The sequence below is a fragment of the Macaca fascicularis genome, chromosome 4 (genome assembly GCF_037993035.2).
Source record: "Macaca fascicularis isolate 582-1 chromosome 4, T2T-MFA8v1.1".
Lineage (NCBI taxonomy): Eukaryota > Metazoa > Chordata > Mammalia > Primates > Cercopithecidae > Macaca > Macaca fascicularis.
Genome location: NC_088378.1, coordinates 80,945,713 through 81,017,801, shown reverse-complemented (window position 1 = coordinate 81,017,801; position 72,089 = coordinate 80,945,713).

The window sequence follows — 72,089 nt, the reverse complement described above, 5'->3', positions numbered from 1 at the left end:
TGAACAGAGCAAGTGTACCATACTTTGTTTAGTATACTTAGCTTTTTATATCTCTACCTTTAACATTAAACTTTAAGTTTTTTAAGAGTAGACAATCAGAACAGAAAACCACACACCACATGTTCTCACTCATGAGTGGGAGTTGAACAGTGAGAACACATGGAGACAGGGAGGGAAACATCACACACCTGGGCCTTTCCGGGGGTGGGGTCTAGGGAAGAGATAGCATTGGGAGAAATACTTAATGTAGATGACGTGTTAATGGGTGCAGCAAACATGCATGGCAAGTGTATACCTATGTAACAAACCTGCACTTTCTGCACATGTGCCTCAGAACTTAAAGTATAATTAAAAAAAAAAGAAGTTGAGAACTAGTTATGGCAGGGAAGATGTGGGATACATAGTAAGAGGCATGAGCACCCAAGACAGATATGTTTGGGAATATACTTCTACTTGCTACTGCTGTAACTTGAAAACAAAGGCTACTCTCTTGACAGTTTTCTTATCTGTGAAATGAGGATTACAATATTTACATTGCAGAGTGTTCAAGAGTGTCTTGCCCACAGCAGGCTCTGAGTAATTGCTTATTGAATCAATGCTATTTAAAAATTCAATACAGACTACTAATCAATTTTAACTTACATTCATTTCCTACCTCTTTAATATCTTGCAGAATATAACAGTATGTGTTTTTTTTTTTACATTGTGCAAACTAATGATAATGCAATAAGTCTCATCTTCTAATGTACAGCAAAGGTAACATACAAAATACTTTAATGCCTACATGTGAATTAATTGAAAGGAATGAATTAATCCTCAGTGTAAATGTATATATAGGATTACAATCATTTCTCTTGCTATATTAAGGATACTGTTCGTAAGGATCATGTCAGCCTCATTATTCTTAAAAATATTTTGGCTTGTGGACCATAGCTTTATATTTTTTACTGGAAAGTTGTAAAAAAATTTAACCTTTTTTTGCACTACACTTCTGCGACTTTCCACCTATTTGCCCCTCTTTCAGATATAAACCTGCTGCATCATCTTGTGTGGTTAAAGTGTGACCAAATGTAATTTAGTAAGGAGAGAGGTGAAGTGACATGAAGCGTGAAATTTAAAAATGAATGTCACACCACTTTTCTTATTGAATTCTTAGCATTAATTCACATTGCAAGCAACTCAATGCAAATATTTTGTTGCAAAAGGGAAGAAAGTAAGGGACTTTCTAATATTTACTACAGTTCTGGAAAAATTTTTTAAAAATGTCATTAAAAAAATTAGACACAGGTACTTAGCTATTAACTGGAATTCAATGTCTCACAATTCTAATATACATATATACATACACACACACATATATACATATATATGTTATATATATATATACACACACACACATACACATCTCAGCCAATTATATCCATGTTCTTAATTTAGGGAGCTGAGAAATATCTGCCACCACACAGAAGTATGTATGTGATTCAGATCAATTTCTGATGGGATCTCCTAAGGCTACAGTTTGGTCCTTTAATTCTGCCGCTATTTTACAAAGCAGCAAAATGTCTGCTTTTTGCATGCTTTATGTCCACTATTATTTATTACTTTACTTTAGAAGAGTAATCAATCTAAACCAATTGAAGGCAAAAGAAAGAATGGAGAAAATAGGAGAGAAGTGTCAATAGATACTAAAATATGTTTATAACATCTTGGTCAAACTGGGAAGAGATTTCTGGAGATATTTCCAAAATAAATATTCATAAAATCATTTTTCAACAATTCACGCACTTTCGCATGTGAGTTTAGTGGATCAAGTGTACATATGCTCGTTGTTCCAATCTCAATTGTGAATTTATTTTTAAGCTCCCTGGCTTATACAATGAAATCCTATCTTCAATCCCATACTTGCAAAACAAGTTGGCCTCTTGTAGGGAAGACTTAGTGTGTCTATTTCTACATTCTCTTCATCTCAAGTATGAACATTTTAGACATCTCTTACGATTTAAGAGTTACATGAATCATAACTTCAATCCACCCATTATGCCATCTAGGCATAACCATTTAATCAAAGAGTTCAACAAGGGCACCAGGTATCAAAGGTTTGTCTTTGAAGGAGCATATGCAATGGGATGTTTAAATTTTTCTTTGCTTGTTAACACCCAGACTCACTTCCTCAAAGCTATAAATCAAGTTCTCAAATGCCCTTCAAAATGTTGGATAAAAAGAATAAAAGCAACACTTTAGTTCCCATTGCAATTCACAGTTAGACGGTAAAACATAGGATTTGTGGCCAGGCAAACTTTTGATTTTTTGAGTTTCAGATCAAATTCAGTGCTTTCTGCTTTACTTTGGGCACCATTCAAACCAAAGCTTTGTGGCTTTTAGACCTTGTAAAGCACCAGGTAAAGAATCAAAGGATAAAAAAATTCAGTGCAAATCAGATTGGTACATGCATTTTAAAGGAATATACTCCTGTATATCATAAGGATATAATGTAAAGTTGCTTGTTTCTTTTGTTTTTATAAGAAAAAAACACAATTTTTCTTTTACAATTGTAACTACTTACTATTTGTTTGCTAAGATGTATTTCTGATATGAAGAAATTTACAACAAGAAAATTGAATTGGTAAGTTTCTTTAAAGAACAAAGTGACCATAAGTTGACTTTGTAAAAGTCCCTTCCAATTCTATATAGCTTATGAACTTTTCTATGTATTTGATGAATTTTTTCCCTTAGACTTAAATAACTATAAAATTAAGATTTAAAATCATATTTTAATTTGCATAAAAACAGTAGCTGTTTATGTTTTTTAGTAAACTGAATTTATTCATTATCAGGCACAATGCATTACAGAAGTGTGATATTTTTAATAAATTTGTACTAAAATACTATGCACTGGGCTCTTTAAAATGATATTATTTTATTGTATTCCAATAAGTAATCAAATTCAAGTTATTTTACATCCAAATAAAGAAGCTTTTATAGAAAGTATGCACAGAAAAGTACAGTTTTCATTTACCTTTCTCAAAAATAGGAAAGTATTCTAATCTAACGTGCCCAGAAAGAATATTCATAATCATTTCATTGAAGCTAGCTACATCTTATAGCAACTCTAAGACAAACTAAATATTCAGCCAAGAGTAGAATAAAACAACAGTATTCACTGCAGAAGATTTGAATTTTACAGAGTAGTTCCATAGCTTTGGAAAAATATTGACATAAACTGAGATAGAATTATTTTAAAATAATTGAGTGATAAATATCACTATACTATACAACTATAATACATTTGACTCAAAACAATACACTTTTATGTATGCTATTTTGTTTAATGGCAGCATAAGATATATTTTTAGCATGTCCTTTGTTTCAAGATTATCAAGGTGTGTATTATACATTCCATTTGTTTCAGTCAGAGTTGGATATGTACACACAAGGTACAAAGCTAATCTATTACTTTACCATGGATAGTGTAAAAAGATATTAGACTTTTGGGTCAGAGGCAAAGGAATGTAGTATTTATGGCAAAAGCAGTAGGCCAAATGTCAGCATGATGCTCACACTGCTTCCCTATGTTCCTTGAGTTCCGTGAGGAAACACTGATGTTGCAAGATTCACCATGTTTATAGTAAATGAAAGGATGCCTGTGCTTTGTCCAGGGAGAGATGCTCCCTTATCCTTCATGGTTGCTCACTGCAACTATAACCCTAAGAAATGGCCAGGTAAAAAGCGGTCAGAGTCTTGCTTTTTTTTTTTTTTTTTTTTCATACCCACCAATATTCTATGTTCATGACACCCCCTCTCCAGATAAATTCAAGTCATCTTTCTTATCACTACTAAAACAATGATTCTAAAATCCAAATATTACTCTAACAGGAATATGCACTGCATATATTATGTTACTTCAAAATCACTACTGCATAACTATGGGGAAAGAAATCTACAAAAAGCAATTCAAGAATACACTTCTCAGGAAAAAAATGGCCTTATACTGTAACAATGAATTTGGTGCTGAATCTTTGTTTCATGGGTTGTTTCATTAGAGAGGTGCATATCTTTCTTAGACCTTATTTTATCATTTAAAATAGTGGTATAATGTTCTGAGTCTCTCACTAGACAAGAAGCTTTTTTTTTTTAATGCCATGTGTAATGAACATTTATTCAATGATTAGTAACTAACTGCAAGGCAGTATGCTAAAACTATGCATGGATTGCCTCATTTAATCTTCATAAATTCCTATGAAGTAGATAATGTTATGAGAATTTTACAGATGAGGAAACCAAGGGTCACTGAGATTAAACAACTTGATGAAGGTCTCTGAGCTAGATGGTAATGAAGTCAAAATTTAAACTTAAGGTAGCTCCAGAGCCAGTTTTCTTGACAACTACATTATACTCTCTCCTTTAGAGTACAAGAACCACTTCTCTGTTTCTCTATCTTCAACATTTAGCACAATGCCAGAATAGTAATAGACATTTTATAAATATCAAAGGATAACTACATGAATAAATAAATGATGAGTTAATTAATGTATAACATTTGATCAGAATCCAAGCAAGATTCTGAACTTTAAAAAATAATACACTGTATTTGCATCAAAACATTCATTCATAAAAGGGAAAATATAATATTTTTAAATTTGGAAGTATTGCCTTACAGATTATCAAGATTTGAATGATTGCTATTTCAATAAATATAAATCTGTTTTATGTTTAGATAGATATAATTCAAAATATAGCCATACAAAAAATAAGTCTGCAAAATTCCCTTTGCTACTTCCCCCCAATATTTAGCAATTTCAGAGATGATGACCATGAGCAGTCTAACAAAATACATCATCAGATTCCACATCTGTAAAATGAGGATGATGAGCTATACAATCTCAAAGGTCTCTTCTACTCCATTGTTTATAATCCTCTGACTTAATTTATATCATATGTTTTACTAGTGAACAGCATGTTTTCTTTTAGTTCCAGACTAATTTCTTTCTTTCTGTAAGTCTATAGACCAGTGCTAATTGTCATGTCTAATCTACAGGCCAATTTGTAAGGAAGAAAAATCCATTGGGGACTTTGCAAAACATCCATAATCTGAAGAGGGTAAAGTGAGATACCTGCTGTGCCTGCACTGAAACAGCTGTTTCAAGAACCTTAAGCATCTGGGGAAGTCATCCAGAGAAAGGCCATCCACTGTGCTTTTGATCTCTCCACTTCAGGCACTGAAGCACTGCCTGCCCATATGCTTGGTGAGAGTCTCGCCTGTTAGACCCATGCCTAGGGCTAGCTTTTCCCTTATTTCTGCCCAGGAAATGGCACCACAGTGTTTCTAAAGTATAAGTGAAATAAAATTTCATTATGTTGGAGTTCTGTATAAAACCAAGGTTAGATAATATTACATTAATTAGGCTGAGTAACTTGGTGTTGTGCTTTATAAGTGAACAGAATAAAAAATAAAATAGAAGTAAAGGAAAACGTTTAAAAACAACTGTGCAGAACTGGATGAGTTTTAAAATGCTTCCCAAATATCGTTTCTTTAATCCCAGTAAGAGTCCTCTAAGTATACTCATAATTACTTCCATTTTATAGATGAAGAAACTGATTATCAGAAAGTTGCTTAGGAGCCTATACTTAGTAAATCCAAATCTCTTGTTACGAATACCTTACCATTTTCCCCAATTGCACAACATTTTAACATGCCTCAGGAAAATACATATACCCAAGGCATATTTCACTTTCTCAAATAAACTGTATACATATATTGAAGGCAAATATTTTAACGAAATAAATAATTTGCATAGGTTGTCATTTAAAAGACAATTTTATGTAACATTTCTATGTGTCCAAGTTTTTCTCACAGAAAATGCAATTTTATCATTTTATTTCTATCAGTGAAAATAGTTAATTAAGAATATGTGGAGCACTGATGATGCATACTGAACAAGAATTATTTGATTTATACAAAAATTACATTTAAAAATTTTTTTCTACTTGTATTAGTTCATTCTCACACTAGTATAAATAACTACCTGAGACTGGGTAATTTTTGAAGAAAATAAGTTAATTGACTCATAATTCCAAGGCTTAACCGAAGCGTGTCTGGGAGGCCTCAGGAAACTTACAATCATGACAGAAAGTGAAGCGGAAGCACATCAGAGCAGGAGAGAGAGGAAGAGAGAAGTGGGGGGAGGAGGGCAGTGGGTGTGCCACACACTTTTAAACCATCAGATCTCATGAGAACTCACTCACTATTATGAGAACAGCATGGGGGAAATCACCCATGTGATCCAGTCACCTCCCAACAGGTTCCTCCCGCAACATTGGGAATTACAATTCAACATGAGACCTGGGTGGAGACACAAATCCAAACCATATCACTACTTTTCAAAGATTGTCACAATTTTAGTGCAATTAAAACTGGATACATGATTTATGCACATTAAAAATCAAGTAACACTTCAGATAATTAATTTGGGGCCTTGATCTATGTTAAAGGTTTATTGTATCTAGAGAATTATCAATAATAATACTATTTTCAAAATACTATTACCAGGAATACTATTTTCAAAATTCTGTTGTGGAAAAAAAAATTTATATTATATGAAAGCTCAATAATACTTTATTGACTCTTGTATCTTCTAGGAAAATATTTATATATTTATTAATATGAAAATCATATTGTATGTAAAATATGGTAAAAATCTTCACCATGGCAATGGATATTAGCTGAATACTTGATTTTTAACAGAATCTTATACTTGAATCACTTAGGACATACTTGGTATTAACAAACCAGAATCTCAACTGAAACTGTTTAAGAGAGAAGGAAATCTATTTTCTCAGACTTTAAATCCTGAGTAGATGATGCTTTAGCGTTTTTTTTTTTTTTTTTCAACTTGTAAAAAGTGTCACCAAGTGCCTGATGTTTTTCAGTCTCTCTGCTCTTCCATCTGTGATTCTGACTTTAATCAAAGGCTGGCTTCTCTTCCATTTGCAGAACAGGCCATCAGGGAATCCATTCTTGTCTATGTCTGTGGCTAGGGGCTGGGGAGGTGGGCAGTGTTGTGAAGGAACGAAGCAGACATTTCTCCCTAAACCTGTGAAAAAGTCTAGGATATCACTCTATCAGGACTAACTCATTTTTTTTATTCCCACCTTTGTCTGAAACCACTGATTGCCTACCTTAGTCTTCTCTTGTTCACTAATTCTATCCCAGATAAATAAAAAGCAGCATTTTTCAGATTTTACAGGCATATGGCCACTGAGTTGCAAATAGAAGGTGTTGGCTGGCTCCAAAATTTCATCAAAAGTGAAAAACTTCCTGGCATGCATATCTTGCCCTTTGCACTTTCTCTTCTTCCTGGATGGAAGGTGGGGATGGTGATAGATGTCGAGCTGCCAATCTAGGATTCTGAGGACACAAGTTTGAAAAATACTTTTTGCTAACAATGGCTGAGCAAAGGAAGAACAAGCTTACTGTTACAATGAATTATAGAGCTGTTGTACTAGTACCAGAATGCCTAGCTCTACTCTTATTACATGATGAAAAAACTGGTATTTGTTTATATTACTATTATTTGTGTTCTCAGTTATATGCAACTGAATGCACTACCTGACAAGTTTTCTTTTTGTCTTTTTTTGTTTGTTTTGAGACAGAGTCTCGCTCCGTCACCCACGCTGCAGTGCAGCTGTGTGATCTCGGCTTACAGCAACCTCTGCCTCCCGGGTTCAAGTGATTCTCCTGCCTCAGCCTCCTGAGTGACTGGCACTACAGGCGCACGCCACCATGCCTGGCTAATTTTTGTATTTTTAGTAGAGACTGGGGTTTCATCATATTGGCAAGGCTGGTTTCGAACTCCTGACCTCGTGATCCTCCTGCCTCCGCCTCCCAAAGTGCTGGGATTACAGGCATGAGCCACCGCGCCAGGCCAAAGCAGGCGCACGGGCACCAGCAGGCGGCTCAAGCGGGAGCAGTGACCCCTGCTAGCGGGGTCACTGGTAGACCAGAATCCGTACGCATCCGGAGGCCCAACCTCTCTGGTGACCTGACAGTGTTTTCTATGAGTAGGTCATGCGATCCAGGGAGAATGACGGAAACTGGTTGGCTTTTGTTTCTTCTACTGCTTATCGTTGTGGTAATTTGCTTACATAGACACAGTTCAAAATTAGGCCAATCAAGACTCACATAACAAAGACAATACAAATGCCAGAAAATGTGAGAAATCCAGGTTCTGTTAGAAAACAGAAACGACAGATATGATGAGATATGCCAGCACTGGGAGGCAATGTCCTGGGTTACAGGTCTGTGGCTCGGATCGCCAAGCTCGAAAAGGCAACGGCTGAAGAACTTGGCACTAAACTCGGTTAAATGTATACTGTTGAGTTTTCTGCACATAAAAATAATTATAATTATACAAATTTCCTTAAAAAAAAAGAAAAAGAAATAATGGGTAGTCCCACAAAAATGTCCACTATAACACCTATGTAAGGTAATTTATTTAGCTGATTTTTATGTATTTTTATTTTAATTATGATATTAATATTTTATTATTAAAATAAAATATTTAAAATTACTTTTTATGTTTATTATTGTAAAAATGTGTGAAACTTCTTCGTAGATAAATCATTATAAGAGTTTCTGTTGGGAGACTGAATTTGAAAGACTGCTTGAGGCCAGGAGTTGGAGGCTGCTGTGTGCTATGGTTGGGGCTATGAATAGTCACTGAACTCTAGCTAGAGCAATATAATGAGACCTCATCTCAAAAAAAGGAAAATAAGAGTTTCTGGGCTTTTTTTTTTTTTTTAATAAGTTGCTAGAAAGAGAATCACTAGAATAAACTGAACGTTATTAAATATTAATATAGTTTGCCAAATTCATTTTCATAATATGTGTTTCGATTTGAACTCCTAACTGTAAGTGTATAAGAATGCTCACATTGAGGGGGATCACTTGAGCCCAGAAGTTCAAGACCACAGTGAGCTATGATTGTGCCATTGCACTACAGCCTAAGTGACAGAGCAAGACTCTATCTTTAAAAAGGAAAAAGAATACTTACTGAAAGCACACTTATCATTATCACCATTTATTTCTGTCATAATATTTTGCCTAATTGCATATACAAAAAAATAATATATTATTTTAATTTCTTTGATTTAAACAAATATTTTAAATTTTATCTTCTTCTTGTGAACAGTTTATTTCCTTAATTCATTTTTTTAAGGATTTCATTGTCTTTGTCTAAGGATTTCCTTTGTCTTTTTTTATATGTGCCAGGTGTTTTCCCAGTTCCTTAACTTTATTTTAAACTTCGCTTCTAATAATCTAAATGGTAAGATGTCAGTTTTGGTATAGTCCAAGCTTGTGATGCATCTTTTGTTATTTCTTACATATCTTTTATATTTTTAAATTATAAGTCAATAAATATTTGTATTTTCTTCTAAGGTATTTTTTGAAAAATAGTTTCTGGTTTGTTTATTGTCTCTATGAGTATTTGATTTATCTTCAACTAATTTAAAAAATTATTAATATCATCAACCTAAAGGAACTATAGAAAATAAATTATTTTTCCACTATATGTAGGAAGATGTGTATTAAATTTTAATATTCCCTACTTTCTAAGTAATATGAAATATAAATTTCCAAGTCCTCATTTAGCTTAATTGAATTTTACATTATACTGCTGTTGAATCATAATTAGTTGACAGAATTAATAAAGCATTTTATGCATTCCTCATGACACCTATTTTTGTTTCTATAGGTCTGAGAGCATATGTTTATTATTAAATTACTGGTTGTATATTGTGGTCAAGATATATTCCTCTCTTTGGAATATTTTATAATTTCGTAAAAATTTCTTTACAACCCAAAAGAAATATTATTTGTAAATATTGCATGTGTCTTTGAAAAAAAATGTTTAGTCTCAGTATCTTTTGGGGCATTGATAGATATCTTAGATCAGTTCATAAATTGTGTTGGTTAAATTTTCGATAATATTGAATGTTTACCTACTAGATCTATCATTTTCTAGGATTTAAAATTTTCCTTATAATTCTGGTTTTATTTCGGTTTGGTTTGTTTTGATAGAAAAGCATTTGATAGAAAATGTTTTTTGTTAAAAACTATCCTTGTGCTGACAGCTAATGTGAGACATTGACCCTAGTTTTTGTCTTTTTAGTTTAAAAATCACACTTGGAGAAGAAAAAAAAAAAAAAAAGAATTTAGGCAAGAGACACACAGTAAAGGAGATGCAGCACAGAGTAATTTATTGCAAAAGCAAAATAATATTTTGAAAACGAACTGTAGAATTGACAATACACCCTCAGAGAGGGAGATGATTCAGGGCCAGCTGCTCCTAAGGATGAAACAGCAAAGACTGGATCTAGGGAGACTTCCTTTATGGTAGTCTTAGTTGATTATTCATAAGGGAGTGAAAAGGGGTGTTACTAGTAAGCACGTTCTGTGTGGTCCTCTGGGTGGCACATGTGCATTAGCTGTACATGCTTGTTCGTACATCACATGTCTCGTTTAAATCTTAAATCTCCACCCAGGGGTGTTTTTTTTTGTTTTTGTTTTTGTTTTCCTATTATAATAAGCAAAGGGTTAGTGTGAGGACAGGTAAAACCAAAATGTGCAGGCTATCTACAGGGGAAATTCCCTACTGAAGATAGCTTTGCTTGAATGAGTTTAACTACAATATGAATGCTGGGGTCTATTGTGTTAACTGTATGGTCATTATGGTTGCTGGGTCCCGAGAACATGGTTACTTCCTTAGCTCCTATACTGTCTCACTTGTAGGTAATGTCATATTACAAGAGAGCAGGAGAAGATGAAATGCTATTTTTTGGTAAAATTTTTAAATTCAGTTCCCCTTTCAAAATTGTGCTTACATTACATCTTAGCATCTTTCATAGTGTCCATAACACATCAAAACTCTCACCAATATTATTTAAGACTTTAATTCTGAGAAATTTAATTCTGAGACTCTCATGAAAGAATGCTCTTATTGGTAGACTTTGCTTATTAACATCAGGAATAACAAGTTGCATTTTGGTATAGCATGTGGTTCAGGTAAACCTGATTATAAACGCATATCTCATAAACAAATATACATATATTAAATATTGATTTAATATTTTGAAACCCAGTTATTTATTTTAGGTTTACCCCAAATATATGTTAAAAATTTGACTTTGTTTCTTAAATGTTCAAATTAGTTACACATATTTATTTTAATCAGTCTGACTCATAGGCCAATTCCCAATGTCAAACAGATGGAAGGCTTAGATTTAAGTCAATAGGCAATTTATTACTTTTACTATGAGGATTATAGTATTCCGTTTTGAAGGACTGGAACACTCATGTTTAGCATTCTTGGCATCCCAGCCTTGTATAAATGCGCAAGGGGCTGAATTCTAATCAGAAGATTTCATGAGACGCACACACACTCATAAGGCACACACACAGCGATTCACTTATAACTTTTTCTAAGCTAAATGATTGTTTTTTCCCAGTGAGAATGCTCTGGTCACCTTGATTAGATTTGAGGGATATCTACATATTTAGAGATGGTTCCTTTGGATGAAATATGTCCAGCATAGCCACTCTCAACTATTATATCTTGATTTTTCCATGTTTTCCATTCAGTGGCTAATCTTTTATAGAAATTAAAGGGACACATCTTTCTAACTTGGTCTCAAAATTCTCACTTATTGATAAGTTTTAAATCTTGTTCATGTCCTTGAGCTGCTAAGAATAAATCAGAACCATGTGTAATGTTTGTTGACCTACAACTGTCCTTTAATAAAATAAGCAGAAGTTGTATACAATTGTATGCTTTTAATATAGATTTTTAGTTTACAACCCTGTTAAAATATATGAAGGCATTACTGATTAAAGTAGGAAACACATTTAATATATACATTTTAAATTCTAAATTAAAAAATGGTGAATTCCTTGATCATAATTTTATACCCAATATTATATAATTCTATGTTTGTGGATTGTATAGTTTTATAATTCTAAATAATAGCCTTGTGAATCTTCAAGACTTAAATATTTTATGTATAGGAACTCATTTTATTCTTATGATATTTTACAGAAAAAAAAAAAAAAAAAACAAGTCAGAGAGAAATCAAATGACTGGCCTGGCCTAGATGATAAAACTAGCAAAAAATGAATCAAGGATTCAAATCTGAGCAGTCTTGTTACAGAGACCTCTGTGTTATCCTGGAACTTGTGGTAACACATAGTAAGCAACAAGAAACTGAACTACATGTATTACCCACAAAGAAGAAGATAACTTTATCTTATAGGAATCCCAAGGAAAATAAAATATTTTGTCCTGGGAGTAGAATGGTAGCACACTAGGCAAGGGCAGTGTTTTTACAAAATAAACATAACATTAACATTTAACAGTCTATTTCTTTCTACTACTTACTAGTATAGCATAATTTTTCTCTTATTTATTGAAAAATATATGTAAAGCTGTTTGTAAGAATTCCCACAATTACTTCTATCATTGAGTATTTTTTTTTCCTGGAAGCTTTAAACAATGCTCAAGAAAAACCTAATAAGAGAAACAGCTATTTGAAATAAAGAGGGAAACTATCACTATTACTTGCAGAAGTGATTATGTTAAAAAAAAAAAAAAAAAAAAAAAAAACTCTCTTCCAGGAAATTCAATTAAAACACTGTTAGAAGTTTTTAAAAACTCACTTAAAAATAAAATGAGAATACTTCCACTTATAGTAGCAACAGAAAACATAAAATATCTATTAATAAATTTTTAAATGCAGATTTCAAAAAATATTATAATTTTTTCATAGAAAGTAAAATAGACAGATAATTGGATATGTGTACCTAATAATAGATGGTACGTCTTTGTTAGTCACTAAGCATATATTTACTGAGTAATTAGTACATGGCAGGTACTCTATTGATAAAATGTGTGAGCCAAAAACATTGTCTGCATACAACTTACAGTTGAGTTGTAGAGATTAGTAATGTGGAACTCTAAAATTTATTATATAATAGAAGAATGTAACTAAGTGAGGAAGATCATAAAAATTATCCCAAGAGAGAAACAAGATACCTTAGATCTAAAATTGAAGAGGTTCCCAGCTGCAGAGTGGGATTGGTAAAGTGTTCTAGGCAGAGGGACCCTGTTGATAAAGACCCTGACTGTGCTGGAAAATTAGCACTTGTAAGTGAAAAAATCCCGTGGAGTTCAAATACAGTAAGCAATGGAAGTACACTACAATGTGAAACCATGATTGTGGGTACATGCCAGATAATATTAGTACTCATCAGATATATTAAAGATGTATTCTCAATAGCCAAAGGAGGCCATTATAGCATTTTGGTTGGGGATGGGATAAGGATTCAGGGAAGTCAGAAAAAAATCAGACAAGAAAGGAGATCCAAAACATGCAGTCAGAGATGATACTCAGGTTTCTAGCTAGAATAGTGTCATTTAGTGAGATAGAAATACTAGGAAAAAAAAAAACCCAGAAGATTTCAGGATACCAGAAAGTAGAAGAAATAAGTAAAAACAAAACAAAACAAAAAGATACAAACAAAAAAAAAATCTCTCTCTCCATCTATTTATCTGCCTTCTTTAGAGTTTAGTGTATGATATAGTTGCAATTTTCAGTGGTGAGGAAAGACAGAATTATTCAATGAGTGGTGACAGGACAGATGGCTAACTGTGTGGAAATTTTAAATAGATCATAATTTCAAAACTTTTAACAAGATAAATTTAAAATACATTAAATATTTTAATATCCTCAAACATTAACATTTATTAAGAAAATTATGAGAATTTACCAAATAAAAGTTAAACTATTCTTGAATTATGGAATATTCTGGTTATTAAGGTATTGATCTCATCTTCAAACTGACCCTCCTGTGCTTGACTGTGAGGCTGGGATTGGAACTTTGCAAAACTCTTTTCTCCCTTGATAGCTGGTTCCTGTTAGATTCTTCCAGTAGGTGTTCTTCCAATAGAAGGAAGCTGTCTGAGGAAAAAGGACGTGCTACATCTGTATGATTCCTTATTCCTGTCACAATCACAACACCACTTCACGCTGGCAGCAGTAGAGCCGATTTGAGGAGCAGCAGCTGATTCCAGTTTGCAGTCTTTCCACAGACATGGAAGTCCTATTCTGGCATCTCGCAGGTAGCACTAGAAAGCATCGCTCCTGAGAGAGCTGAGTCTCAGATTCACAAGATTCCTCCTCCAAACTTGTAAATTTGAATAATTCCAACCTGGTCTTTTTGTACCCCAGTCTTAGCGGTGGCAGCTGCTTCTTTCTGTGATACCTTAGTGCCTCTTTTTTGTCTTTCTAGTTCTCTAAGACCTAGTTCACAATTTTTAAATCAAAACTCTGTTTAATAATCTGAGGAAGTTTCTGTATTTTGGCTAGAGCGACTGATAAATAACTGTTTTTATCTATGATACCCATTAAAGAAACATTAAAAGAATTACAGATTTGTTGACGCTTGTTAGAAAACTGTCCAATATTCTACAGGAACTTAGTCTTTGTCAAAGACTTCTCTAAGAGATGGGAGTCAAAAAGGCAGATGGAATCATTGACCTTAGTAACTAACTTACATGACAATAGGGGTGGAGTGTGAGAGTTAAGTTCTAAACACATAAGCAAGTCCCTGTTGATAAGTGCTTTGATAAAGATGTAAATGAGTGATATACTAGAGTTGCAACTAGTATGCTATTAAAAGAACAGAAAGAAAGTCTGCCTTCCTGCGGGGACGGTGAGGGGGCGGTGAGGGTGGGGGCGGGGGCGGGAAGAAGGAGGAGTAGGGGAGGAGGAAAATGGAAAGAAATAAGATTAGAGAAAGCTGAAATCAGATCATGTAGGTTATTTTAGTCCTGAAAAGATGTTTTTATTTCACTCTAGTTACACTGAGAGCACTGTGGAGTTTAAGCTGCAAATGATATGATCTTATTTATTTATTTAAAAGATCAGTCTGCCTGCAGCGTAATGTCGGTCATCATGGCCGGTATTAGGGCGGGGGAGGAGCCAACAGGACAGTCGGAGAGAACAGTTAGGTTCCTGGAATAGCTCAAAGATGATGGTGGCATTTATTAAGGGAGCATATATTTATTTATTGAAAATTTTTATGTACAAACTAAACACGAAGGTTTATGTACAAGAATGTTCAGAAACATATTTTAAATAGAAAGAGGGGTCTAATATTTGAAAAGAAAACATGGAAGCATCGGACTCGGTGGTTCACGCCTGTAATCCCAGAACTTTGGGGGTCCAAGGCAGGTGGATTATTTGAGGTCAGGAGTTCGAGTGGAAAACGAACTTATGGTACAACGATAGTGCATAACACTGAACACTTATTAAAATAAATTTAGATGAACTTTACTTATAGAAAATATATTTATGGTCTACATAAAATATAATTACTGCAATATGTCTATATGTGTACATATTCCTAGAAAATTGCTGGTTGCTCTCCCAAGTTAGTATGAATTTGAGATTTATTTTCTCTTTATAATGTCTCATTTCCTTCTTTTTTGAAAATGAGCATCTGTTTTTCTATATGGTCAGAAAAGAATAAGAATTAAAAGAAAGTATTCTTTCTGATCTTAGCAATGTTCTTAGACCTCAAGTAATTATGGACTTTATGATATCAAATTTTTTTTTATTTTATGCTACTTTTTGTTGTTTCTCTGCAATATGTACTCTTATTGCCATTACTTATATTTGTATGTAAATGTGAATTTATTTTGATTCTCTCTGATTAGTCACATGTTTACACCTTTCCTTCTTCATCAGAGTTATTTCCAAATAAGTTTTCAGGAATTATATTTATTTATTCTTTACTTTTAAAAATAACTTTATAAATTGGCATTGAATAAATATTTAAAGGGTGAAAATTTACAAGCTTTTGGTCCATGACCTCTTTTTTATAAATGTGATTATGAGTCTACCCATAACCATAAAAGTATCCTTGTAAACCCTTTGTGACCTCCTCCCCAACCTCTGCTCACTTTGATCCCCGGGCAAATGCCAATCCACTTTGTTATTCTAGATTAATGTTTTCATTTTCTCAAATTTTATATAAATATAATTCTATAAAATACACTATTAATCTGGCTTTTACATTTAGCATAATTATTTTGAGTTTTATCTGTGCTGCCACATATGTCCATAGTCCAATTCCTTTTCATTGATACATAGTATTGCAGAGTACAGATGTACAATAATAGGTTTATCCATTCATGTGTTGATAGTCATTTGGATTGTTTACAGGTTTAGGCCACAAATAAAAGCTGCTATGAACATTTATGTACAATTCTTTGTATAAACATATGCTTAAATTTCTATTGGTTAAATAATTAAGAGTGGAATAACTGGAACATATGGTCACCCTAAAACTGTTGTTTTCAAAGTGGTTGTATCATTTTACATCTCCACCAGCTGAGTATGAAATTTTTGTTTCCACTATATCCTTGTCAACACTAGGTATAATCAGTCTTTTTTAGTTGTTCCATTGAGTATGTAACATATTACCCCGTTGTGATTTTAATGTACATTTTTCTAATGTCAAATAATATTGAGCATATTAAGAAATTATTCAATTTAAAAAATGGCAAAAAATTTAAACAGACACTTTATTACATTTTTGTTTCAGAGTCATTCCTTCACCTTGCATTGTTTCCTCTCTTATAATCATAAATAGTGACTGTGTGGTTATATTTTATCTCAACATTTACAAGTTATTTTTCTTAATTCTAGGTGTCTGTCAGAATTTTATAAGACTTCACTGATTTTTTTATAATTAATTCTATCTTCATCAACACAGCATTGCCTATCACCTTTTAAATACATACCATGCATAAATCCATGAAAAATAGCTTACAAGTACTATTATTTCTACACCTTCCAACAATTTTGCAAGGCTAATATATTGTTTCCAATACTAAGAAGATAACCAGGGACTAATTTTTTGTCCAAGGTCACATAGATATTAAGTGATGATCCTGAGGTTCAAGAGACATTCCAGAACTTTCATGCTTCCTACATCATGTTGTTTTGCTCTCAAGGTTAGCATCAGCTTAATTTCACTTACTGAAGAGAAAGACCTACTACATTTTGAATATGCCACAACTTTTCCTGAAGTCTTTTAAAGTAACATACCTCTATCATATGAAAAAGAAAACAGGTAAACATAGGACTGCAAGAGTAACTCAACTGTAAGAAACAAGGTTATACTATTAAGACCATTCTTTTCTTATGCATTTGAAGGATGTCAATTTCAGCTTGAGACCCACAAATTGACACATGCCTCCTGATGTGGATTTGAGATCTTTTCATCTTTTCTCGAGAACATCTTTCTATAAATCAGTGTTTAATGTACATTAGTAAATCAATATTGCAGAAACATACTAATGATTATGAAGCTTTAAGGAATTGAAAGTTTTCAATATGTTAATGTATGGCTAACAAAAAAGAATAGCTATGAATGAACAAGCGTTTTTACAATGACTTTCTCATTTTTTCCTAAATTAGTAGTAATTATTTTAGAACACCTTTTGTCATTCAACAGATATATATATATATATAAAGTCCTTTTGTATGCCTTGCACTCTTGCATGTACTGACAATTTTCTTGCCTCCATGATAAGGAACTAACCTCACTGATATGCAAAAACCAGCTTACTGGCATATTCATGTTAAAACTCATATAAAGAGAAACTATATGCATATATATATACACACACACACATATACACAAATGCTTACACATACAAATAGTTGCTCCTTATATGCGTTTTATATATATATGTGTGTATATATATATAGTCAATTCATATCCATATATGTAGTTGATCCTTGAATAACATGGGTTTGACCTGCATAGATCCACTTATGTACAGATTTTCTTCCACCTCTGCCACCTCTGAGACATGACTAGCCCTTCCTCTTCCTTTCCTCCTCAGACAACTCAAGTGATGAAATTGAAGATTAAGAGCTTCATGGTGTTCTACATCTGCTTAAAGAAAACTAAATATATTTTCTCAGCTTTAGGATTTTTTAAATAACATTTCCTTTACTCTAGCTTAATTCATTTTAAGAATACAGTACATAATACATGTAACATATAAAATATGTGTTAATTGATTGTTTATGTTGTTGGTAAAGCTTCTGGTCAACAGTAGGCTATTAGTAGTTAAGTTTTTGGGGAGTCAAAAGTTACACATTCAAATTATAACCCTGGTTGAGTATCATAATCAATGCCATGCATGCAACATCTATATATACTCCATATCCTTTTTTTTTTTCCTTTTTCTTATATTATCTATAGTATTAACCTATCAAAAACCCAAATCATCCTGTTGTTCCGCAGTATACCAAGGCAGATGAATGTAGGCGCTAGAGAAAAATGTGCAGTCTCACTGACTGTTTATTCTTTGAGTTGGTGGCAATAAACCCCAAGTGAGCCTTCATCCCTGTCCATAAATCTTGCTGCATTTCTATTCAGACATTTTCTCTTTATCTCTCTGGATCCACTGTCTGTACTTCTCCAGGCTGCTCCCTTTCTTAGGTAACTGAGCTGAAGGGAAGCTTTAGGTTTTGCAAATTTCAGCTTTTGCTGAGAGAGGGAGTAAGAAACGGAGAATCATTTATCTTCTCTGTATTTGGAGTTTATACTACTAACCTTCTTAACAAAAACTTGGACTCAGGGGTACCTGCTCTTCTTAGGGACTTATACCAACATCAAAATTATTTTCACTTTTTCTCTGACTCTTCCCTTTTTAAGTGTAGGGAATAATGATGTCGTCTCCAGGGAGTAGAAGAATCACTTCTCATTCACACTTCCAAACCCATTGCTATGAGCTGGGATTTGTCCATACCACCCCTAAAAGCTAAGCCATTGAGCCTCCTATCAAAACTGGGATATTTACGTACCACCCTTAAAAGCTTAGTCATTGAGCTTCTTGTCAAGACATTTGTTATTTGATTCTACTGTACCATTCAATGCAACAGGTTAAACTATCTGAATGGAAGAAAGCATGGGGATTACATGAAATATTAAGGAATTTTAAGAAATAGAACATTTACACACACGCACGTGTGCGTGCACACACACACACACTGCTGAAGTTTTCCAAATTAGCCAAAGAACACATAAACTGTCTGTAAGTTGATAGGTTTCCTTAATTGGTAATGAGTTCCCATTATTGGAAATATTAAGGTAAATTAGAGCAATAATCTCTCCAGTATATTGTCCAGTAAATTAGTGCATTATAAAAGAGATTGAAGAGGACGGCCTTAAAGGAAAGATGAATTTTATGGTTCACACAAACTGAAATTTTATGTTTGTGGTGATGAGATTCATAATGTAAAAAAGGACTTCTGTCCAAACTCTTTTCTTAAGATACATATTTCCCTGACACACTACAACTAAGAACTCAAGGATGCTCTGGATGATTTAGGTATCTGCAGTGAATAGAAGGTTATAGCGATACTCTGATAAAACATTCCAAATCTCTGCAAATCTTTGTGTTGTTTTCAGGCCTCAGATAACCACTCAAATTTTGGAAGATAATTGTGTAGGAGAGCTTCAGGTATCCTGTGAATCTCAGGAAAAAGATATTCCTCTTGTAGATAGGCCTTAATGACCTACCATTTTGCTCCTATCTCACTATTTGTAAAACTCTTATATTAGATGCTAAAATAGAGTAAAATAGAACATTGATTTTTCTACTTGTGTATGTGTGTGTGTGTGTGTCACAGTCACAGTGTTGTTGATGAGACTCCTACCTCCAAAATTCATAAACTATAAAACATTTCCCCAATATGAGTATAAATAGCAATACTTTTAATGCTATGAAATATTCTTAAATTATTCATGATGAGTTTTATTCATGTAGAGTTGAAAATATAAATTTTAGGATTATTCTCTACAAATTGTGAGAAATTCATTACAGTATTTGAGAGGTACTTAACAGTAATAGTTTTCTATAGAACTGTCACAGAAATGCTATGATCTACCTTTAAAAGCAATAAGTAGAATAATGTTGTAGATCGAGGCACACATATTAAGAAGACTTTATAGAATGGTTTGCAAATGGTGAATTTACAATAAATGAAAACTTATATGCAAACTTTACGTTACATTTCTTATTTGAAATCTTCAAAACAAGAGAATTTAAAGAGTCACTGCATACATATTATAGGAGTTGCTATAAAAGATTTTTTCAAAATACTAAATAATATAGAATATTATTAAGATGTTAATATGTTTTTACTTAAAATTGTTAAAATTATGGGACATTTTCTAATTCAGCATTAAAGATAAAACTTCTCTAGTATGAATGGTGTGAGAATAAATTAAAATATTAGTAAAATTGCACATATTACCCTTTACTCAGGAGCGTTACATAAAATATCAGATATTCACCAGAGAGACTGATGATTTAAAAAATATATTTTGAGGACATAAATATTTTAATTTGTTTATGTTGTTAGATTTGGTGTGTTCAGAGATAGTTAATTTTGTTCTTTACATTAATTTTAATCCCCTGAGGGAAAAATGTTTCATAAGGATTTCTTGGACAGACAAAAATGTTGCTAGTCAGACATAATAGAGTTTGGAGCTATTTTAAGTCAAAATGAGATTTTTAATTCTCTGGTGCAGGTAGAATTAATTCATTACTAACCTCACAACACATTTCAAGGAAACTAGGTCTGCTGTAACTGTTAAATTGTGGTAGAATTAGGAAATGTTGAAATGGTCCTCATCAAGAAACCGTGCATAATACCATTTAGAACATTAAGAGAGTCCCCCAAATCTTGTTCAAAAGTGTCTTTTTCTATCTTCATTTTGCCATTGCATGGCTCATTCGGAACAGCCAGCATGTCTGAAGCAGTTTATAACTGTGGCTGAAGAAACCATTCAGCACACTTCGTTAACTAGCAATTTTACCTCAAGACCATTCTGAGTATTTGATTCCTTATGGTTTATTCTTTAAATATAAAAAATAAATAAATAATGCAAGTTATAAACATACTTTCTGAGTGTGGGTGGTTTCTTGAGGAGTCAACTGATAATATTAATACAGTTTGTTGGTTAACAATGGTTGTTGCGTGCATATCTGTGTATAATTTTCCAGGGTAGCAACAAAATTATCTGAACAATAGTACTTTGGATGCTTAATGTTCTATCTTTGTTGTTAATTCCTTTCCTCTTCCCCTGGAGTTTCATAAGGTGAACATGGTCAAGTAATTTGGGTTCTAGTCCCTGCTGTATAGTTGGTTTGCTCTGCTTGAGTAAACACCAAGACAATGCTGATTCCTACCAACAGAAGTGTTTATTCCTTTTGAGTGAGATAAGGACTGCCTCCCTCCCTCTCTCTTACTCTCTCTCTGTCACACACACACACACATACACACACACATGCACTCTTTTTTCTCTTCCCTATTTCCTCTCTCCCAAGAAGGAATCAAACTGAATTTTATTTTCTAATGTTTCTGGTAGCTGTCTCTGTAATTCTAAATAATGTGCCTATATGCCACAATTTTAATCATTTTTGACAGTGTCTGGTGACTCCCTTGTATGAAGTATAATAGATTGACTCACATGAACCTTCTTTTTTCTCTCCTTAAATTTTTTTAGTTGTATTTTAATTGTCAATTCTTCCATTATTTTACTTTAAAATTACATTATAATAGATATTTCCTGCTATTTTTGATATCAAAATTCAATATTTATGTTTTTAGCCTATTGTGTAAGAAAAAAATTTCATCCGTATTTGTTTTTCTAACTTTTCTTTGCCTTTTAAACTGCCCACTTTTTAAAATTCTGCATTATAATTTTAATATTTTTAATGTTAATAAAATTTTTATTAACTCCTGAGAGTATAAATTTTCTGGAATTTTTTTCTAAGACATGAAAGCCAGTAAAGTGTGTTCAATATATAATGATTGAATTCGTTTAATTCTCTGCCTTGAACTACTAACTGTGGAAAAATTTCCTATTCTTTTCAGTGTTGCCTCTATGGAGCCTGGAGACAGCCAGGCCCATGAATTTTTGGTTTATTGACTAACTGCTTTGACAGTAAGACACTCACAGCCTGAGGCCTCAACTACAGCAACTCAAACTCCTCAGCACAGGGTGAAACCTACTATTTTCAGTAACCTCTTTTCTTAGATAATTACTATGTTAGCAGTTAGCATAGGTTGAAGCCAGAGCCTGATGTAAACGGAAGAGAGCTCATACATCCTCCTGCCACCAGCAATGTGTCCTTTAGACACATCTTTCCAATGAAAAACTGAGAAGTTGCCTAGATTTGGCCTTTTTACACATTTTTGTCTTTTTCACATAAGTCCTTTATTCAACCTCTACTTTCTTATCAGTCAAGTATGCCAATTCACCCAGCCCCGTATTTCCATTCATTCACATATTCTCCACATTATTGAAAGTTTACAATATAAATCAAAAGAATAACATATTTTTCAGTTTCATTGTGTAATTAAATCTCATGAGTTTTTATTATACTTTAAGTTTTAATTTCTTTTCATGTTATTCATTCCCTGGTGTATTTTTATACACTCAATAACATTCTGCCTGAATTTATTTCAACTTTTGATGGCTAATGTATGATTGGGTATTATGTGCTCACCACATTACTGAAATATTCTCAATGACAATAATGGTTATGGATAAATTATTTAAACCTTATTACATCCAAAGTATAATTGTTAGTACTTCACACATAGTGACTCATTTAATCTTCACAACAACTCTGTGAGGTTGGTACAATTATGTTTATTTTACAAGCGATGAAACTGAGGCACAGAGAGGGAAAATGACTTGACAAAGATCACAGAACTAATACATGGTGGAGCAGGCAATGGAACACGAAAATCTAGACTCAGTTACTCCAATATTCCATCTACTATGATACATATTGAAGTCATTATCAACTTTATTATGGGGAACAGGCTTTATCATTTAAAATAGTCTCCCTTTTTATGTTTTCTTATTCCCTCTTAAACAGAAAATAAATGGAATTTAAATTCTTGAATGTTTGATTAATTGAAAGTGGTTTTGTTTATATTTGCTGATCTTTCACTTATAGGTAGAACCTATTTTCCTATGAATATTGAGATTATTTATCCATGTGTCTCTCATATTTAATGTGGCTGATGAAAAGTCTGAGGCTAGACTGATTGTCATACCTTCATAGGATAACCTGATTTTCTTTCATCTCAAAGATTGTAGAGCTTTTAATTTTCTCTAAGTTTCTAAAATTCACAAGACATATGTCAGAATGGAACTGTTTTCCTATATCTTGTTGATACCTTAACTCTGAAAACATGTTTAAATTCAGTTTATAATATTTTCTATTGTCTATTTTTTTCCTCGACTGGTTCTGCTTAACTTTATCTTGCAGGCATTTATTCAGCTTTTTGGGGGAATCATAGTTGTATTTCTCTAGAACTGTTTCTTACTCTCAAATACATTTTTAAAAAATCAATGAATAATTAAAGATACTAATTCTAATTTAATATTTTAAAAGTTTTGCTTTCTTTGTAGTAAGTTCTCTTTCTGCAACTTGACCTTTCATGACATCAGTTCTTCTCAAATGCCTGGTAATTATTATTCATTTGATGAGTTCAGGACTAGAATTATGATAGGTAGCTAAGCGTGTGTGGCTTTGTGTTTCCACACAGGTTTTTCCTCAGTATTGGAGGGTTTACTTACTCAACTATCTCTATGGAGAGGTCTTCTTGTTGGCAAGACTGATGTTCAGGTAGCATGATGAAACACATATATTCTGGGGTTCATACTAATGAAGAAATAAGAGCTTCATTATTGAAACCCAATAGCCATTTCAGATGTTCTCCTCCTTCCCAAGCATACCTGTTTTTTAGACTAGAGAGTAAATATATCCTTAGGTTCAGTCTGCCTGTGGACAGGGGAAGATAGGAAACAACATAATATCATGTTGTAATGTTATGGGGTCTTTGAGGTGTTGCTTTTCTGGCTGGAAACCTGTGGCTGGTGGCACCTTTGCCGAGTTTTGCTTGGGCCCACTGGGCTTGTTCTGCCCACTTGACGTGGCAGACTGCGTTCACTACTACCAGCCTGGATTCCTTGCCTCTAAGGGAAATTGCGACTCAGGTGTGGAGCAGCAAGGGGTGTGAGAGTAAGCATGGGGTCCAGCCACTGGATAGTCAGACATGCCAACTGCTGCCATGAGGTGGGCAGCTCCAGATGCTGTCATGGGAGCCAGCCCTCTGTGAGGTTGCAGCTCGACCGGGCGCACTGTAAGCAGCTTCCCCTACTGGCACCGGGGAATGTGGTGGTGCCCAGAAGATTGGAGATGCCAGGAAGGGCAGGGTCCCAAACAGGGAGTCACAGCCCTGGCTCAGGGAGCTCCCAGGTCTGGGATCCCTGAAGGGCCACAGCTCTTCACTCCTTCTCTTTGACCACCATGTGGAAAGGAAAGGGCATGTTTCAGCCCCGTTTGTGTTACAGCTCTTTTAGCCTTGACATTCAATGGGTCCTGAGTTCTTGTCCTGGAATCAGGAAGAATGAGGTATGCAGAGAAGTGGAGGGTGAGGAAGACGAAGAGGAGTTTTATTGAGCAACAGAACAGCTCAGAGAAGACCCGCAGTGGGTAGCTCCTCTCCGTAGCCAGGGTGTCCTGATGGGTGTTCAGGTCCTAGCAGAGAGGAAGCTCCTCTCTGCAGGCAGGTCATCCCAACAAGTGTTCAGTTCTGAGAGTGTAGATCCTCTCTGCAGCTGGTCATTAGTCTTCAGCTCTCCGCAGAGAGGAGGCTCTGGAGTGGGGCCTATATGTCCATGGGCGGCCATGGGCTGACCAGAAAAGGCACCCCAAGTCCCCACTCTGGTCTGTGGGACTGGCAGTCCAGCCCCCAGCCTTGAGGCTCTCCCTTGCCTGAAGGTGGGGCCTCACTGGGGACCCGCCCCTTTCCACCCAGAAGCCCTCTGACTCCTGCCACTGGCCATGGTGCCCAGGCTGCTCACACCATGGGGCAACTGCAAGCCAGTGCCTAGCAGCCCTCAGGACCCACTTCACCTTCCCCCCAACCCGAGCTTGTTGGTGCCCAAAATCCAGAGGGGGCTGAGGTGGGAGGGGACTGGCATGTCAGCACTGCCTCAAGCATCTGCCCACCAGACCAGGCTGTGAAGGAATCCAGGCTAGGCCCCAACTCTGCTCTGAGACTGGAGGGTGTGTTGGGAACGCGGAATGGGCACGCAGCAGTAGCTGATTCTCCTGAGCCCCTGGGACTAGGGGTCGGGGATCGGGGTTGGGGGGCGGTCCTTCCAGAGTCCCTGAGGGTGCAGACTGCAGAGAAACCCGGGTCCAGACTCATGGCAGGGCATCTGTAGCTGCACCCAGGAAGCTCCTGCCTGACCAGCTCAGAAGGGGTGGGGCTTTCGATCTTCCCAGGCTTCTCTGCCAGCTCCGCAGAGTGTGCAGCACCAGCCACATCTCCTCCCAGTCTGGGGCGGGGTTCCAGGTTCTCTCTGGGACCCGACCTGCATCCCAGGCAGGGGCAACTTTACTGCCAGCTCCCCTGTGGTCCTGGTGCTCAGGCAGGCCCAGAGCTCCTTCTTGCACAGCCAGTGGCCATGCCTGAGGGGGTGCCTCCGGGAGTGGATCGCGACCCCGGGCCTAGCCGTTGGTAGTTACCGGATGTGGGGCGGACCCCGGGAATGCGGCCCTGAGAGGCCCTGTGTAGAGCCTCCTCCAAAGGCACATAAACCTGGTGCCCTTGGCGGGTTGGGCACAGTGACCATGTTGCTGGCCGGGTCCCCAAAGTGGGCACCGCTCCCACTTCCCAGCCTGGGCCCCTGCAGCACGACCCCAGCTCCATGCCCTGAGCCCAGCTCCTCCTTGGGGCCTCTCTCTGCTCAACCACACTGCTCGCAGGCTGGAGGGCGACTCGGCAAGGCTCCTTCATGGCAGCCCGCAGGACAGTGACCTCCAGCGACTGTCTACCTCCTCCCCAAACCTTCTTGTAATAGCAATGGGTGAGAGCAGGGATGTGGGCTAGGGGTCCAGAGCAACGGAGGCTCTGGGCCTGGTCGGGGGCGGGGGGCTGGTTCCCCTGGCCTCCTGAGGGTGGGGGCGGTGCAGTGTGCTGCCTCTGGGGATGCAGGGTACAGGAGTCAAGGGGCACAGGGGTCCCCCCAACGCAGCCACTGCTGCTCCTGCAGTTGCTCCTGCCGCCACCATTTGCACCTCCCCTCTTCAGCCAGTGTGGTGGCAGCGGCTGCTCCCTGGACAGCCCACCATTCCCATCAGTAATATGGAGGGGCAAATAGGTGTAAGGGTAGATTTCCACTACTTTTGTGAAACCATCTTTAATTAACTTACTCTCATTATTGTCTCACAGACTGATACTATTGTAGGTATCCCCTAAGATAGCCGACCTTCCACCATTTGGCACTCTAATGAGCATGTTTTTCTGATCTGTGTCTTCATCCACTTTTGTTCATCCCTTCATAGACTAGCAGATTATAGTGAAAGATGAATTGCCCGTCTTCTCATTCTCAGAACTGTAATAGATTTATATCGTTTGAATAAGATTTTGCAAGATGGCATAGCTAAAAATGTGCGTTAAGTTTGCAATATCAAGTTGGAAGCTTTGAATAAGTGCTTTTAATTCTTGATGCCTGTTAGGTTGGGGAAGTCAGAGGTTCATATGGAGGTGATCAAAGTGGTGCTGTTAGGCATCAATTTCACTTGCAACTACAAACTCCACTTGATTTCACTTAATCCCAATACCTTCTTCCCAATCTTCTCATTTCTCTTCTTCATATTTATAATAAAACTTGTGCAAAGATATGTGTGTACTCATGGCCTCCAATTTCTCCCAACTCATTCTTATTTCAGATGATTCTAAGTAGGACTTTCTCCTCATCACTCTACTGAAACCATTCTTCTTAAAGATATAAAGACCTCCATAATCCTAAACCACTGGTTATGAATAGCAGTTATACCATTTTACTTTTATCAACATTTGACCCAGCTGATAATTCAATCATGTTCAAAACACCTTTTCTCCATATGTCTTTTGACATACCCTTAACTCAAAGATTACTACTTCTAGTTTCCACTAATAAGGAGTCGAAATCTTTTTTAAAAAAAATATTTACTAATATCTTTTCAGCCTCACCCCTTCATCCTCACCTTCTTTTTTTCTTTTTTTTTTTTTTTCTGAGATGGAGTCTCCCTCTGTCACACATGCTGGATTGCAGTGGCACAATCTCGGCTCACTGCAACCTCCACCTCCCAGGCTCAAGCAATTCTGCCTCAGCCTCCAGAGTAGCTAAGACTACAGGAGCGCACCACCACACCTGGCTAATTTTTTGTGTTTTTAGTAGAGACAGGGTTTGCCACGTTGGCCAGGCTGGTCTCAAACTCCTGACCTCAAGTGATCCATCCCCGCCTAGGCCTCCCAAAGTGCTGGTATTATAGGCGTGAGCCACCACGCCCAGCCACTTTCATCTTCTTTAACTTTTTAAAAGTCTCAGGCCACCTGTCAGAATGGAAGTGTTTTTATATATTCAGCCCTATATCTACACAGACTGAAAAGAATGACTAGGTGCTCTTTTCTTTGATTATTTAAACCACACAATCCCCTAGTTGATATGGGAACTCTCACTCTGACTCTGTCCTCAGACTATGTCAATTAGACTATCCAGTGGGTTCCTCATTCACTAAGAGATAAATTTCTTTAAATTGTGCACAGAAATCTGTTTGATCTGGCACCCACAATTATCTGAATTTATCTCCTATTATTTTCCTACTTACTCTACGCCAGTCACAATGGCCACTTTTCTGTTTCTTGAACATGCCAGATTTCCATCTATCACAGGCTTTTGCATTTGCTGTTTCCTTTGCTCAGAAAGAAATCTAGGTTCTTCATTGCTCATTCTCATGCATTTTGGGTCATTATTCACCCCTTACTTGCTCAGTTCAGTGCATTCTCACTCTCTCAACAGCATTCCTTTTCTTCTTTCCTTTTCTCTACTTCACTTATTAAATCAACCTCCAATATGTTGTTTTATATTTTATTAAAATTTTATTCAATAGTTCATCTTCAGTAGTTTATCAAGAATGTAAACTCCATGACAGCATAAAGTTTTGTTTTGTTCATTACTATTACTGTATTTAACACATAATATGTATTAAATAATCATTTGTTGAAATAATAATTAAAAATAATTACCAGGTTTACATAATATTGGTAAGTTTATTTATTACAGAGTTTTAAAAGTCAATTTGATAATCAATTAGTATATTGTACATCTTTAATTGACTTGCTTTCTCCATTTCTGTAATGGGGATAAGATATATATCATGTTACTGGGCTTGATAATAGCAAGTAATCTATATGACTAACCATCCAATGATGGGATATACAGGTTATTATGTCTCAGCCAAGTTCTAGAACAATTGTGTATGTAAAATACTGTGTTTGTGTGTATGTGCATGTGTGTGTGTTTGTGTGCCTGTCTCTTAATTTCACCACCATTTAAAAATGTTTCCTTAATAGCAAAAATTAATAAGTGAACAATAGTTATCAGAATGCCTGTTCTGGATAACTCTGACTTCCTATCTCTTGAGGGCTGAGCAAATGGACTAATAAGGTTATTATCAGGTTCTGAGACCAAGAAAGGAAAACTTAACACTTAGGTTATATAAGGATACAAAGAACATGGGATGGTTAGTAGAATCAACAGCCAAGTATACAATTAGCAAGTATACAAAACAGCAAAGTGGCCAAAAGTAGAGACTAAGCTGAATAGAGATAGCAAAGATCATTAGAACCAGGTAAATAAAAACAAAAAACATTAGTGGGTAAAGGGGAGGTGAAGGACCAAGTATAGTTGTTTGGGAAAAAAATCTTACTGTCTGTGGCTGACTTTTTGTGTATGATATAGTGTGAGACAAGTAGATATTCTGACCTTAAGGAGATTACAATATAATGAAAAAAAAAAGAAAAATAATAATATTAACAATATACAATCTTTTTCAATTAAATTATACAGAATTTTAAGTGCTGACAGTTGCAATAAAAAGTCAAGATACACACAGAATAAAACTTAAAATCTAGATAAATATAAAAAATGGCTAGATTCCTTTGAAACATTTTAAGTATGCAGTATATTTAGACTAGCTTCAGCATTATATCTCTTTGTTTTTTAATGAAATGAAAGAAAAGTCATTGAAAATAATTATTTTTAGTTTTATTCTCCATACTATAAACCTTCCTCCTAGGAGTATGAAAATAGCTAATTATTAATAAGGGTTCTTTTTACATTGTTATTGCAAGGTAATTTCTTAAGCCTGAATGGTCTATCCAGATTTTATGGTATTAATAATTTTGTATTGAAATTATACCATATTCAAAAGAAATGACTTGTTCTAATTTGGAAAAACCAGGTTTGATACTAATGGATTATGTAGTTAAAAAATCTCTCTTAGAAAGAGACATTTAATTTACATTTTAATCAGGCTGTTTCTATCCAAGGTGCCCAACCCTTCTCTTTTGAGCAAAACAGGTTAAGTGTATTAATAGTTGGGCTGTTAAGCACATCGCTTAATATTGTCCACTAACATTTATTGATTCCTGAAAGAGACTTGCTAGTAAAGCCTCATTCCTGTACTGCTAAGATTGGGTTTATCCCGCATTAACACTTTAGTTTGATCACTTAAATGTCTTCCTAAGTTCAAGTTTTACATTTTAATTTATTCTTAGGCCTGTGACAATGCAACTAAATCTTTAAGACTTTGCTCACTAGAATGATTTAGCCTTGATTTTAATAAGCTTGGGCAAATTGGTAGCTTTAAATAACACAAGCAAAGCAGTACTTTTCAAGATTTTTGTACATAACCACACATGATTATAAATGTTATGAACAATGGGATGTGATTGTTCATGGAAAAAGAAAGTTTCCTTTTATAAATTACAATGCATCTATTCTTTCCAAGCAAGAAACTTCACAATAGCTTTGAAATGTATTTTTAAAATAGCCAGCAGGGTAAAAATTACAAAATGAGTCAATCAAATTAAAAGATAAGTAAAATTTTCTTATTTTAGTATTGTCGCTGGGTTTACTCATGAGAAGGAAAGATGCCTGATGGTTGCAAATCAGAGTACCCCCAGCTAAAGTTTTCTATAATTATTTAAACCTAAATATCTTCTTCCACAAACTTCTTTGTATTTTCAAAGCTTCATTTTTATAAGCGTGGTAGTCTCATTTGATGTTGGGTGGCCATTTTAATTTTTCCTAATCTTTTTGGGTACAGAATATAAGGAGTCAAGATAATCAACAATCACTCACTTTTCAAAGCAGTCATTGGATTGTCAACCACAGATACATCACCCTTTGTTACTTTGATATACTTCAGATAGTTCCTGTCTCCTCCATTTCCTAGGGAATTTTCTCAAATGTTTTAGAAACCTATTGCATCTCTTAGAAAACATTTCACTTAAATTAAACAGGAGCCTATATGAATATGCTCCATGCTCAGGCCATTTCTACCTAGTCACTCTTATAGATAAATCAAGATGCAATAACATCTGAATGCTCAGGTTGACTTTCCCAGGGTCACTGTGTAGCCGGGGTTTCTGGCAAGAGGTAGGCAAAATAACTGCAATAACTATGTACTAGGGATGTGAACATTGCACCTATTTATTAAACTTTACAATAATAAAGCACAAATCTCACTGGACAATGAATTAGCAAACTCCAAAGTGATTATTAAACAAGTAATATTTTCAAGGAAGAAAAGATTGTGTTCCTAAGAATCACACATTCTAGAGGAAATATAAAATATTTGAACCATAGTAACTATAAGCATTTTAGCATACTTATTATGCACATATATATCACTATAACTGAAGATTTTACTTTTTATGTAAGTTACTATATAATAGTGACGAAGTAGTAATGCTTGATCTTTGAGGTTCACTCAGAGAAACTCTGAAGAGGTATGCAGAAGGTTTCTTTTTTGGGAAAGAGCATGTCTAAGAATGGTGCTAGCAAACCAAGACCTGAGTGGTACATCTGGCTGGGTCTTGTTTTGTTTATACCTCTGAGCCAGTAATTTAAATACCTTATAACATGATGATAATAGTGTTTGCCACCCAGATAACTTGCAGTATTTTAAAAGGCTTCTGACAAATCATGGCATAATATTTTCCTCGTGTATACAATTTTCTATTGCTGGTAATATGTCATTTCTGAACCTGAAAAAGAGTCCCGTGTTTCATTTTGTGAGAACGTTACTGTGTTCTTGTTTCTGAATGATATTTTAGTCATAAATCCTAAACAAACCTAAACATTTTAAGTATGCAGTATATTTAGACTACCTTCAACATTATATCTCTTTGTTGTTTAATTAAATGAAAGTAACTGAAAATAATTATTTTTAGTTTTTTATATAACTTATGTAAATCCTTACATGACTGTTAATTCTCCTTTATATAACTTATGTAAATCCTTACATGACTGTTAATTCTCCTTTAGGTGGTGAACCTCCGACACATGTTTACCCGGGTCTTATCAGCAGACAGTGATGTCAGTGATCCCAAAATTTTCCTAGTTTTGGCCCTTTTGATCTCTCTTATTGTACTCCTTGAAAAACACTTTATATTTCACCTTTGTATTCATCCCTTTCTACCTACCTCCTCATCACCTATCTTCTATCTTTTTTCTCCTCTCCCTCTCCCAGTATTTTATTGAAAACTAGTAAGTTCCTGGTACCATTTAAGATGCTGCTATGCAGCAGTGAAGAAGATTAAGTTACTATTGTCTCACCACATCTACAACAATCCACTCAAGATGGATTAAAAACTTAAATGTAATGCCTGAAACTATAAAACTACTAGAAGAAAAAATAGAGAAAATGTTTCTTGACTTGGATATTAGAGGGTTTTTTTTTTTTTTTTTTTTTTTGGGGATATGATCCAAAAAGCAGAGGCAATAAAACCAAAAACAAGACAAACAGCATTGTATCAAACTAAAAAAGCTTTTTACAGTAAGGGAAACAACCAACAGAAAACAAAACAAAACAACAACAAAAATCAGAAAGCCTATAGATAGAATGGAAGAAAATATTTGCAAACTATACATGTGATAATGGATTAATATCCAAAATATATAAGGATCTCAAACAACTCAATATTAAGAAAACAGATAACCTGAGTAAAAAAAAAAAATGGACAGAGAACTTGAATAGAAATTTTTTAGGACATACAAAAGGCTAACATATATATGAAAAGGTGGTCAACATCACAAATCATCAGAAAATGCTAATTAAAACGACAGTGAACAGCTACCTCACACTGGTAAGAATTACTTTTATCAAAAAGTCAAAAGATAAAAAGTGTCGGTGAAGATATGAAAAAAAAGGAATTATTGTATACCTTTGGTGGAAATGTGAATTAGTAAATGCATTATAAAAAACAGTAAGGTGTTTTTTCAAAAAATTGAAAATAGAAATACTATATGATTCAGCAATTTTACTTCCGGGTATATATGGAAAGAAAACAAAATCAGTGTATCAAAGAGACATGTGCACTCCCATCCTCATTGCAGTATTATTTACAATAGCCAATACATAGAATCACCTTATGTCCATCAACAGATGAATGAAAAAGAAACTATGATATATAAAATACACACACACACACACACACACACACACACACATAATGGAATAATATTCAACCTTTAAAAAGAAGGAAGTAACACGGATGAACCCTAAAGGGCATTGTACTAAGTGAAATAAAACAGACACAGAAAGACAAATACTGTACGATCTCATTTACACGTGGAATCTAAAAGAAATGAATTTATAGAAGCAGGGAGTAGGATGTTGCTTACCAGCTTCTAGGGGTATGGAGGGTGTGGAAATGGAGTGATGTCAGTTAAAGGGTACAAAGTTTCCATTTAACAGGAGGCGTAGGTTCTGGAGACTTACTGTACAGCAGAGTGACTATAGTTAATAATAATGTATTATACACTTAAAATTGCTGAAAGTAGATTTTCAATGCTGTCACCACAAAAAAAAAAAATGGTATTTGAGGTGATGGATATATAATTTACTTGATATAGTCATTCCACAATGTATACATATAACAACATTTCACATTGTACATCATAAATATCTACAAATTTTCATTTGCCAATTAAAAAATACAAAGTGTGGCCCACAGACTCACATCAGCATCACCTACACATTTGTTGAAAATGCAGAATCTCAGGCCCTGCCACAGACCCACTGGGTCAAAAGTGCATTTAACAAAATCCTCAGGGGGTTTGTGTATTCAGCTGTTTGAGAGGCCCGAAAAATTGGTTTTAGGAATAGAACTGAGTGTGGGGAAAGGTAGAACAAGAAATAGTAGCTTCTTGTCTTAAGGCTTTAAAGTATTGTTTGCCTTTTTTTTTCAATCTGCATATTGTTTATTACTTTGATATTTCATAGTTTTTAAAGTGGTTTAAATATAAATACTTGGGGCTCGCGCCTGAAATCCCACCACTTTGGGAGGCTGAGGGGGGTAGATCACTTGAGGTCAGGAGTTTGAGACCATCCTGGCCAACATGGTGAAACCCTGTCACTACTAAAAACTCAAAAGTTAGTCGGGCATGGTGGCACATGCCTGTAATCCCAGCCACTCAGGATGCTAAAGCAGGAGAATCATTTGAACCCAGGAGGCAGCTTGGGCGACAGCTTGAGAACCTGTCAAAAAAGTAAATAAATAAATAACACCTGGGTAGACGGGTAGACGGTGGAGAAAGGAAGACAAAGCTACTGTCTTTATTATGGTGATACATTTAGATCTTAGAAAAGTACACAAATACATTAATGATGAATTAGCTGATATAAAAAATTGATGTGAATTAAAAAGTACGACAAGTTGACAGAGTGATTCAGGAGGTGAGTGTAAGATGGTAGTGGATACTTTTATGAGCATGCGTAGGAAAATTTCATCTCTCCTAAGGTGAAATGAAAATTGAATAATGACAATGAGTTATATTAACAAATAAAGACATGGGTGTAGCAAGAGCAGACAACTTTCAATGCATCAGGCAAAGATGTATTAGAAAAAGTGCAGTTGACATGTATGTTTATTGCGGCACTATTCACAATAGCAAAGACTTGGAAGCAACTCAATGTCCATCAATGACAGACTGGATTAAGAAAATGTGGCACATATACACCATGGAATACTATGCAGCCATAAGAAAGGATGAGTTCGTGTCCTTTGTAGGGACATGGATGCAGCTGGAAACCATCATTCTCAGCAAACTATCGCAAGAACAGAAAACCAAACACCGCATGTGGGTAGGAATTGAACTATGAGATCACTTGGACACAGGAAGGGGAACATCATACACCGGGGCCTATTGTGGGGAGGGGGGAAGGGGGAGGGATAGCATTAGGAGATATACCTAATGTAAATGACGAGTTAATGAGTGCAGCACACCAACATGGCACATGTGTACATATGTAACAAACCTGCACCTTGTGCACATCTACCCTAGAACTTAAAGTATAATTAAAAAAAAGAAAAGAAAAAGTGCAGTTGAGCAGGTAACAGATGAGGTTGGTGAGGAAGGCAGATGACATATTAGGCAGAAATGTGTGGGCCACTGCTAGATCTGGGCAATTAATTTAAGTGTATGGAAAGGTATGGAGAATTGTTGGAAGTTTCAGAGGATGTTTCATGACCCAGTCTAATGGTTAGTTATTACAAAGATTTTCCCAACAGTTTCCCTTTTCTCCTTGAATTTGTGCACAAGAAACTGCTTAGTACGATTTCTCCATCCATATGTCACTTCTCATTTATGGAACTATTCCTCTGTAGAGTGATTGTTTGTCTCATTTTTGCACTGAGCACACGGGTCCTCTGCCCTTGGTTCCAAAGGCTTCAGGTGTCAAAGCTGCTCCAGGACCCCTGGAAGAATTATCAAAGGTGCAGTCCCTCTCTTCAATTCCATGGTATATTTTGTCCTTCAGTTCTGCAGGCAACACTATTTATACTGACTCTAACAAGCCTCAAAACAACCATTGGATCCTACTTTACCCCTCTGTCTCTGACAAGCTAGCACAGTGTGTTCCATTCTCTATCTTTGGACTTCTTTGTCTACTATGCTGCATTTCCTGATCATTAGCCAAACCAAGCAAGCAAGCAAGCAAGCAAAAAAACACACAAAGCTCATTAGCAAATTCAGTAGGGCAAATGCACGAGTGTCTGGTTCCTGGCTCCACCAGGCCAATAACTGCTTGGGCCCAGCTAAGACAACTGCTTACGGAGCCATTTAGAGAACACTTGCATCCATTAGACTGAGAGTAATTATATAATTTCCATACATTAAAGGGACTAAAAATAAATGAAATCATCATATATATTAAAGTAGTTTGATTTTTATCTGTATTTCCTTGAAAGTGGTTTTTTCATTGAAAATAGTTTTCTCATTACAAAAGAGTATTTTTAAAATCGTGAAATATGCAAAAGCATAAAAAAGAAAATAGTAAACACTAGTGATCCTACCACCCAAAACAAATGTCTGCTAACATTTTTGAGTTGTCTCTTGTGTGAGTATTTGTGTGTATACATGTATTTGGTAATTATGGTTTGTACCATTTTAGAAGTTGATTTTTTTACTTAATTTATTTTGAGCAGTTTTCACAACTTAAGCATATTTCAAGAATTTGATTTCACATGCTGTGTCTTAGTTTAAGTGTTAAATTTTAGGCCTATTTATGTTCTGTACTTGCTACATGCACAACAGCATTGTGCTTTTCTTTTTCCTCTGTTGAGTTTTTGCTTATATAAACAGAGATTATAGCTTGATACTATCATTAAAGGCAATATCATTTTACACACAAAAACTCTACAATAATTTTTTGAGATATTTACATGAAGTTTATTATAATATGAAAGTGATTACACAGATTTTTCTCTGTGTTTCATTTGATACATTGGCTACTACTGTTTCTTTTAGTACATATAGTCCCACTCTAGGATTTTAGGCTCTAATTTCTAAGTTTACATTGGAGAGTGTTATTGAATACTTACATTTCCTAAGAAAGACATGTGGATGCAATATTTTATTAGACAATGCTTATCCGAGAACAATTTTTACATTTATTTATCAATTTTTTGCCACTCTGCATAAGAAAATTGTGTTCGGCCATTTTTGTGTTGCCGTAAAGAAATACCGGAGACCACATAGTTTATAAAGAAATGAGTTTTAACTGCTTCACAGTTTTGCAGGCTGGACAAGCATGGCACTGTCATCTGCTTGGCTTCTAGGGAGGCCTCAGAGAGCGTTTACCCTTGGCAGAATGCGAAGCAGGAGTAGGCATTGTCACATGGCAAAAACAGGAGTAAGAGAGAGAGAAAATCACGGTGCCACGTACTTTTAAACAATCAGATCTCACAAGAACTCACGGTCACAAGGACAGCACCAAGCTGGGAGGGATCTGCTCCCACGATCTAATCATCTCCCACTGGGCCCCATCTCCGATACTGGAGATTGCATTTCAATGAGATTTGGAGACTCACACAAACGATATCAAAAATAAAACACATTTGCTATATCTAGAAATGTTGTTTCCTAATCCTCATTGTCTTTGGCATTCTTAGTGCCAGGGAGTTTAAAGTTGGCTAGATATTCCCCTCTTTTCTAAGAGCATAATTTTTAATTTGGAAATGTATAGGGATTCTTATTTTGGGTTTTTAAAAGTGCTATACTTTCACAAATGTATGTCTAAGTTTGGATATCTTTTAATTAATATTCCTCTGTGAACCCTTCCTATGTGCAAATTCAAGTCTTTAATACAGGAAGATTTTTGAAAATATTATTAATATGCTATTATATAATATCTGTTTTTGTTTCCTCCTTCTGGGTTGGCTCATCTTAATCAGTATTCCATTTTTTCCTTCTGACTTCTGAGATAATTTGTTTAAAGTTTTTATTTCTCTAGTTTCATTTTATTTAAAGTATAATCTGATGGTCTCATCTCCTTTGCGGTTTTTGTTTAAGCAATCATACTGTCTTTTCAATTTCCTAATCAGAAAGCCATTAGTCTTGCATTGAATTGTGTTTGAGAACTGGAATGAGACATTTTCTAAACATTGCTTCTTATGACACTGCTTAAAATTGACCTTCAGAGTGGTTTTTTCTTTTAAAATATAGCATTTTTATATACTTGTGAGTTTCTTTTTCTTGTTCCTTTCTTCACTGTGATTTCCTTGTATTCATCTTTGAGATGAATTATATTTATGTCTTTCAGACCCAGACAAATGAAGAAGCAAAATATTTGATTTTCTGTGGTTTACTTATTTGGTTCATATATCCAGCAGCTTGAGGAGAAAACTGAAGTGGCTAAAGCTCAATGTCATCCAAACAAAAAGTGTGGTCTTCTCTCCCAGATATTCCCTCTACCATGTTTGGCTTGGCATTCCGCCTCAGTACGTGACTACTTCCATTTTTTATGGGGCATGGTAGTTATCCTTAGAAACCAGCTTTAGCAGCAGTGTCTTCCCTCTGTGCCTTTTTTAGCGGTCTCTGAAGATTATAAACCAAGATCCATTGCCAATTTAGATTCTCCAAAAAGTGTAGCCTCTTGTACCTACTTGTCTTGCTAGAATTGCCAGTGATTCTGTTCCTCTTGATTTGCTATGACCCACCAGCGCTTCCTATCCTCATGCCTCTAAGTGAAGGGATATTAGTGGGACTCCACTAGGTTCACCTCCTTTGTTCCTCATGGCGTCTGTTCTTTCTCACAAAGGGGGCATTACTGTTATGTTTAAACATTTCTAATTCTGGCTCTCTCTACTCTATATGTAGAAGAAAGAAGTTCCACTGAGCTACTCAATTGTTGTGTCTATACTTTTTCACTTTTCAGAACTCACAGCACACACACACACACACACACAGATGAGTGTAGTGAAGTGGCACAATCACGGCTCACTGACTTCTTGACCTACCAGACTCAAGCAATAATCCTGCTTCAGCCTCCTAAAGTGTTGGGATTATAGACATGAACTACCATGCCTGACCTAATTTTAAATTTAAAGCAAAAGAACCCCTCCCAAACCCACTTTTCCCCTCTGGTCCCTAAATACATTTGTCATATCTGTTGCTAAACATAAATTTCCTTTTTCCAAAAAAAAATTAGATTATTTTCTTTGAATAAAATGATTAAGTGGTTATTACTTTCACAATTTTCTGGTTAATAATGTACATGTTTCTTTGGGGGATTGGGGTGTTGGTAGGAAACACCACAGTGATGGGTATGCAGAACCTGTTTTCTAAGAGTATGAACCCTAACTGTAGATGTAAAACATACACAAACAACTAAGATGGAAAATAGAAAGTGCCCCAATAAATAGATACCAACAAAGGTTGAAAGAGAGTGGAGCATTTATTGGACTGTATACAGAAAATGCAATGGAATTTTTAACCGCAACTTGCAAGAGGGGTAGGGTTTCAGGAGTTTATTAGGAGAAAGGAAATAAATTCAGAATTTGAGTGGTGTGCTGGAGAGATCTAATGTATTGGCATATAGTTGGCTTATTAGGATTGTTCATCATGATTTCCACTAGAACTTTTTCATATTTGCAACTGAAACTTTAGTTTGTTATTACTTTTTAGGGCAATTTGTATCTTGGAATAAATAACTATTTCTTGAATCATTCTTCTATAGTGTGTTTATGATAAAGTCATAATTTCAGTAGCTTGAATTGACAGTTTTGCAGATATTAGCTTACATTGTTTTTATTAAAAACGTTTCTCTTCTCCAGCTGTTTTAGGGAAGAACTTGATCAAACAAGAAAGAGTAAATTTATCTTCGTGAACTTTTGTTAGCAATGTTTCACCTACATTTTCACTCTATACAAAATTGGATAGCAACATAATCTAAGAATCTGAATCACTTTAATTTAACAAAAAGATTTTTCTTGTTTGTACTGATAGCTTGTTTCCACAGCACTGCATTAATGAAATGAAAAAGAAAAAAACAAAAACATCTTACTGCATGAAAGTTTAGTGATGTGTAAGTGCATTTGGCAGCAGCATTGCCACTGACCCTCCTTTCTTAATATTTAATTTTCTCCACTACTGATGTTAGTTATTTTTTCTCTTAGAAGAACAAAATTTAAAGAAAAGCAGTTGATTCAAAAAGCTTGTATTAGGTATTCTGTTTTTTTTTTTCCTTTTCTAGTCAGAAAATTGTGACAGTTTAAAAAAATCAAGGGGAAAATTTTGAATCACTTAGTATTATTGAGTACCAGAATATTTTCATTACTAAACTGAGAGATATATAGTCTTGTTATGTACATTCAAAAATAATATGTCATCAAAATAGCATATTTACTCTTGACAGAGTAACTGTGAAAAGGCTCATTTTCTCTCTGCTACATATTTTATTTTTATATGTTTAGGATTACTTCAGTGTAAAATAATTAACTCAAAAAAGGCCTGTGACTTTATTCTTGAATGCTTAAGTGTTATTAAACCCTAAGATAGTGTAATATCAAAAGAAATGTATTTAAAAATTAGATAAATCTATGTCCAAATCTGAGCTCAAATAGTGACAAGCTGTATAATCCCGGAAAATTATTTCAATTCACTTCAGCTTTCCTATAAACAAACAAAAATAAAATAACAACTAGTTTGAAGGGTTGTAGAGACTGAGGTACTTTGAATAACATGTCTAGAATATAGTGGAAGGTTAAATACAGTAACAGCTGTTACTATGCATATTTCACCGTTGAGAAATCACATCTTCAACTGATTTTATGGTTGCAGTATTAACTGTATAAGAGTGTGTGTGTGTGTGTGTGTGTGTGTGTGTGTGTGTGTATTTACTTGTTTGTTTAGTGAAGAGGCATTGGATTCCAGTTGGCTGATTAAGCATATGGAACTTTCCTAATGTCAAGGCATTGAAATGACAGAATAAAAGTAACAAGAATAAAAGCATCATATACTATGCAGCAAAAACAAAGGAATCTAGTAGTAGACCGGAATGCTTTAATGTTATCTTTAGGGTAGAAACAAATGCACTTGGATTGACATAATACATGAATAAAGGAAAACTTCATACAATTGCTACTAATTAAAAGCTAATGTTTATTGAGAATGCGTATTTCAGGCAGTATGCAAATATGTTACATTCATTATGCTAAATTTATTTTAACTCTCTGAAGTCAATTCTGTATGTATTTTCATTTTACAGTGAAGAAAATAAAAGTTAGATATTTAGTCAACAAGGTCGCACAACTAAGATAAGTCAGAGTGTCACCTGAAATCAAGGTTAAATACATGTATTTGAGTATAGGTCCTGCATTTAGTGTGAGTATACATATAAAATTACTGTGTACATATATACGAGTGCAGAATTAATCCTATAATGCATTCACATGGCTTTCTGTTGCGACATAGGAAATTTTAGTGCACTTATACCGTTTCCTCTTCTCCTCAATTCTCAATACAGTCTCTATCATTACTTTTAGTTAAATCATTAATTAGTTCACTGCAGAGTGAGTGTACCACGTTCACATTTATTTTATTTTTCAAACATTGTTTTCTGTTTCCTCATTTTTATCACGTATTTTGAAATCCCCATATCCTTAATACCTTTTTTTTTAAAAAAAGAATAATTTGCCTATATAAGACACATTATTGAGTTTCCTGCTTTGTTCCCCAGAGATCTCAATTCGGGGATCCTCAGTCCTTTTACTCCGATTTGGCTTACTCCCCAGTTATACTACTGATCTGTCATGTTTCTATTTTTCCACCAGACCCACTGTTTGATGGTTAGGAGACTCTCTTCTTTCTTGGCATATGCGCTCATGTCATTTAGTGCACTTCAACAACTCCCATAATAGGTTACATGAGAGAAAACTTTTACAAGTCCCTATATTTTCTTAAGTATCTTAATGATTACTTTAAACTTAATTGATTAGTTGGCTTATACAGAATTCTAGGTGGAAAATTATTTTTCCCTTAAAATATTGAAGTCAATGCTCCATTATTTTAGTCTCCCAGGTTGCTATTAAGAAGTCCAATTCAATTCCATTCTGATTGTTAATCCTTTATACAATCTTTTTTCCTGGAAACTTTTAGTGTCTTCATTTTATCCCTGGTGTTAAAAATTGCATAATAACCTGCCTGACAGGGAGTCTTTTTTATTAACTGAGCTACTCAATTAAGACCTATGCCTTTTATTTTTGTGAGTTTTCCCTGTATTCATTTCTTAATAGCTTTCTCTCCTCTTCTCAGCTTTCTTCTCTTTTCTTTTTTCTTTTTTTTTTTTTTTGAGCTCCTATTAATAGAACATTGAACTTCCTGAATTGATACTCCAATATTTTAATCTTTCTCTCTGTCCATATTCATTTTTTGTTCTACCTTTAGAACTCCTTTATCTTTAAACTTTATTAAATGTAGTAATCATATTGTATTTAAGAGCATTTACTTGCTCTTTTATTGTACATGTGTTCAAAGTGCTATGTTATTATTTTATGTATGGAATGTTTTATCTCTTACATCTTGGGGGTTTTGTTTGTTTTGTTTTTCCTTAAGTTATTCCCTTGGTACATTTTTCCCTTTTCCTCTCTGTTGCTATCAAAGCATGGAGATCAAGGCTGTTCCTTCTTAAGTGAACTGACTGCTATAATTTGAATGACTATGTTCCCCCAAAATTCATATATTGAAATCTAATCACCCATGTGAGAGAGTTAGAAGAAAGAGCATTTGGGAAGTAATTAAGTCATGAGTGAGGAGCTTTACTGGGGTGGGAATAGTGCCCTTATAAAATAGGTGCCAGAGAACTGCATCCTCCCTTTCAGCATTTGAACACACAGCCAGAAGGCACTATCAATGAGATAGTGCCTGGTGAGAAAATGAGCCCTCACCAGACACTCAATCTGCCAGCACCTTGATCTTGGATTTCTCAGCCTCCAGAACTAGGATAAATATTTGTTGTCTGCAAGTCACCCAATTTAAGATGTTTTGTTATAGCAGCCTGAGTAGACTGATACTGACATTCACCTTGTGAGCCTGATTCCATCACTGTCTTGAATCTGTACTTATCTCTCATCATAGCAGCCTTCTGAGATTTATGCACCTCAACAGGAGTTGTGAATCAAATTTCCATTTTTTTCTACTAAATCATTTCATCAGCATCCATGTTAGTCTATACCTTTCTAAATCGGCAAAGAAAAAATGAGATATATATATATAAATGAAAATAAAATATATATTTTATTATATATTATATAAAAAGTATATATAGCATTTATGTTTATTTTATACAAATATATGTATATATTAACATATGGTTTTTAATTATATGTAATGTATACCATATTAATTATATATGTATATTACATATTTTATTTTCATTTATATATTAATATATTTTATATGTCTAGATATATAATATAAATGGAAACTTACTCTAGAGCTAAGAGTTCTTCCTACAGAGTTCTGAAAAACTCTACATTTAAACACCTTAAGGTAAGCAATTCTCTAAATTACAAGTGGGCTTTAGGCCAGTACTCAGGGTAAATAATTAGATAACTATTACACAAATATCTCAGTTGGCCTGACACCCCGCCACTATTTCTGAGGCACTGGTAGTGAAGTGTTTGTCCATTGAGCATCCCCCAAAAACCTGTCCTCTAAAGACAGTAATGGCTCTGTCTAAGACAGGGCGTTAACCTTAGAAGGAGAGAACCATGGCAGAGACTGAAGGAAACCAGACTTTTGTGAAAGAAAGGAGAACCCTTAAGAGAAAAGGAATATCCAGAAGAGAATTACACTTACATGCCTGACCCCACGGAAAACAATACAAGCAAGGTTTGGGCTTTTGAAGGAAGCCATCTTTCCTGCTTCCTGTTCACAATTTGCGAACCTCAAAGTGAAGTCAGCCAGTTAAAAATGCTCCCTTTATTCTTCGGGCCTGCAAACAAACATGCTAAAGCAGAGAAATACAATAAGAGACCTATACTTTACATTAGCAGAGGAAACCCAGCTGTGTACACGAATTATGATAAACATCCATTCCTAATGTCTGGGAGGAGATTAGACACAGACCTGGAAAGAGGTTAAGAAAAATGACACCATGAAAAAGGAGCAAAGTGAAAAAGAGAACAATAACCCATTTTAAAAGTGCTTGCTGATAGCTTCGAAGAGGTTCAAAAGTGTATTGTTCCCATAAAAGACTTTTGTTTTGTAAAAGTAAAAAGCGCATCCAATAAATAAGATAATTAATAAAGAAGTCCTGAAATTTTTAAACATAATTTTCTAAAAAGAAAACAAATGCAGAAATAGAAAAACACAATGAACAGAGACAAAGAGCAATATATTAATGCAGTAGAAAAGGTTAATAAAAAATTAACCCCCCTAAATAAAGCAAACCCAGAGAGATAAAGAAATCAGAGGAATTTTAAAAAAGTCCAAATTGCTTAAACCAATTCCTGTTCCTCTCACTTTTACCTCAGGTTTCTGTTTCATGTGGTCTCCTTTGGAACATCCTCTGTTCTTGTTTATCCTTCAGTACAACCCCATGTGCTTTTCCTGTTTGGTAAATTACTATCTCTGATCATCACAGTTTTCTTCCATTCTGTGAGAAGTGTTGCTGTTGACATACTTACTCAGTTTTCATGTGCTTGTTCACACTTTATTATTCTCTGTCTAAGATATTGAGTCAGAAATCCGATCTGCTATTACAAATTGTGAAAATGTTGCAAGTTAGTTCACTAATATCTCAGTATCTATTTCCTCATAGATAAAAAAGAGATTAATGAAACTCAAGATCATAAGTCTGGATTAAAAGAAGCTTCTTGACCTGTTTGGTTCTTCAGTCTCACCTCTACAATACTACTGTTATGCCAAACTTCTCCCATATCTTCGTGTTCAGCATATTCCAGACATCTTCTATGTCTTTCCGAAGCCTAGAAGTTTATTCATCAATTGCCCTGGTAAGCTTCAACTCAACTATCATGGTTCAGCCTCCTCTTGGGAGTCCACCCTAAACCACAAAAGTTTGATGGCTCTTTTTTGTTGTCTTCCAACAGTAACGTACATTTATTTCTATTAAAAAACTCATTACCATGTATCTTCTTACTAGTCTATATTGTACATATCTTTGAAATTGCCCACACTCTGTAAACTCTTTGAGAAAAAGGAGTTTTTTTTTTTTTTAATGTCTTGTTTCCAGACCTTATCATAGTTCATGATTTGTAGACATTTGTTTGTTATACAATGAATGCATACTTCACTGGACTGCTGTCAGACTGCAGTGAGATTACATATGTGAAAATCCCTGGCATGTCCCATGCACTCAATAATTACTAGTGTTATGGTTATTTCTGTACTGATAGCTAGTAGTCTCCAAAAAACAGAATCAATAGGAGATATTTTAAGGAATTTTTTCATGTGACTGGGGGTTTTGCAGTTTTGAAATTTGTAGGATAGTCTGGTAAGCTGGAAACTCCGGCAATAGATGATGCTGAGCCTTGAGGCAGAATTGCTTCTTCTCCAGGAAACCTCGGTTTTTGTTCTTAATGCCTTCTATTGATTGGATGAGGCCCACCCACATTATAGAGAGTGATCTCTTTTTACCTAAATAAAAGTCAACTGATCAGTCACAACTACAAAATACTTTCACAGCAAAACCCAGGTTCGCATTTGAATAATACCTGGATATATAGTATAGCCAAATTGATATGTAAAATGTCTGTACTTTCCCTCCTCTAACTGTCAAAGCTGGAAGGTTTGCTTCCTAATTTATTCCGTATACGCTTGTTTTAAAATGAAAGTAAATTTGGTTATTCAAGATCCATCCCATGAAATCTTAACCTAAACAAAGATGGGACTAAGAAAAGACTTTTGTCTTGGACAAAGGATATGAAACAACATTTCTTTACTCTCCACCAGTTATGATCAGGAGAGCCCAGAGGGATGAAGTTGATCTGAGGTACTGGAGAGTTTTAAAGTCAATCCAGGAGTTGCCAGAACTTTCTATAGAATAGACACTTCCTTTATCATCTCCTGAAGATGATGACCTTTAAAAAATAATCATTAGCTTTTCTTAAATCTGAACTAAGTTCTCAGGAAACTTTAAGGTACCCCCTCTCCAAACTGAAAAGTGCCCAAATTTTCTCACATAATATTGTATTGTTTCTAAAGAATTTCCATGGGAAAACTCTATGGTTATTCCATTATCAATTTATGCACATGTAAATACTTGGAGTCAAAGCTGCTGAATCTTACTAACCCAAAGAATTATAAAAATAAAACTGGAAGGCCTGTAATTCCAGCACTTTGAGAGGCCAAGGCAGCCGGATCACAAAGTCAGGAGATCAAGATCATTCTGGCTAACACAGTGAAACCCCGTCTCTACTAAATATAAAAAAAAAAAAAAAAAAAAAAGAAAGAAAGAAATTAGCCAGGCATGATGGTAGGCACCTGTAGTCCCAGCTACTTGGGAGTCTGACGCAGGAGAAAGGCGTGAGCCCGGGAGGCAGAACTTGCAGTGAGCCGAGATCATGCCACTGCACTCTAACCTGGGCGACAGAGCAAGACTCCATCTCAAAAATAAAATAAAATAAAATAAAATAAAATAAAATAAAATAAAATAAAATAGTAAAATAAAATAAAAAATAAAATAAATAAAACTGGAAGAAAATACAGGTTGCCGCTTTATGCATTGTATTTTGTTTTTAGCCAGATAAAAGTTCTTCAATGGAAATAAGTTTTCTATTGATGCAGAAATTAAGTCGCAAGATTTTCATGCAACTTTCAAAGCAGTAAATCAACTTATTTTAGTTAAATATTCCTTCAAATATTAGTATTTATTATTGCATGAGTTAAGAAACATTATTCAAAGTGTTTCGATTTTATTGTAGTTCCCATAATCCCTACGTGTCTTGGGAGGGACCCGATGGGGGGTAATTGAATCTTGGGGGCGGTTACACTTAATGTGTTCTCGTGATAATGAACGAGTTCTCACAGGATGTGATGGTTTTATAAGTGGCTTTTTCTGCTTTTCCTAGTGAAAAAGGACGTATTTGCTTCTCCTTCTGCCATGATTGTAACTTTCCTGAGGCCTCCCCAGCCGGCTAAACTGTGAGTAAATTAAACCTCTTTCTTTTATAAATTATCCGGTCTCGGATATGTCTTTATTAGCAGTGTGAGAATGGACTAATATAGCATTATGTTTTTACTCTGATAAAAGTCCTTCAACAGAAATAGATATTCTATTGACACAGAAATTAAGTCACAAGATTTTCCTGCAGCTTTTAAAGCAGCAAATCAACTTATTTTAATTAAATATTATTTTAAATATTGCATGAGTTAGGAACAAATTATTCAAAGGGTTGACTTTAAGCCTTTAAAGAAAATACAATATACCAAATAATTCTCATTTTAGCTGTAAGTTAATTCTTACAGTTTTCACATTAATATAATAGGTATATACTTAGTAAATTAGAAAAAATAACCATTAACTCAATAATTTTCATATATAAATTTATATTAATAAATGATTTCATTTTCAAATAAACTTATTAATACTACCAGGACAGTTGATATCTTAGGCTTATTTTCAATAGGTCTGAAATTTTATAAATAATACAAAAGTTGTATTAAATCAAATAATGCATTTTGCTGCTTCTCTGCTGAAATCAATGTTTTTCCTTTTGAACCAAAATGACTTAGTCCCCAAATTAGCTGACTCCCTACTGGTCACTTAATAACTAATCAAAAAACTTGACTGTGTGTTCCAACTTGAGAGAGAGTATGATGATTAATGTTATGTGTTTCCTTGACTGGATTAAGAAATCCCTAGAGAAATGGTAAAGCATTATTTCTGGGTATGTCCGCGAGAGTGTTTCCAAAGAAGATTGGCCTGTGAGTTGACGGACTGGGTTCAGTAGATCCATCCTCAATGTGGGCAAGTACATCAGAACTCCAGGCTCTCGAGTACACCAGCAGCTCTCCACGTTCTCAGGCTTAAAACTGTGAATTACACCCTCCATTTCCCTGGTTCTGGGGTTTTGGGATTTGAACTCAGCCATAATATTTGCATCCCAGAGTCTTCACCTTGCAAATGGCCTATCATAGACTTCTCAGCCTCCATAATCACATGTGCCAATTTCCCTAATAAATTCCCTCATATGTTTAATCTATCTCTATATACTTAATATATTTACATCTATACACATCCTATTGGTACTGTCTCTCTGGAGAACACTGACTCATACAGAGAAAAAAAAAACAATTGTCCTTTCCAACATCATTTTTCCCCTTGAGTTTTGAAGAGGCAGTTCCATTACATACAGTCTCATGTGCTTGTCCTACAAAATAAATAGCATTTTTAACATATGTTTAACACATGTTGTAGGAATTTGGGACGAAATATCTGTGAAGGAAATTTGTTACTGTAATGCACACCCAATGTATACTCCCAAAATATCCTGTTTTAACCTTTATTTATTTTGATTTTTGTTATTTTTGTTAATGTCTACTGTATAGAGATCCATTTTAATGCCTCCTATACAAGAGCATTGTGTCAGGGAATTTACATACAATCTCTCTTAAATTTCAATAACAAACTTATTTGGTAGCTATTATTTTTTCTCAATTTAAAGAGAAGGGAAACAAGGGTTAGTGTGTTTAATTAATATGCTCATGTCCACATATCTAATTGATAGACTCAAGATGTATGTCCAGCTATGTCATCGTACTGAATCCTTTCTGGCTGCTGTGTTTATCTACTATACGGTAATAACTAATACTCAGAATCATATTTGAGAGGTGGTTTCTCAATCATCTAGGACCTGTTGCGTCAGTTTATTGGTTAAGACAAACTTACTTTTGGAAATTAAGAAGAGAGAATGTTTATTTTCTCTTAATTATATTTTTTCTTTTTATGAAAATAAAATTTCTGCCTGGAGAGCAGTGGGACCTTGATTATTATAGTGGGTATATTTGTCCTCTTGCTTTGCAACTTTTGTTATATCATAGCTGGCCTACTTTCAGCCCTCTGCATTTCTCCATCAATAATAATTTATAATTAAAGAAGAACTCTAAATTCATAGTTATATAGTTTACTCAATAATTTCAGCCACTGCTTGAGTCGGCTAATCTCTATTCATGTTCTAATATTCTTTTTGCATCTGCTATTTTGTCTGGTTTTCCAGTTTCAAGACCTCTTCAGTTTCATTTATACTATTTTTTCAAAATATAATACACAAATATATTAGAAAATTTGTATTAGCTTTCATTTTTTAAAAGATAATAACATATAGCATCATTATAAGGTACTATATTTTTTAAAAATAAAGAAAAATATTTTCTATTTCTTGTCTTTCTACTGGTTCTTGCCTATTACAATTTGTATTCTTTTTAGTATTATTTTGGAGCAGAGAGAGAAAAATAATTATTTTCTCTAACCTTTAAAATATTTCCATGTGATCCCCTATATTTTCCATAATATTTTGAAATTAGGTTGATGTTTTGCAACTACTTCTAGCCAATCGATTTAGAGAATAAATCATGTGTTTTTTTCTCTCAATGTGGAGACTTCAAGAAATGGTGTGCTGGCCGGACGCGGTGGCTCACGCCTGTAATCCCAGCACTTTGGGAGGCAAAAGCGGGCGGATCACGAGGTCAGATTGAGACTATCCTGGCTAACACGGTGAAACCCCGTCTCTACCAAAAATATGAAAAATTAGCTGGGCGTCGTGGCAGGCGCCTGTAGTCCCGGCTACTCTGAAGGCTGAGGCAGGAAAATGGTGTGAACCCGAGAGGAGGAGCTTGCGGTGAGCCGAGACTACGTCACTGCACTCTAGCCTGGGCGAAAGACCAAGACTCCGTCTCAAAAAAAAAAAAAAAAAAAAAAGGTGTGCTTTCTCCCCAATCTATTCTCAGGCCGCAGTAATGTCAGAAGCGACATGTTCTATAGGGTAAAATTCTGTGAAACTTCTATCGTATGTGAATGAGCAATCAACCTTTAGAGTATTAAACTAATGATATTTTAGCAGTAATTTGTCACAGTTGCATTTAATTATTAAAATATGAAATTGGCATTTTTAATATCCTAATTTTAGAGATGATGTGCCTAACTTATTCTGCATAATGTACCAATAAATTCTCCAAGTACTCGGCCATGTCTACCTCCTTCCAATAAAATCTTAACTTCAAACTCCTTTGTTCATAAATAATTTTAATTGTAAGAATTTTCTTTAAAGGGCGGTTTTGACTGGGTGCAGTGGCTCAAACCTGTAATCCAAGCACTTTGGGAGGCCAAGATGGGTGGATCACCTGTGGTCGGGAGTTCGAGACCAGCCTGACCAACATGGTGAAACCGTGTCTCTACTGAAAATACAAAAAATTAGCCAGGCTTTTTGGCGGGTTCCTGTACTACTAGCTATTCCGGATGCTGAGGGAGGAGAATTACTTGAACCTAGGAGGCAGAGGTTGAAGTGAGCCGGGATTGAACCACTACATTTCAGCCTGGGTGACAGACCAAGACTGTCTCAAAAAATAAATACATAAAATATGTTTTTTGCCAGCTAAATTTTTCCTCAACATGTCTAAATAGACTCTATGTCAGAACCTAAATTCAAAACAACACTCTAAAACTAGAAATTATTTTAATATACATTTATAATTTTATGACATTATAAAAGATTAAGTTCCCAAAAATAAAAGTATAATATAGCAATGAGAGAAACAGAAAGACCCCCGCAAACCATATACACATAATTGTCCTATCCATATATCTTTATATACATTTTCACACTTATGTCCCTAATGGAAAAGTTGCAGTAGGGTTTATAAATCAGTGTAGTACTATAAAATAGTATAATATAATACAAAATAGATATTGCTTCCAGACTTCATGGAATCTTAGATAGTTATATTGCCTTCATCTTCAATTAAGGGCTATTAACTTTTTATAATTGATCCGCATTACTGTATATGGAATATGCTTTGAGAACATACAGTAGGTATAATTCCTTACATTGATAAATGTATGAGACATTGAAGTTAAACGACAATTACAAGCATTTCAAATTCTCCCTACATCTGGCCCACCACTACTCTGCAAAATCCCTAACCCAACTCCTAAGCATTCCAAAGAATACAGAGGCCATCACATGAATGTATTTTCATGTGCTTTTTTGCCCCCAGTCCTAGAGATGAACTAATATATGTACAGATTTAAGTTGCCTGGGTTTAAGTCCTGCAGCCCACTACTGGGGATCTAGACCTCACGCACATTATCTATAAAATTAGGATCTTAATAATGCCAATTTCATATCATTATTCCAAGGATTAAATGTCTTAAAAATAATCAGCAAATCACTTAGAACATGCCTGGTCTATAAGAAGCAGAACATATTTTTTACTTAAAATAATGTCAAATTTTAATTGATTATGGGTAGTTATATATCTTTTTCATTAACTTGACATATGTTAGCTTTTGACAATTAAAGATATTTATTTTAGGCAAAATATGCGCATTTAGTGCATAAAGGTGTTTAGTTTACTCAAAACTTCTGTTCTCACATAAAATCAAAATGCATGCTAGTCCCAAATGTATTCACATGGAAACCATCGTTCCTCCAGCTAGTGGGGAAATTTCTCATGCTCTTGCCTCAGTGCTCAGTCTCTCACTTCCTGGAATCGTTCTCCGATGATGAAGCTTAGGGTGACTAGATGTTATCAGTCTTGCATTATTAATTAACAAATATATAACTTGTATTATATTTTAGTCATTGGGTTTTTTGTGTCCCCACAGACTCCAGCATGATGTTGGGCACCTCGATTCTTGCATAAACTTTTGTTTGGATTTGTTGATTGGCTGGTTTTAATTAGTCTTGCCACCACTGGCTATGATAAGCCAGCTTTTTAAAAAAGTATAATATCTATCTCTTCTCCACTACAGATTGTCACCACTATAAGCTCTTACTGAGTAAAGAGCTTATCTTTAGTTCCTTATCTCTTTTCGATAAAAAGTAAAAAAAAAAAAAAAAAAAAAAAGTAAAGATACAAAACGAAGAATTCTCTGTGTGCATATATTTGATTTCATCCATCAGTTCATGTCTCAATATGATGTCACTTTGCTGGAACCTTCCATTGCTCAGTGTCACTTTCAGTTTTCTCTCTGAAGGGGACAACCTGGAGAAGCAGCTAATTGTACTATAGTAGCCCTTGTGTAACTCCTTTTTCCTGGTTCACAGACATGTTTGGAAGAGTTGATCCACAACTTTATTTCACAGGTATAGCATGTACAATCTGAATAAAGTGGATGACTGAAACAACTAATAAATCAACTAACACAATTTTTATTTAGATTAATTTGATGTATTCACAGAGATTGCTGTATTACTGCATAATTTAGGAATAGGTAAAAATTTAGCACATGAAACCAAAGTAGAAATATAAATGGAAGCCATATTCTCCAATGATGTGAATGCATTTAAAAGCAATTTGGGGAGGCTGAGGAAGGAGAATCGCTTGAACCAAGGAGGCAGAGGTTGCAGTGAGTTGAGATTGCATCAAGGCACTCTGGCCTAGGCAATAGAGGGAGACTCCATCTCAAAAAAAAAAAAAATCAAGTTGGATATAGGTGTGATTTTAATTTGTACCTGCCCCAAATAAGATAAAAATGTCACTGCCCACATGGGTTGTGATCTACATAATAACAAAATCAACTGATAGGCAAATCTAAACTGAGAATAAATACATTTCCTTGGCGGGGGGCCGGGGGAACACACAAATGTTCACAAATATTCATCATTACACACATGCCAATATACCTGCTTAATATTGTCTTGGATTTCTAAGTTATAGTTCAGACTACTATACAAAAATACTGTAAGCTAATTAGCTTACAAACAGAAATTTATTTCTTGCAGTTCTGGAGGCTGGGAAGTTCAAGATCAAGGATCCAAAAGACTCAGTGTCTGGTGAGGATGCGCTTTTCCATAGATGGAGGCTTCTCACCGTATCTGCTCATAGTGGAAGGGGTCCCTTTTATTAGGACACTAACCCCACTGATGAGAGCTCTGACTTCATGACCTAATCACATCCCAGAGGTCTAATCTAATACCATTCACACTGGCAATTAGGTTTCAACATATGAATTTTGGGGGGATGGAAATATTCAAACCATAACACATACCTATATTCTTACAGATCAAGTAGGTACTACTGGTAAATATGTATTCAAATTGTAATTTTGAGCTTCTTAACACTATCACAAGAGATTTCAAAACGTAAGAGATTGGCAACAGGATCCTATAAGGCCATGGAATCCAAAAGGCTAAAATATTACCTTACATCTCTCAGGACTGTGGATATGTAAAGCACCTAATAGCTCTGAAATTTCAGCTTCTGTAAACGGTTTAACGGCTGTGAGTCACAACTGAGACACACAGAGTCCATAGCCCTCTCTCCTATCCTCTCATTGTTAGCCATAACCTCAGGTGTTCTTCCACACCTCTTGGCTGCACTCTCTAGCTGCAGGACAAATATATGAGGCACTTTACAAACTAAGAAGAATTGTTGCCATTCTGGGAAACAAATGAAATTGAGAATATAGCAGAAAATCTACTTTATTTGGTCTATCACAATTTAATCTTCAGCTCTAACAGTTTATTTGCTAATCCTACTTGACTAAATTCTTGCAGAAGTCTTTAATCTGTAATGATATTTATATCAATGCCCGCAAGCAGTGCTATAGTTAATGGTGTGTTGTCATTTCCATTATAAACTCCCTATTGCACGAGTAACAGGAGAACTAAGAACCTGTGACTTTCCCAGCTGAGGGCACATTTCAATGCTCTTCTAAATTACAGTATTAGCCAGAGCACTTTTGTCAGGCAGTATTTTCAGGCAATTTAAGAAATCGCATTAAAGGGGAAAAAAGAAATCAAAACTCTACTCACTATCTTAACAGTCAAATAAATGTCTGTAGGTAAAATTTCTTCTATTTTTGTAGTTTCACCTATGTTAAGCATGTATTTACAAATAGTAAACATATTTACAAGCAATTTTGTTGATTACTGAAATATTTTCTTTAGCATCTACCTTTAAGTAAGTAAAAAACTTTATAAGCATGAGGAACCTCTTATACTCATTTTTATTAAAAACTTTAAACAATCTACTATCATGTCTAGAGAGGCATGAATGAGAAATATTACTAACATATATTTTAATAAAGTAATTTTGTAATGTAAACATTGGAAGGAGTTGATAATTATAATTTTAATGTTGAAATGGATAAATATGACCATAATATTCTTTTCACTGAATAAATTATACAGCTGAGCATTTCATTGTGATGTTACAGTCTTGCCTTGCTTAATGGAGCACAATGTAGAATCAATGGTTCTGGTCTCTTCTTGACTAAGCTGCTGTGGTTTCTGTGGGATGATAGCCCTTGAGAGAATAGTCTTGCCTTAGTAAAACTGGAATATTCTACAAAGAATGAGCAATAGAAAAAAATGAATCAAAAAAGAGTTAAATTTTTTAATTAAAATTAGTGATAAGAAGTAACATATGAGCCTGTACCATTAATTTAAATATTATTTAAAAAGTGGTACATGAAGGATCTAATGTGTATAATTCTCAAAGATAAATTTCTTCTGTTATACAATTCTATGGTAGGACAGAGGACGGAGTTGCTAGGACGACTGCCCTGTCTATTCCCCTTTAACTTCCCCTAGTCAGTGTGTCTGTGGGGACTCACTAGGAGAATTAGGCACAGAACTTCACAAGCCCGTGGCTGTCTCTGAAACAAAATTTAAACCTTCTGTGACGGTATTATTTTGAACAATTTGTTTTATGATTTGTTTCTAACTCTTAAAAACAGTCGCTTAAAAATAAAAATCTTGGCTATTTTTTTTTAAACTTATTATATACTTTCCTGTATATAAAGAGAACATATTGAACATCATTTAAACTGTCATAGATAGTTTAGTCAGAATTCATATTATTGTCTTATGATCTGATACAGCAATTATGATAAATGACCTTATACTGTGCTGTGTTTGTGGTTCTGATGTCTTGGTTTAGTGGATATTTTTCATACTTTGCCTCGATGCTTAGCTGTAGGCTGTTATATTAGTATTTTACTTCTTTCATTGAAACTATTTGTCTTTCTATTTACTTTAAGTCAATTTAGTTTTATGTTGCTTTTCAAAAACACAATCTTACTTTATTTCTAGTCTACCAACAACTCAGAAAAGGCTGTTAGAAATACATGTAAAACAAGGTTCCATAGCTATGAATGAGAATCTGAGTGGATTAAGTGCTTGGGAATTACTCTGCATACTGAGTGACATGACTTATGACTCCTCAAAAGTTTTCTTTCTTCTTAGTCCACGTACTTTGTATATTTGGAAAATTATTGAAAGCTACGTATGTGAGTTGTCATAACATAAGAGGGCCAATTTTAGACTCTATTCATATATTAAAATACTAATAGAATCTTATAAAGATACCTCCAGTAATTCCAATACATAAAAGTTTCAAATAGCTGTTTTGAGGTTTTATATTCATTTTAGAAGTCAGTATATATCTACCAAAGTCCTTTTACTCTGCAGTTAAAAAAACAATAACTCAAAGTAATTATAAAAATCTAAGGAAAATGAATATCTAAAGTAACACCTAAACTATGTAAGTCATGGACAATGTTCATCATGGAAGCATTGCATTGGTAATTGTGAAAAATTATTACTGGACACGCATACACAGTTTCAGGTGTAATGCTAGCTTACATGGATTGTGGACTTGCTATGGCTCAGACACTGTTCTAAGAAGTTGTCATTTAGTAACTTTTAAAAGTCTCACAACAAACCCTAGAATGTGGGTACTATCTTTTTAAAGATAAGGAAGACAAAGCCTGAGAGGATAGAAAATCCCCCACTTCATGATCCCAAATGTAATAAATTCTAGCCCAGGTAGTTCAAAAACAGAGCCTCTTACCCATTATGTGCCTTAAGAGAAGATACACAAAAAGACATTTCTCCAGCAGAACATTTTGATCCCATGAAAGCCATAGTTATTATGACTACAAGAAACAGAAAGCCAAAATCACCACCCCAAAATTTGCATGTTTTATGATTAGAGCTCTTTTAATCAATGTGATTGTTTAAAAGAATGGATAAAATGCCAGAGATAAAATTAGAGGGACTTTTTTCTTTTTCTATTTTCTATGTGCTTTAGAGCATATATGTAGACATAATACAAATAAATGTACATTATATATATATATACACACACACACTTTAAATAAATTTAAGGAAAAAATGACAAAAAGTTGAATATGCAAAAAATTACAAAAACTATAAGCCAGATGCAGAAAACAAACTTTGTATGTTCTCATTTGTGGGTCCTAATAGTTAACACAATTGAAATCATGGAGATAGAGTAGAAACATGGTTATCAGAGGCTGGGAAGAGTAGTGGGGTGGTCGGGGGGAGGTGGGGATTGTTAATGGGTACAAAATAATAGTAACAATGAATAGACCTAGTAACTGATAGCATAGCAGGGTGACTGTAGCCAATAATGTATTTACTATACATTTTAAAACAACCAAAAGAATTTAACTGAATTTTTTGTAACACAAGGGATAAATGTGTGAGGGGATAGATACCCCATGTACCATGAAGTGCTTATTACACACTGCACACCTGTATCAAAGTATCTCATGTACCCCAAAATATACATACCTATTATGTACCCACAAAATGGTGACATAATGGAAAAACAATTGGGTTTTCCAGTAATATAGATGCATAAGAGACATACCCAAATGGTTGTGATATACCTCAGAGAGATCCATTCCCTGCCAGCCCTTCATCATATTTAAAAGCCCAGTGGGTTAGTGATTGAATTGGACTTAGTACCAAATATCTGAGGTTTTTATGGTAATTAAGATTAGACTCGTTTACTCTACCTTTTCTAGATAAGTTCAACTGAATACAATTCTTTAATTCTTCTAGTGCCATCAATCATCCGTCTGCGGAACACACTAGGTAGATGACTCAGCCTCTCTGTCCTCACTTCCACACTCTTTCCCTGCTCCCTGAATCCAGAATCTTGAGATTTAAAGGGTCTGCTAAAATTTCCCCCCATTCGGTCCACTCTTGGCTAGAAAAATGCATAGGATTTTATTCAGTGGGGGCATAAAGGGAAGTCAGAGCATATTGAAAATATGGGGAAAGTCTGTGTATGTTCCCTCTCCCATACTCAAAAATCAAATATTTTTCACCATAAATCGGAAAAATGATCCCATGGATAGACATCTAATCTATCCTTTGTATAGAAACAGCTTGCCATGGGAATGTTATATAAGAATTGGCTGTGGTGATATTATCAGTATCCAACTAGCTGAATCAGTCCCTCTCACAAAGAAGGTTTTAAGGAGGTGAGCCATTAATACAGTATCTGCTAATTGCTTGCATTATCATAATAGACAAGATACACTTTTACTAAGTATAAACTGAATCGGTAGCCATTTTTAAAATTTAAAGTGACATTTCCATGTCACTATTAAGAGCTAGTAGCCACTCCCCTCATCCGTTGTATTTGCCAAGCACTGGACTGACTGCTTTATACATCAATCCTTATATCAATCCTGAATATTAAGCTAAAGCCTTTCCTGGAGAGGCTTCCCTGTGCTTGTAACTAATGTACTTAACTGCATCAACACCTGTGCTACACAAGCAACCTGTAGCCCTAAGCAACAAACCAATGGTAGCATATATCAATATGTTATTAAGTTATCAACATTTCCCCACATTCCCTGCTAATTCTGACACATTTGCTTTAAGGAAGAAGTAACTGTCTTAGTAGAAATATGAAGTTTAACCATCAAAATCTGCATTCCCTTAATGAAAAGTTCAAGAACATTAACCTAGGTATAGGACAGAAAGTTTCCAAGAATATGCATTTGCTTTAGTCCCCATACTAACAATAGGATAAGAAAAATCCCCCAGATGGAAGGTTGAGGGAAAAAAAGAAAAGAGCTGAAGAAGATATAAGTTATGCACTGAAGGATTCTCTCAAAAGGAACTTTAAGGGCCTCTTTATTCATGGAGCGCTCCAAAAGAGAAAGGAAATAAGATCTCACGTAAGTTTTTAAATATAGCAGTAAAGAGAGCAGTCCCCTTTTTCCATCAGGAACTCTCGGAGGTAACTGTCTCACCTTGGCCGGAGCCACCATGGGTGGGTAAGAAGTCCCAGAAGGCTGTGTGGGCGTCAGGGAAAAAAAAAAAAAAAAAAAAAGCATAAGACGGTTCACAGAGATGTTGTTAAGAAGTAACCAAAATTTCTGGTTCCCAATTTTGGCCTTGCAGTTATTAGTTTTATAACTGCCCTAGCTTGTGGTTCTGCAAAAAGTTAACCAGTTCTTCAGCTGATGGATAATTCGATCTTAGCATTAATGTCTACCAGAATTCTTATGCTTTTTTGCTTACATGGTGAAGTCTCTCTGTAAGTACCAAAAATGAAAGCATAAAAACAACTACCTTATCTTAAAAGGGAAAGGGAATTTATTAGATGAAAAAGTATATTATAGCACAGAACATTATACTGATTCTGAAATACCTTGCATTCCATATTTCCAGTTGCCTAAATTCTGTACTTTATGAGGTGGTTTTAGATATTCTTCTCTACAACCTTGGCCTGTCTTTCTTAGACAATTAGAAAAAGGAAATCAAAACACCGTGTTTCTGAAGAATAAGTGGCAAAGGGCTACATTCATTTTTATGGCTCATTTGTAATAAATTCTTTGATGTAAGCTAAAGAAAGGTCAATATGGCCATGCTCTTATGCTTGTTTACAAGTGAGAAATAAAGAGAAGCAGAAGAAGTCAGGTTAGAATGTAAATGTGCTCCTGATTAAGTCATGGCCTAGCAGAAGTGGAAGAAAATGCCAGAAGCCAAAGTTACCTTCGAGCTATCTAAAAAGGTGGGTCCAGTGGGAAGCACCAACTTCTTTTCTGTTGCTCATCCTTTGGGACAGAGTCAGTTGCCTTGATTACACAGGTCCTTTTTCCCATCTGGGGAAAAGGGCAAATAAATTCTAGCTTGTCTCTGCCATAGTAGAGCCACCTGAAGGAAATAGCGCCTTGTTTGGGAACAAGCTCTCATTCCATCTATCTACCGAATGGAATTCAATTATGCAGATAGGTTTCTTGAGAGGAAAACTAGTAGGACAGAGAAGTAATAGCAGCTTTGAAGCCTACTTGTCAGTTTTTGCCTGAATTCTGAACATGGTTGAATGGCAGCTGGGAGAAGAATTGGGAAGAAATAGGTCATGGTATCTGTTTCACAGTCCTCTCTGTTTTCTATGCTGGAGGATCCTCCTTACTAAGCAAAAGCAACTTCACCTGCAACAACTAGTCAGAGAAAAGCTATCTTTATGAGGGAGAGGAGGAAAGATTTCAATACAGCACACCTAGGCAGTTCACCTGAACTAATGAGAAAAAAGCCTTAGCTCAGTTGTCTTGCCTTGCCGAGTTTTCCCGCAGCCAAATCCTTAATGTTATCTTAAGCAGTTTATTTTGTTTAATTATCTAGTTCCATTACAAAGTAGGATGACTTTGCTCAAAATTGCACTTAAATATTACCTTCAGAAGTGTTATTTACTATGTTCACGGAAGAGTTTGCTTTGTAGGTTTTATAATATTCATAGAAAATGATGTACGCTTGTTTGCATTTAATTTAGACTGAAGAAATAGATAAAAGGGGAGGTTGACAAAACCCACAGGATAGTATTAAGAAAATGAGGCAGAATAATGCCGTTGAAGAAATGCAAATTTTCAAAGTCCATTAGTGCTGTTAATAGAGAAGTAGAAGGAAAAGATTCAACTACCTGATGGGTAAACAGACTGCAACTCACCCGCAAACGCTGAGTGCCAAGCCTTTGACTTAAATAAGTATTCTAAGACTTCACAGACTCAGAAACATGTTTTAGACTGTCTTAGTTAGTTTGGCTGCTATAACAAACTGCCGTATCCTGCTTGTCTTATAAACAACAGGAATTTCTTTCTTACATTTCTGGAGGTGGAAAATTCAAGGTACAGGACAGGCAAGGAGAGGAGGAAGAAGGAGCGGAGGGGAGAGAAGGAGTGCTGTAGGTTCCTTTTATAAGGGGACTAATCCTATCAGGTGCCCTCATGATACTTAAATACCTCTCAGTGGGCTCACTTCCTAATACCATCACATGCAAGAGTTAGGATATTAAATGTGAATTTTGGGAGACACACACATTTAGTTCATATCATAGACATTCATTAATTAAAATTAATGTTTGCCTTTTGCTACACAGAAGGCAAAATTAATTTTTCTTCTGTGACTGAGGTTGACCTATATAACTAGTGGGCTTACTCTGCTGTAGACTATTTGACTGAAGGATTAGGTCACAGCGACATTTACAGTTATTGGATTTTCCTTGTTTCTAGAAAATTCTGTAATCTACATGATGTTTCAAATAAAATTCACATCAAAATATTACAAAACTCTTAATAAAAAGTAGAAAATTTAAAGAACATCATCAGCAGCTCACTATGACTTTGGTAAAATCTCTGGTTTTATGTGCAAACGGACCTTTCACCACTTCTACATATTTGTACTGGAGGGGTTTTTTGTTTGTTTTTAGTTTTATTATTTTTATTTTTTTAGAAAATGGGATACCTTTGAGAACAGCCAATCAGTGATTCTCCTGAAGAAAAAAAAATAAAAGTAATCTTTTATATTCACACTATCATTTAAATAAATCCAGGCATTAAAATAGTTATGTGAAGACACCTGAACTTCAACTTAATAAGGCCCTGTTCATTATATACAGCTGTGAGAGACAGAGCTATGCTATTTTCCTGAGAGGCAAGTCAATCAAATGTGTTAAATGCCTAAATTGTAAAATGCAATGCAGCAATGAAAAGATTCAAAATAATATGCAAGTAGGAATCACCTTAAGTTCACCATTTAATTGGGGACACAGAACATATACACATGGAAATAAACTCCAACATTATTACAACTCTTTACTGACACAGAAACTAAGTACAAATGAAATACTAGTATAATTAAGTGGCCATCTCAAGCTACTTGCTAACTTCCTAATTCCTAACTTCCTAAGAGGCAGTGATCTTGTAAGTGACTTTGACATTAAAAACAAACTGGTTCAATAAGAAATTGCTCAAGTGGATCTGTTTTTGTTTGTTTCCTTTCTTTCAGTAACCTATTAAGCACATTTAGGTAAGATTATTCTATTACTTGATTAAGTGATTGCTGTCTGGTGTACTAAATATATCTATTACTCTGCTCTTGCATTGTGGGTAATGTTGGCAAAAGTATTTATGTAGCTGTCCCTATAATCTTTTAGGGAAAATGAACAATTTCACTTGTACTGTCAGCACACATTAGGCAAAAACAAAGAATCTCGGTTTCCTTCTACTACTTTGCCCATCAGCTACACCTGTGATCGTGGCTGTAAGTAGAATTTTCACCAAAACTAGCAATTACAGTTATATGCCCCATAATGATGTTTTGTTCAACTACAGAATGTATTTACCAAAGTGGTCCTATAAGGTTATATTACTATATTTTTACTCAACCTTTTATATGCTTAGATATATTTAGATATGTAGATGTTTCTCATTATGTACATAGGTATTGCTTGATATGTTACAATTGCCTACAGACTTCAGCACAGTAACATGCTGTACTGTTATAACCTAGGAGCAATAGGCTATGCTATATAGCTTAGGTGTGTAGCAGGCTGTAATATCTAGGTGTGTGTAAGTACACTTTGTTATGTTCTCAGAATGACAAAGTTGCCTAAGAACGCATTTCTCAGGATGTGTTGCTGCCATTAAGTGAGGCATGATTGTGTATTTGGAAATTCATTGACATCAAGTAAAATTTACTCTTACTAAGTCCTTCTGTACTATTCTTCCTTTACCCTAAGGTATAAATTAAGCTGATAACTCATTAAGGCTGTGTTTCTCAATTGGATCTGCCAAATAATATTATCGGGTATTTAGCTATGTCAGACTCTCATAGGCAAATAAACTTGAGAAAAGCTACAGAATATTTTCTCCTTTTGGATAATCTTTTTATTATTATCATTATACTTAAAGTTCTAGGGTACATGTGCACAACGTGTAGGTTTGTTACATATGTATACATGTGCCATGTTGGTGTGCTGCACCCATTAACTCGTCATTTACATTAGGTATATCTCCTAATGCTATCCCTCTCCGGTACCCTGACCCCACGACAGGCCCCGGTGTGTGATGTTCCCCTTCCTGTGTCCAAGTGTTCTCATTGTTCAATTCCCACCTATGAGTGAGAACATGCGGTGTTTGGCTTTTTGTCCTTGTGATAGTTTGCTGAAAATGATGGTTTCCAGCTTCATTCATGTCCCCACAAAGGACATGAACTCATCCTTTTTACTGGCTGTATAGTATTCCATAGTGTATATGTGCCACATTTTCTTAATCCAGTCTATCATTGATGGACATTTGGGTTGGTTCCAAGTCTTTGCATGGTGAATAGTGCCACAATAAACATACATGGGCATGTGTCTTTATAGCAGCATGACTTATAATCCTTTGGGTATATCCCCAGTAATGGAATCGCTGAGTCAAATGGTATTTCTAGTTCTAGATCCTTGAGGAATCACCACACTAACTTCCACAACGGTTGAACTAGTTTATAGTCCCATAAACAGTGTAAACGTGTTCTTATTTCTCCACATGCTCTCCAGCAGCTGTTGTTTCCTGACTTTTTAATAATCACAACTCTAACTGGTGTGAGATGGTATCTCATTGTGGGTTTGATTTGCATTTCACTGATGGCCAGTGATGATGAACATTTTTTCATGTGTCTGTTGGCTGCATAAATGTCTTCTTTTGAGAAGTGTCTGTTCATATCCTTTGCCCACTTTTTGATGGTGTTGTTTGTTTTTTTCTTGTAAATTTGTTTGGGTTCTTTGTAGATTCTGGATATTGGCTCTTTGTCAGATGAGTAGAATGCCAAAATTTTCTCCCATTCTGTAGGTTGCCTGTTCACTCTAATGGTAGTTTCTTTTACTGTGCAGAAGCTCTTTAGTTTAATTAGATCCCATTTGTCAATTTTGACTTTTGTTGCCATTGCTTTTGGTGTTTTAGACATGAAGTCCTTGCCCATGCCTATGTCCTAAATGGTATTGCCTAGGTTTTCCTCTAGGGTCTTTATCGTTTTAGGTCTAACATTTAAGTCATTAATCCACCTTGAATTAATTTTTTATTAAGGTGTAAGGAAGGGATCCAGTTTCAGCTTTCTACAGATGGCTAGCCAGTTTTCCCAGCACCATTTATTAAATAGGGAATCTTTTCCCCATTTCTTGTTTTTGTCAGGTTTGTCAAAGATCAGATGGTTGTAGATGTGTGGAATTATTTCTGAGGCCTCTGTTCTGTTCCATTTGTCTATATCTCTGTTTTGGTACCAGTACCATGCTGTTTTGGTCACTGTAGCCTTGTAGTATAGTTTGAAGTCAGGTAGTGTGATGCCTCCAGCTTTGTTCTTTTGGCTTAGGATTGTCTTGGCAATGCAGGCTCTCTTTTGCTTCCATATGAACTTTAAAGTAGTTTTTTTTCCAATTGTGTGAAGAAACTTATTGGTAGCTTAATGGGGATGGCATTGAATCTATAAATTATTTTGGGCAGTATGGCCATTTTCATGATATTGATTCTTCCTATCTATGAGCATGGAATGTTCTTCAATTTGTTTGTGTCCTCTTTTTTTTTTTAATTCATTTTTTTAATTATTTTTTTATTTTTTGTTATTATACCTTAAGTTCTAGGGTACATGTGCATAACGTGCAGGTTTATTACATATGTATACTTGTGCCATGTTGGTGTGCTGCACCCATCAACTCATCAGCACCCATCAACTCATCCTTTACATCAGGTGTAACTCCCAATGCAATCCCTCCCCCTGACCCCTCCCCATAATAGGCCCCGGTGTGTGATGTTCCCCTTCCCGAGTCCAAGTGATCTCATTGTTCAGTTCCCACCTATGAGTGAGAACATGCAGTGTTTGGTTTTCTGTTCTTGTGATAGTTTGCTGAGAATGATGGTTTCCAGCTGTATCTATGTCCCTACAAAGGACACAAACTCATCCCTTTTTATGACTGCATAGTATTCCATGGTGTATATGTGCTACATTTTCTTAATCCAGTCTGTCACTGATGGACATTTGGGTTGATTCCAAGTCTTTGTTATTGTGAATAGTGCCGCAATGAACATACATGTGCATGTGTCTTTATAGCAGCATGATTTATAATCCTTTGGGTATATACCCAGTAATGGGATGGCTGGGTCATATGGTACTTCTAGTTCTAGATCCTTGAGGAATCACCATACTGTTTTCCATAATGGTTGAACTAGTTTACAATCCCACCAACAGTGTAAAAGTGTTCCTATTTCTCCACATCCTCTCCAGCACCTGTTGTTTCCTGACTTTTTAATGATTGCCATTCTAACTGGTGTGAGATGGTATCTCATTGTGGTTTTGATTTGCATTTCTCTGATGACCAGTGATGATGAGCATTTTTTCATGTGTCTGTTGGCTGTATGCACGTCTTCTTTAGAGAAATGTCTGTTCATATCCCTTGCCCACTTTTTGATGGGGTTGTTTGTTTTTTTCTTGTAAATTTGTTTGAGTTCTTTGTAGGTTCTGGACATTAGCCCTTTGTCAGATGAGTAGAATGCAAAAAATTTCTCCCATTCTGTAGGTTGCCTGTTCACTCTGGTGGTACTTTGTTCTGCTGTGCAGAAGCTCTTTAGTTTAATTGGATCCCATTTGTCAATTTTGGCTTTTGTTGCCATTGCTTTTGGTGTTTTAGACATGAAGTCCTTGCCCATGCCTATGTCCTGAATGGTATTTCCTAGGTTTTCTTCTAGGGTTTTTCTGGTATTAGGTCTAACATTTAAGTCTCTAATCCATCTTGAATTAATTTTCGTATAAGGAGTAAGGAAAGGATCCAGTTTCAGCTTTCTACTTATGGCTAGCCAATTTTCCCAGCACCATTTATTAAATAGGGAATCCTTTCCCCATTTCTTGTTTCTCTCAGGTTTGTCAAAGATCAGATGGCTGTAGATGTGTGGTATTATTTCTGAGGACTCTGTTCTGTTCCTTTGGTCTATATCTCTGTTTTGGTACCAGTACCATGCTGTTTTGGTTACTGTAGCCTTGTAGTAGAGTTTGAAGTCAGGTAGCGTGATGCCTCCAGCTTTGTTCTTTTGACTTAGGATTGTCTTGGCAATGTGGGCTCTTTTTTGGTTCCATATGAACTTCAAAGCATTTTTTTCCAATTGTGTGAAGAAACTCATGTAGGTTGATGGGGATGGCATGGAATCTATAAATTACCTTGGGCAGTATGGCCATTTTCACAATATTGATTCTTCCTATCCATGAGCATGGTATGTTCTTCCATTTGTTTGTGTCCTCTTTGATTTCACTGAGCAGTGGTTTGTAGTTCTCCTTGAAGAGGTCCTTTACATCCCTTGTAAGTTGGATTCCTAGGTATTTTATTCTCTTTGAAGCAATTGTGAATGGGAGTTCAACATGATTTGGTGCTCTGTTTGTCTGTTACTGCTGTATAAGAATGCTTGTGATTTTTGCACATTGATTTTGTATCCTGAGACTTTGCTGAAGTTGCTTATCAGCTTAAGGAGATTTTGGGCTGAGACGATGGCGTTTTCTAAATATACAATCATGTCATCTGAAAATAGGGACAATTTGACTTCTTCTTTTCCTAACTGAATACCCTTGATTTCTTTCTCTTGCCTGATTGCCCTAGCCAGAACTTCCAACACTATGTTGAATAGGAGTGGTGAAAGAGGGCACCCCTGTCTTGTGCCAGTTTTCAAAGGGAATGTTTCCAGTTTTTGTCCATTCAGTATGCACCACATCGCACTTATTCCAAAATTGATCACATAATTGGAAGTAAAGCACTCCTCCGCAAATGTACAAGAATAGAAATTATAACAGACGCTCTCTCAGACCACACTGCAATCAAACTAGAACTCAGGACTAAGAAACTCAATCAAAACCGCTCAACTACATGGCAACTGAACAACCTGCTCCTGAATGACTACTGGGTATATAACGAAATGAAGGCAGAAATAAAGATGTTCTTGGAAACCAATGAGAGAAAAGATACAACATACCAGAATCTCTGGGACACATTTAAAGCAGTGTGGAAAGGGAAATTTATAGCACTAAATGCCCACAAGAGAAAGAAGGAAAGATCTAAAATTGACACTCTAACATCACAATTAAAAGAACTAGAGAAGCAAGAGCAAACACATTCAAAAGCTAGCAGAAGGCAAGAAATAACTAAGATCAGAGCAGAACTGAAAGAGATAGAGACACAAAAAACCCTCCAAAAAATCAACGAATCCAAGAGTTGGTTTTTTGAAAAGATCAACAAAATTGATAGACCGCTAGCAAGACTAATAAAGAAGAAAAGAGAGAAGAATCAAATAGAGGCAATGAAAATTGATAAAGGGGATATCACCACCAACCCCAGAGAAATGCAAACTACCATCAGAGAATACTATAAACACCTCTACACAAATAAACTAGAAAATCTAGAAGAAATGGATAATTTCCTGGACACTTACACTCTCCTAAGACTAAACTAGGAAGAAGTTGAATCCCTGAATAGACCAATAGCAGGCTCTGAAATTGAGGCAATAATTAATAGCCTACCAACCAAAAAAAGTCCAGGACCAGATGGATTCACAGCTGAATTCTACCAGAGGTACAAGGAGGAGCTGGTACCATTCCTTCTGAAACTATTCCAATCAATAGAAAAAGAGGGAATCCTCCCTAATTCATTTTATGAGGCCAACATCATCCTGATACCAAAGCCTGGCAGAGACACAACAAAAAAAGAGAATTTTAGACCAATATCCCTGATGAACATCGATGCAAAAATCCTCAATAAAATACTGGCAAACCGAATCCAGCAGCACATCAAAAAGCTTATCCACCATGATCAAGTGGGCTTCATCCCTGGGATGCAAGGCTGGTTCAACATACACAAATCAATAAACGTAATCCAGCATATAAACAGAACCAAAGACAAAAACCACATGATTATCTCAATAGATGCAGAAAAGGCCTTTGACAAAATTCAACAGCCCTTCATGCTAAAAACTCTCAATAAATTCGGTATTGATGGAACGTATCTCAAAATAATAAGAGCTATTTATGACAAACCCACAGCCAATATCATACTGTTTGTGTCCTCTTTTATTTCATTGAGTAGTGGTTTGTAGTTCTCCTTGAAGATGTCCTTCACATCCCTTGTAAGTTGGATTCCTAGATATTTTTTTCTCTTTGAAGCAATTGTGAATGGGAGTTCACTCATGATTTGGCTCTCTGTTTTTCTGTTATTGGTGTATAAGAATGCTTGTGATTTTTGCACATTGATTTTGTATCCTGAGACTGCTGAAGTTACTTATCTGCTTAAGGAGATTTTGGGCTAAGACGATGGGGTTTTCTAAATATATAATCAGGTCATCTGCAAACAGGGACAATTTGACTTCCTCTTTTCTTAACTGAATACCCTTTATTTCTTTCTCCTGCCTGATTGCCCTGGCCAGAACTTCCAACACTATGTTGAATAGGAATGGTGAGAGAGGTCATCCCTGTCTTGTGCCAGTTTTCAAAGGGAATGCTTCCAGTTTTTGTGAATTCAGTATGATATTGGCTGTGGGTTTGTCATAAATAGCTCTTATTATTTTCAGATACATCCCATCACAACCAAATTTATTGAGAATTTTTAGCATGAAAGGCTGTTGAATTTTTTCAAAGGCCTTCTCTTCATCTGTTGAAATAATCACGTGGTTTTTGTCTTTGGTTCTGTTTGTATGCTGGATTATGTTTATTGATTTGTGAATGTTGAACCAGCCTTGTATCCCAGGGATGTAGCCCACTTGATCATGGTGGATAAGCTTTTTGATGTGCTGCTGGATTCGGTTTCCCAGTATTTTATTGAGGATTTTTGCATCAATGTTCATCAGAGATATTGGTCTAAAATTACCTTTTTTGTGTGTGTCTCTGCCAGGCTTTGGTATCAGGATGATGCTGGCCTCATAAAATGAACATTAGCACATTGTAGACACTGAACAGATAAATTTGTTTGTCTTCATTTGGCCCATTGTTTTTCCATATGTGATTCAAACTGTAGCATTTTTTTTTTTTTTTTTGTAAAATTCCTGTTATGCTTAGGAATGAATCCAAGGAATATAGTTATAGAAATGCTGGAATCAAGTATAAACTTTTCTTGTTGTGGAAGGTGGACTTTAAAGTCTCAGCTTGTAGTGGAGAAGCATGAAGTGAGACCAGAAAAGAGAAGATGGTAATCAAGGGCTTCTCTCTGTCACTCAGTCTTTTTAGGTATGAGCAAACTGCCTTTGTCATCCATCCCATTATGCCCAGAGAGCATCTGAGTAGTCATTACAGAGGACCTTCTCAAGACGTAAAAGTGTATTTTGTAAACTCTGTGGTGTAAAATTGAAAGACAAAAGTGAATTTCAAAAAACTATTATTAATGGGAACTTTAAACACAGTGTTTTTTTAATCATAAAACTTAGATATCTACATTGAAGGTGGATAAAAAAGGGAGTGAATGTGAACAAATGGAAAGGACCTTTGGATCTGAGATGTAAAGAACTGTTTGAATCCTTGCTTAGACATTTTCCATATCCGAATCTCATTTATTTTTCACTTTCTATGTGTGTAGAACTGGTAAACAAATGAAAAAAAATGGTATAGAATATGTGGTAAATACGTGCCATGTATTATTACTACACATTTTAGTCCTAAATATCTAAACACTACTTTCTCTTGGATAAAATATCATGGAACTAGGGATTCAAGAAAATGCTACAAAGTTATACAGAAAAATAATTCCAAATTACTAAAGGACTAGAACAAGAAGTGATTGACACACACATAATTTTTAAATAAAGTGAATTTAAAAAAAATATCTGAAACACTAATGTGGTATAAATATCATTGGCTATGAAATGGTATAACTGCATGGGGCTTCCTAATAGAGTACAAAAGTTATTATGCTGCAAGTACTGCATTGAAATTATATGTTTTTATATGTAATCGTCATGTAATCCTTTATGTGAAAAGAAGCTTAAGACACCTAATCCCTTGTGGAGAGTAGAGAATGCCAAGAGTGGTTGAGAACTTGCATTTCCAAAAAATGTGTTCAGCTTACAGTGAAAGTTTCAGGGTCTTGTGAGCAAAAACATGTATATCTGATGTGTGCATGTGTGTGTCTTCTAAAAGCAAAGCAGGAATCCAGCATTACAGAATATGTTAGGAGAAAGCAAATGGGAGATAAATGCATTTAGGTAAACTTCTTTTTTTAAAGTTGGACATTTATTTTAGCAGTAGTTAAAAACACTTTGCAAATAACACTAAGGCTATAAAAGAGGCAAATAATAGGGTTCATGTGGATAAAGATATTTTGTTCTTATTTGTGAATTAGAATAATTTGGTTTTGACTTAAAATCTTAAGCTGTGAATTTTATCTTGTTATAAATATAATGTACATAAATTGGACCATCCTATCAAGTTCAGTCAAGATTCTGGTACACAGGTAGTAATTATGAAAACCCCTCTACAAAAATCATTCCAGCATTGTCATTTACAGGTTATATTAAAATTAAGTGGAGGTCCCTTTTAAACTTCAGAAAGTTAAAAACAAATACCATTCAACCCAGCAATCCCATTACTGGATATACACTCAGAGGAATATAAATTGCTCTATCATAAACACATATGCATGCATATGTTCATTGCAGCATTGTTCACAATAGCAAAGACATGGAATCAATCTAAATGTTCATCAATGATAGATTGGATAAAGAAAATGTGGTTTATTTACACTGTGGAATAACTATGCAGCCCTAAAAAGAATGGGATTATGTTCTCTGTGGGACAGGGATGGAGCTGAACATGGATGGATCCTTAGGAAACTACTCAGGAACAAAAACCCAAATACTGTATGTTCTCACTTATAAATGGGAGGTAAATGATGAGAATACATGGACACATAGAGGGGAACAACACACACTGAGGACTTTTGGAAAGTTGAGGGTTGGGGGAGGGAAAGGATCAGAATAAATAACTATTGGGTACTAGGCTTAATATCTGACTGATTAAATAATGTGTACAACAGACACCCATGACACATGTTTACCTATGTAATAAACCTGTATGTGTACTCCTAAACTTAAAATAAAAGTATATTTAAAAAAGAGAAAAATGTTTCATTTAGGGCAAAAATTTCTAGTCACTTTATTGAGGTAGTGAAAAACAAGTTCCTATTTCACTTAGTTGAAGCTTTAGGCTCAATTACTTAGGGATTAACCAAGAGAGATATAAGCAAGAAGCTTGTATGAAGGGTAGTTATGGAGAATTATTACCAGAAACACATAGGAGAAAATGTTTTATATGTTATGTCTTCTATCAAAAGACATCTACTACTAATTCTGGTGAAACTCACAAAATAAAAATGTTTCTACCCACTACAGAAAACCTATTGACTACATTAATATCTAGGGTGAAATAAATGGAGTCACCTTATCTATAACACGTCAAAGAATGGACTATTTTTACAGACAAGGCTGATAAGAGAATCATAGAAAATTACAGACAGAAGGAATTTTATATACATAGGAAAATAAGATCATAGATGAGAAATTAGTGACTGTGCTAAGATTAGAACTTCAATCTCCAGATTCCCAGTAAAACTTTGTTTGATAAAAAGGAAAATTTTCAATATTTAAACCAAGCCTGATTTTTCACCTCTTTATGATTCTCTTTTATAAAATTTTAATTACAAATGTTCTACTCACCTTTAATTTACTTGCACAATGACTTGGGAGGCCTTCTTTCCTGATGTACTTAACTTGTCATCTCTTACTTCTGAGATACATAGTAATGAGACTGTTACTATAGTTAGGATACCTAAAATATCTTAAATCTTAAATGTACTTTTATGCTTCATAGGCCAACCTAGAACATGTGACTGTCAGTTCTTTCCCTTGGTAGCATTTGTTTGTGGTGAAATATTGGGTACAATTTTTTATTTTTGATTTAAAAACAAAGATTTGGATTCACCAGGATTGTTTAGACTGGATTACTTAGAAAACAGGTATGTTATCTTCTTTTAGTTTCATCTTTCTTATCTTTCATTGTCTGTGTATTGTGAAAATATTGAGGGCTCCTTGAAGGTAGAATGAGTTCTATTCTTTTGCAAATCCCACAGTGTGTCTCACAAATGCCTCATCCCTAGTAAAAATCTCATGAAATTCTGTTATTTTGATGCCTGACTCATAACACAAAATGTACATATAAATTTTTCCTTTCTTCCTTATTCTAACATACTTAAGCATTTTGATTTTTTTTTCTACTATCCATTAAGGCATGGATTATTTAACAGAGATGGTTTTTGTAAAATACATACACAGATACACATAAATGAATGTTAAACTTAGAACCAAAAACAAAGGCATAAGTAATTGCTTTATTCTATTCAAAGATGAAAAAGACAGAAATAATATTTAAAAAGATAGCTAAAATATGCTTCTATGTGCCCATGTAAAGAAATTTCACAACTACATTATTGTCATCTAAAACAAAATATGTGATAACCCAGGTGCAAGTGGTTTGACTGAGATTTCTTAAAAATCTAAGACGACTTTCATACCTTTTAAAAACCATTCTCCAGTGTTGTTTTTAATTTTTCACCACTATCTCTGAGACTGTGCAGCTGCAGCTGGAAGCATAACAATAGTTCAGCTTACTGGCATCTATTTCCTGATTTAGAATCAACAGGGAAATAATTGTCAAGACTTGAAATGGAATGCATACAATCGTTGTATTTAAAAATTAATATGAAGCTATTTAATTCAAACACCTAGAGATTTTTTTAAGCAATAATTCAGCATTTCTCCTTGGGAATAGCTAAATTTGAATTTAAAGATTTCATGGACTGACTTTAATTTATGGGAAACTTTACGAGGAATTTATAGCACATACAATTATGAATAGCACATAATCTTGCTAATAATAATTTTAAAAGTTATTGATTATGTATATTGTTTTAATTCTTTTTTATTTATTGTAATTTAATTATAAATATGTAGTTAAAAATAATTCTATGGTGTGTGTATATATATATATGTATAGCTAAATTGTCATAAATGGTCAATATGAACAGAATGATACAAATTTGAAAATAAAAATCCTTTTTTCTACAAAATGCAAATTATATTATCTTTAGTATTTATATAGTTACATTTCTCTATTAGATATTCTAGTAAATATGTGATTGCAAAAAACAAGGACAGCAAAAACCACTTAAAACTAAAATTTTACTTTGAATAATCTGCTGCCTATAAGCAGCTTGATGATCCCTGATAAAGGGTTAGGTCTACATAATGCCAAACAAAATGCCAGGAAGAAAAACATGAAATAAAGGTAATTTTCCTTAAACTATTGGAAAAGGAGACCTGCTTATTTCAGTATATACTCAAAATAATACCAGTCAACTAAAAGAATAAATTATCTTTTTCTTTCCTTTCTTAAAAACAAATTTGAGTAATAGGTGTAAATATTTGCTAGGTTTTATTTATGTTTATAAGTAAACACAGTTTATATATATATTAAATGCCTACTGCATGCTAGGCACTGTTTACTTGTTCACAGGGATTCTGTCATTTAATTTTTACAAAATTCCTCTATATTCTATTACTTTATTTACAAATTAGAAAGGCAAAGCATAAAGAGATTAGTACAGCTAATATGTGATAAACTGGAACACTTACCATGATTTTCCATATTTTCACAAATGTAGCCTAAAGTTAAGTTAGTTTGAATAGAAAAATAAATTAAACTAACATTATTATACTATGCCTTCATATTAAAGCTTTTCG